Here is a 50,897-nt window from a genome sequence, read left to right as displayed (position 1 = left end):
TTAAGAAGGGGAGAGAAAGATAATAAACAGTATGGCTGGATCTGAGCTCAGTAGAGGCAGACTGCACCTCCTGGATCTCCATTTAGGTTCTAGTGCTCCAGCTGAAACTATTGCCTTCTGACAGGTCACAGTTCAGTTCCTCCCCAAAGAATTTCCTTCAACTAAAAAGAGTAGCCTCTCCCAAGACTGCACATCCTTCCTGGAACAGCCCACATCCAATGAGTGGTTAATATGGGGGTATGGAAGTCTAGCCTCCTGGCCAAGATTGGGACATTTCTGAAGTTCTGTAACAGCCTTGGAGCTCTCCAGGGCACTGGCTCCCCTTTCAGCTTATCCACTTATTAGATCCTCCACTCATCCGCCTGTTCACTGCAACAGACCTTCCCATGCAAATTTCTGCCTCAAACAGTGTTTCCGAGGAAGCTCTGTCTAAGAGACGCATCCAAAGCCCAAATTCCGCTCCCTCAAAAAGAACCACAACCCCTGCATGCTCCTTCTGCCTCCAATCAAATGCTGGGAAAGGGATGGAGCATAGACACTAGAGACTGCTCCAGTAAAGGAAGGCTTAAAAGAAGGCCCAGGAGAAAGAAGATTTTTGTTTGTTTGTTTGTTTTTTTGCAGTGTTTCAGAAGTTATTCTCAAGTTTCTGGTGTCCTGAAATCTTACTTAAAAATTCAAAATTTCCACACTAATCAGCAGGGGAATGCAAATCAAAAGCATGATAACACATCACCTTATACTTGTGAGAATACCTAGAATCAAAAAGACAAGAAGTAAGTATTGGAGAGGATGTGGAGTAAAAGGGACTCTCATGCACTGTTGGGAATGCAAATGGATGCAGCCACTGTGGAAAACAGTGTGGAGCTTCCTCAAAAAATAAAAAATAGAAGGGTGCCTGGGTGGTTCAGTCAGTTAAGCCTCTGACTCTTGATTTTGGCTCAGGTCAGGATCTCAGGGTTGTGAGATTGAGCCCTGCATCAGGCTCTGTGCTCAGCATGGAGTCTGCTTGTCTCTCCCCTTCCCACCACCACCACCCTGTTCTCTCTCTCTCAAATAAATAAATAAATAAATAAATAAATAAATAAATAAATAAATAAATAAAATATTTTAAAAGATTAGAAATAGAAATACCATGCAATCCAGTAATTCTACTACAGCATTATTTACAATAGCCAAGATGGAAGCAGCCCAAATGTCCATCAACACATATGAATAGATAAAGGAGTGGTCTATATCTGCAATGGAATACTACTACTCAGCCTTAAAAAAGAAGGAGATCCGGCCATTTGCAACAACATGGACAGACCTGGAGGGCTTGATATCAAGTGAAATACGTCAAACAGAGAAAGAAAAATACCATATGATTTCATTCATATGTAGAATCAAAAAACAAAACAAACCAGTAGACAAAAAGCAGAATCAGACCCATAAATACAGAGAACAACCTGATGGCTACCAGAAGGGAAGGGTATAGGGGATGGGCAAAGTGGGTGAAGGAGAGAGGGAGATACAGGCTTCCAGTTATGGAATGAAGGGTATAGCCGAGGGAATGTAGTCAATGGTATTGTAATAGCATTGTATGGTGACAGATGGCACCTACACTTGTGTTGTAACATAACATAATATATCAACTATATGCAAATTTTAAAAAATTTTAATCCCAAAATTTCAGAGCTCTCTAACACAATACACCTCTAACAATTTTAAAATGTAAAAAAGGATTAAGGGGTACAAACTTCCAGTTATAAAATGAATGAGTCACAGAGATGAAAAGTACAACATAGAGAATATAGTCAATAATATTGTAATAATGTTGTATAGTGACAGATGGTGACTACACTTATTGTGGTGAGTATAAGGTCATGTGTGGAATCATCCAATCACTGTGTTGTACACCAGAAACTGATGTGACACTGTATGGCAACTATACTTCAATTTAAAAAAATAACAAAATTAAAATAGAAATTTTTCTTTGCCAGCCAAATGCTACATCATGTTGCAGCAGGACCTGCCAGGTGTTTCGTCCTGAACTGGCCCTGAGGGAGTAAGGAAAACGAAGGTGGCTCATGGTCAGACACAGGCCCCAGTCCTGAGGCTCTGCCAGTCGACTCTGCACCCTGGCTATACAAAGTAGGGCAATAAAACCTACCACGTGAGGCTCATTCCCATTAGGATTATAAGAGATAATGCTTGTGGCAGCCCTTTGATAGTTAGCAAAGGTTAATTATAATTCTAGAGGTCAGTACCAGCCTCAAGAACTAGGTACAGTAGGCATGTCACTCTCATTTGTTGACATAAATCTGTTCTGTAAGACATTTGCACGACATTTTCCCTGTTTTTGATTTAGAAAATTTTCAAACTTACAGAAAAGTTAAAGGTATAATGCAATGAACACCCATATGCTTTCACCTCATTTCCATATATTGCCGTGTTATCTATATATTTTTTCTGAATCATCTGAAAATAGACCTCATGACACCCAACCCTAAACATTTTGACACTTCTCCAAAGAATCAGAATATTTTTCATTAACCCCAGTATATTGTCCCACAGAAGAGAAGTAACACTAATGTAATAATACCATTCATACAAAGTCCAAATTGACCCCAAAATGTTTTTAAGGCTAATATATTTTTTTAAATGATCCAAAAGCCAATCAAAGCTCATACATTGAGTCTGGTAATTACACTGGCCTCTTTTAATCCCTAACAGTGACTTTGTTGGCATTCTGTGATAATGACTTACTTTATGAGTCCACATTAGCTGACATATATCATGTCTCACAGTCTATGTGTTAATCTCATTTTCCCCCTCACTTCCTCATGATTAGATGCTAAGTAAACATTTTTGGCAAGAGTACCACATATGAGAGATTGTGGCATATTATATGCTTTGGAAGATTTAACGCAGGTGTATGTTGATCATACCTTATAAAGTGATTTAAAAAAAACCTTACCAAGTTGGATAAAATTCTTTTGGTTTTAAGTTATATAAATGAATACCATTAACTTGATGAAAAATTAATTTCTTGGAAAGCCATTAGAGTGGAGAAATGAGGAGAGTCACCAAACCTCAAGAGGCAGGCATCAGGGCAGGTCTTGGGACCCCAGACCAGGGCTTCCTGGCACCCTGGGGCATCAAAACTGATATGACAATACCATAGCCTGTCAGTCAGGGGTTGGGATCATATAGCATCAATGTAGCCACTGAGGAAATAGGATCACTAGGTAGTCACTCCAATTGCTTTCTATTTAAGTGAAAGTGCTTTCTATTTAAGTGATGATGACAACTGATTGTTATAGGGAGGCTGATGTAAAAACACTTTTACTTGCTTTATTGGTTAGACCCTCCCAATAAACCAAGAGATAAGAAAGTCTCTGAAGAATCCCAAAACAATAGAATGTCTCCTGAGTCACAAGATCAATTTTTGCATGTTGTGATGGAATATTTGCCACCCTAAAATTCGTGTGTTGAAGCCCCAATCCCCAGTATGATGGTGTTTGGAGATGCGGACTTTGGGAGGAAATTGGGTTTAGATTGGTCATGAAGGTAGGATCCCCATGATGGGTTTAGTGCACTTAGAGGAGAATAAGAAATAGAAAGATCTCTCTTTCAACATGTGGGGATGCAGTGCAAAGGCTTCCACCTGCAACCTGAGAAAAAGCCTCTGGCTAGGAACTGAATCTGCTGACACTTTGATCTTGGATGTCCCAGCCTCCAGTATGGTGAGAAATAAATTTCTATTGTAGAAGCCACCTTGCCTGTGGAACTGGCAGCCCAAGCTGACTAAGACAATGCATCTCACTAGCCTGCCCTCCAGGGATTAATTTAATCACTGACTTCCCAGTCACCCAAGTCATACATTTGGGAATCATCTAAAAATTCTTCCCCTTCAGCCCTCATCGCTAACACCTCACTAAGTGATTTCTGTCCTTCCCTTGTTAGTCTCACGGGGCTGCTCTCATCTCACCCTCCACTTCAGTGCAAAAGTGTCAGGCTGAGCCCATTGGTTGCTTCCCACCACCTTCCCCCTCCCTTCCCACCTTCTTTGCTGACATGACCCCAGTTTGGTTCCAATTGCAAGGGGTGCAGCCCCAGTGGATGATTCATGGCCTATCTCAGCCAACTGTAGCTTTTCTGTCTTTCTTTGTGGCCAATGGCAGGTAACAAAACATACACTGGGGGGTTGCTGAGGTCTATCTTCCTCATGATAAATGAAGCACCTCCTTCACTGATTCTTTCTGATTGAGAAGACAATGTCTGGAGCTCAGCTTCCACTGCACAATCAGTGATGGCCGTGCCATTTTGTGTGCTGCTTTCTGGGTCTAGAACACGTTTCTCTTTTTGTTTGATTAGCTGATTTCCATCCAATCTTCATCTAGGGAGCCTTCCTCACCCATCTGACTTGTACACACCCAGTCACTATGTCCTGTTTACCTGTGTGTCAGCCCTGATGTTTTAAGGCCCGCATGTATTTTCTCTTCTTTGTGAGAAGCAGCTTAAGTTAGTAAGTTAGTTAAGAGCAAGAAATTTGCTCTCTCAAAGACCTGGAGTCAAATTCTCACTGTGCTGCTTTTCCAGTTACATTGGTTTATCCTTTCTTTCTTCCTTTTCCCCTCCTTCCTTCCTTTCTTTCTTTTCTTTCAATATTTTACTTATTTATTTATTTAAAAGAGAGAGAACGGGGAAGCTTGAGCAGGGAGAGTGAGAAGAAGAGGGAAAGAATCTCAAGCATCTTCCATGCTGAGCATGGAGCCTGATGCAGGGCTCCATGGAACCTGATGCAGGGCTCCATCTCACAAGCCTGAGATCACAACCTGAGCCAAAACCAAGAGTCAGATGCTTAACTGACTGATCCACCCAGGTGCCTCTTCATTGTTTATTTCTTAATCTCTAGTCCCTAATGTCTCTTATTGGTTGGCATGTGGCAATAATAATAATAGTATTATCTATAGCACAGGATGGTTGTGGTGAATAGAGAACCAATACATATAAAATCAGCACAGTGCCTGGCATGTGGTAACATCTCATCAGGTATTAGTTGCCATAACTATTATTTCTGGCCTGGCACCAACACAAAATCACTCACTCACTTAGATGGCTGAGCTTTGGTTCCTAATTCAGCTCTGAACCCCTGACCTCAAGACCAAGTGCTCTTTTTACTGGACTGCAGGTGGAGGAGTTAAAGAAACAAGTGCTTCCCTGTTTTCTCTGGCTCCAGTGACAGGTGTCTATGCCCCATGGCCTCATTTACTTAAACACGAATGTCACTTGGTCATCTGGCCACTTAAGACCTAGATAATATTGCCCCAAGCCCACAATATCATTATACAAAGAAGTGCAAAACCCTCTCAAGATCTTAGCAAGTTTGGGGAAGAGGAGGATGTTGGAGTGTGGTTATGTATTTATGTCATTGTTTAAACTCCAGCTTCTTCAGTTTTGGGGTATGATAAAGGCTACTATTTGTCTCCCAATATCCAGTCTGTTCTTCCTCTTCAGTAATAGAATCTTCAATTTTTAGCTGAGGTCAGGATTGACTTAACCAAAGACCATATTTCTCAGCCTCCACTTCATCTGTTTAAGAAAATATGTATAATAGGCACCTGGGCGGCTCAGTTGGTTCAGCATCTGCTTTTAGCTCAAGTCATGATCCTGGGGTCCTGGGATCAAGTCCCTCATCAGGATCCCTGTTCAGTGGGGAATCTGCTTCTCCCTCCCTCTCTCTCACTTTGTCTCTCTCAAATAAATCAATAAAATCTAAAAAAGAAATATGTGTAAGGACTAACAGACTATGGATGAACACTGAACAGAAAAGTTGTTGGCTTGAGCAAGGATGGATCCCTACTAGCATAGAGTCTAGGCTCTGGGGGATTAGGTTCAGGCAAGGAGAAATGCAACAGGCTTCTTAAAGCCCAAAGACTAAGAAGTGCTTCTGTCTCATCTTAGAAATTCAATGTCTGAGGTTTCTGATTGGCTAGTGATATCTTGGTTGGTTGGTTGGTTGGTTTTTAGGTAAGCACTGAGGTGGCTGGAAGCTGTTGACATGAGGTACCTGCCTTGGACCATGGCCTCCAGTGGCTCTTGCTTGAGCAACGATTATAGTGCTCGGGGAGGTCTGCTGCAGTGTCAGCAGGCTGAGTGGCCAGGGCAGTATTTGCCACATGTGTGTGTGGCTGTGTGTCTAACTCTGAGCTAGTACATGCCACTGGAAGTGTTTGGTACCCTCCCTGGGACATACCTTTGAAGGAGGAGGCATGGCCTTTTCTTACCTAAGAATGCAGGCAAGATGCTGGGATTTGAGTAGTCTTGGCACCATGCGTTGGAAGCCATGCATTTAGGAGGGTGGAAAAGCAAGCTTGAAGAAGGCTAGCTTCCTCAGGATCTTGAAGCTACCAAAACACCCTTGACTGTCTTCCTTTGGACTTTGTTTAGATAAAACACAGGGAGTCCCTCTCTTGTTTGAATCCACCTCTGCAGAGCCAAACCCATATATGTGGTGAGCAGGACAAGATTCACCTTCCTTAAAGGAACTCTTATTTTTAAATGGAGTTCTTCCACCCATTCACCTCTCTCCATTCATTCATTTGTTGAAACAGTGTTACGTAATGTATAACAATGCACCCTTCACTTTATACTTTGGAAAGGACAGGAATTTGAGTACAAAAACAGTGGTACTGGGAAAGAGCCAGGTGTCATTTTCACTAGCATCCTTTTTAGTGTGGCCTCTGGGAAGCAAGGGCTGACAAATAACATGGTTGTCACAGTGCAATTGAAGCTAAAAGACTTGTGTTGAGGGCTACGAATGACCAGGGTAGGATATGACCGTACCAGGTAGGCACTGTTTTATTGTAGAAACCTGTTTTCTTTCTCTTCTGCTTCTCTGCAGCAACATTGAACATGGCATCTTCTTGCCTTGGAGAGGCTTTGAAAATTAGATCCAGTTTTTTTGATGCTAATCACTTGGACTCTGGCTCCCTGAATCAATGTTATTAGAAAGTGGCAAGACCTGAGAGAAATGCCAGAGATGGGAACCTGGAAGGTAGACTATGATCAAGATTCAGTTTACAGAAAAAAAAAAAAAAAAGCAAATTTATTTACATTTGTTTTGGAACGAGAGTCATGCTTTCTATGTGACTTCCATTTGCTGACCACTCACCAGGAGCCTGATGTGTTGCTAAGGCACTTTATAAGATTTTTTTTTTTTTTTTAATTCTTGAAATATTATGAAGTGGCTGCAGCAAAGTCCTTTTCGGCAGAAGCAAATGAGGCCAGGAAGCATTTGAGAACATGCCCACAGTTACACACGCAGAAAAGGTAAAGAAAAGCTCTGAGCCCTAGGCCACGTGACCCCAAAGTTTTTGCTGTGACCCACCATTCTTTTCTGCCTCTATGGAGGAGCATCCTTTGTGCACAGTGGGAAGATGTGAGGTTAGAAGCGGGGTTGGCACTCGGTAGCTCTCGACTTTGGGTGTGTTTCCTCTTGTGCCCCCATGACCCACACTTTCTGCTTTTGTGGTTTCCTCTCTCTCTGGCTCCGGAGACGGAACTGCAGGTGAACTGGCTTCCTCCCCATCCTGTCTCCTCCAACAGCAGCCCTTTGTCCCTGAGTTGGGTGACTCAGCATTTGTGAGGAAAGCCAAGGCTGAAGTTGCCAGAGGAAACCAAACAATTCTTATTTACCAAACTGTCAAAATCCTATCATTGCAATTAAGGAGATAGGCAATTAACTGTGTCTTAATTACAGCAGCTGCCACTTCATCTGAATGCTGTAATTTACAGAGAGAATGGGAGGAGACTTTAAATTAATGTGTGTCTTTAAACAACGGAAAACATTGATGGAGCCTGAAGAAAACTGTCAGCAGTGGTCGCTGAGGCCCCTCCTGAAAAGAGGCGTTGCTACGACTAGATGTGTGCACAGAACCCCTGATTTTCCTCTGCCTTTGCTGCCTGTCAGCTACATTCTTAACAAATACCGGAGTGACATTGTTATATCCTATTCTTTGTGCAGTGTCCTGATTTCAATAGCAATATCATCTGGGATATTGCAAATGTCATCTCAGTTCTGTTTAATTTTTTTTTACACTCAGCTTTATATTATTTTATTTTTAAAAAGATTTTACTTATCTGTTTGAAAGAGGGGAGCACATGTGCACTAAGAGCTGTGGCAGGGATTGGGGTGGGGAGGGAAGGGAGTCACGGGGGGAGGGAGAGGCGGCCTCTTGGTTGGCAACACAGGGTTAAGTCATTGTAGGGAGGGACTCCAAACAAAAGGACAGGACTGAGCTGTGGCAGATCCTTCTGAGCAGCGCTTAGAAATCACTGGGATCAGGGGAGGGGTTGGTGGCTGGCAGGTAGAGGCCCAGATTCAGCTGCATTTGGAGCTGTGCTTCGGTCCCTGGGAGTCTGCAGGGTGGAGAGATAAGAACAAAAAGCCTGTAAGCCAGGCTGACCATGCTTCAAACCCCTGTTCTTCAGCTCCCCAGTTGGGTGATCTTGGGAAATGGTCTTTTGCCCTGAGCTTTAATATCTCCACTGTTCATCTCTACACTGGGGACTGGATCAGCCTTGCACAAGGCTCAGTGGCTTCAGTGTGCCACCACTGGTGCAGACACTTTGACATGTTACCCCTTCCTGTCCCCACAGCCATCCCAGCTCTTCCCCAGAAGGGGGCTCAGTCGGTTGGGTGTCCTACTCTTGCTTTTAGCTCAGGTCATGATCTCATGATCTCAGGAATGTGAGATCAAGCCCCATGTCCAGCTCCCTGCTCAGCGGGGAGTCTGTTTTTCTTTCTCTCTCCCTTTCTCTCTTTCTGCCCACCTCTCTTGTGCTTTCTCTTAAATAAATAAATAAGTCTTAAAAAAAAAAAAAAAAGGAAGGAGGCTGGGAAGACCTGGATCCCAGAGGCATGGATGGGGTTCAGGGAAGGGAAAAAGGAAAAACCCAGTGGCTATAATAAGAACAGGACCATATGTTAAGGGGAGAAACTCAGTCTTAGGAACAAAGCAATACCACGGACCAGACTAATGCCACATGGCAAGTACCACAGATTTCCTGTTGAGTCTCAGAAAGTTCAAGGATGTTAAAGCCCTCCTGCCTCATTCAGATCAGAATGAATCCCTGAGGCCTGTGCAGGACACTAAATGGCTATATTTCCCTATAGCCATAGGGAAGAGGGGATGCTGAGCTATGGTGCAGAGCAGGTGCCAGCCGGTAGGCCAGCTGCGTGGCCCTAGGGCTGGGCTTTGGGTGAGCCCTGCACATCTCAGACCACACCCCATGTGTGAGCACTGCAGAGAGGTTAGGACAGCCCTGCAAGAGACAACCAAATGGGGCACCTGGCTGGTTTAGTGGCTGAGCATCTGCCTTTGGCTCAGGGCCTGATCCTGGGGTCCTGGGATTGAGTCCTGCATCAGGCTTCCTGCAAGGAGGCTGCTTCTCCCTCTGCCTATGTCTCTGCCTGTCTCTGTGTGTCTCTCATAATAAATAAATCTTAAAAAGAAAAAAAAAAAGAGATGATCCAGTGAGGGTGTGGCTCTGTGCCTGCAAGACTCCCCACTGTAGTTTGGTTCATTTGCAATAGTCTTCTCTGGTCTGGTTGAACTTTGATCCCTTTTCAATGCAATAGATCAGTTTAGGGATAAGATTACAGAAAAGTAGGCTGATGCCTGTAAGTACTTTGACAAGAGTTGACCATAAGCTGAGAGTTACCTGGTAGCTTGGGCACTACAGACAGAAGCTTCCCTGTCCTTGCTGACCTGAGGCTCTGGTGCTGAGCCACTCCCTCTGCTTCACCTTCACTCCCCTGACCAAAGTCAGCATCCAGGAAATGAGCTGCTGTTAATCATGCAGATCCTAATGCAATCTGAGGTCTGGGTTGCCTCTCCCAGAGGAATAAGCATTTTAGCTTCTCTGTTTGTAACTAATAACATTATAGGGACTCCATTCTCCTAACTGCAAGTGGAAGCTCTTAGCCAGGGGACTGTGATACTCTGTCTCAGAGTTGCTAGTACTTTCCCAGAGGGAAGGTCAGAAGACAAAAGAACACAAGGTGATATTGGTACAAGTGTGCAAGAGGTATGGGCTTAGGGGTTGTGTTAATATCTGATTTTCTAGTCATCAATCACAGGAGATTGCCCAGAACCAACCCTGTATCTTGTTAATCTCTGTATGTCCAAACTAAGCACAGCAGCAATGAATGTTTATAGGCTCTAGCCAACTGAAATAACATCAGGTGGACTTTCCAGTCTTTGCCCATCAACCTGTCATTCTACCACGTGAAGCCACCAGAAAATCGTCCTTGCCCTTACAGAGTCACAGAAACCAGAGCTGGATGAAACTTGAGGACCAACTGGTTAAGTGGCGAATCCCTGAGACCCTGGTAAGGTGTGTAACCAAGCATCTTCTTGTTGCTAGGCGTGGTGCTGTCGCCAAGGATACAGTGGTTACCAAATAGGCTGCAGGCAGATCTAGAACAAAACATCATTTCTCTGGACCCTTGGTCTTTTACTTTTTTTACACCCCATAGGAAAGTCAGTGTGAGCCCTGTCCAAGTTCTATCTATGGTGTTTCATAAAAATAATTTAATGAGATTCTCAGGACAAGAAAACCACTTTTGCCTGTTATGAGTGAAGAGGCTGGAAAAAGAGCAGGAGATGAAAGAGAGGAAGGTTTACAAAGAGCTAAGGATTTCATTCTTTTTAAAGACTGAATAATATTCCATTGTATATATATGCATATTTGCCACATTCTGGGTTAAAATTAAAAAAATAAAAATGAAAATAGATTTACTTATTTCCTAGAAAAATAATTTTAAAAATAACAGGAGCTAAGGGATCTTTGACTCAGGGGTCAGAAAGCTCAGCTGCCTGGCAGTGAGGAGCCAGGCAGGTACGCTTCCATGAGCAGCATGGTCAGGAGCTGGAGATGGGGCCATGCTGTGGGGTCTGGAGGGTGTTCAAGCCCCACAAGGGGCAGCTGCCATCAGCTTTAATCTGCTGAGCTGTCGTGGGAAAATGGGTCCAGTGATGCCAGGGCTTCCAATTTTTTGAGAGAAAACAGATTTTTAATGGGAACTTTCCCGACTTGTAGTTCACTGAGCAAGCTGAACAAAGCAGGCGGTGGAATTTATCCTATCGGCCATCTGTTTTCACCCTTGTGAATTTCAAAATTAAAAAATGACTTAGATGCATCCAGAAAACCAGATTGCCGCCTCTCCTCTCCTTTAATTCTGCTTTGCCTTATCCTGCGGTGTCACATGCTTTGCTTTAAGAAAGGTCCCTGAGTTCATTATTCACAGTGATGTAGCTGAACATTTTAATTTAGTGGTGGAACTCCATTGGCAGAACCTGTTCCAGGGGTATTTCGGGGAGGCCTTCAGCAGCTGAAGAGATGAAGCCACGAATGCCAAGGGAAGCCCACCTGGCAGAGACTCGTGCTCACAAGAAGTATTGTCCTTTCTTGTGTTCGTCTCTGGACAAACATTGCTTCTGTGGCAATGAGAAAATGTCCAAGGAAATACTACCCTTTCCATAGACAAGAGGACTTCACTGACTCAGAGCCCTGTCTTGGCCCCTGGGGACGGGAACCTGCTAAGCACCAGGCCTCCTGGGGCTGGCATGCAGTGGAGGGTTTGTTGGTGCCCTGGGAGAGGGGATCCTAGGGAACTGGTGTGGCCCTCATCAGTTAAGCAGAAAAACTGGGCCTGTCTAGGCTATCAAACATTTTAAATATTTGTGGAGAGTTAATCCATTCTTTATTTGCAGTGATAAAAGTTTATTTTTTTAAAAGACTTTATTTAGTTGAGAGAGAGAGAGAGAAGAGAGCATGAGTAAGCACAAGTTGGGGGAGGGGCAGAGGAAGAGAGGGGGAGAGAGAGAATCTCAAACAGATTCCATGCTGAGTGTAGAGCCTGACACAGAACTTGATCTCAGGACTCTAAAATTGTGACTTGAGTCAAAACCAAGTGATGGATGCTTAACTCATTGAGTCACCCATTTGCCTCATTAAGAGTTTTATTTTAAAAACGCTTCTCAGCTGCAGACGTGGAATCTAGGAAACTCTACTGTGGGACTGACTTGCTCACAGTCATGCTTTGCAGGAAGCAGGGGTGCCTAGAGAGGGCTGCTCTGCTAACTGGCCTGTGGCTCTCCTGCACTGTCTGCATTCACCATCCTCCATCAGCTGGTGCCGGCCTGTCTGTCCCAGTTCTTCACAGGCCACGTGCCACTCCAAGCTCACCAGACTACTGGGGGTTCCACAGACACAAGGTGAGGTTTGTTCCAATGCTTTTATTGTTCTACACTAATACCCAGCCCTCTCTTTAATTTTCCAGTTTATTAAATTTCACTCATTCGCCACCTTCAACAATTACCAAACACTGGGAATACAAATATAAATAAAATGTGGAGTCTGTCCTCCAGGGGTTTAGAATCTAAAAAGGGAGACAGTCATAGAAACAGATAAGCTTATAGGTGAAAGGAGAGAAAATGAGTGGGAAATATCAGTGGGGGGAACAGAACATGAGAGACTCCTAACTCTGGGAAACGAACAAGGGGTAGTGGAAGGGGAGGTGGGCAGGGTTGGGGTGACTGGGTGATGGGCACTGAGGGGGGCACTTGACAGGATAAGCACTGGGTGTTATACTATATGTTGGCAAATTGAACTCCAATAAAAAAAAATATACAAAAAAGAAAAGAAAAAGAAACAAGCTAAAAAAAAAACTAAAATCAAAACCAAAACCAAAAACAAAAACAAAAAAGGAAGGAAGGAAGAAACAAATAAGCTCTTTCCACCTGGTTAACTTGTCCTTTTCCTCAGGGCTCTGATGATATTCCTGTCCTTCTGGAAAGCTTTCAGTGACCAGTAATGGTTGGGTCATGTGCCATAATTATCCTAGAAATTGCCTGATTTTCTAGGTTGTGACTAGAGTAAGTGCAGGGTGCCAGAAGGGCACATAGAGGGGACACTTAACCCAGGCACAAAAGTCAGAGAATGCCTAAGCCAAGTCCAGAGAATGCCTAAAAGTAAAGATAATTAGTCAAGGATTTTAGGATTCCGGCTCCATATATAAGGAGCTCAGAAGTCACCACTCACCCCCTCATAACAAGAAAAGCTGAACAAACTGAGTCAGTGACCCCTCTCCTTAGGCCTGTCCGAGAAGTGAAGTCACAGGACAAGTGACAGGACACAGGACAACAGAAACTTCCATGGGACCCGATGCAGGGGCAGGAAAACCTACACTGTACTGGAGACATTGCCAGGGTCTCAGTGTGGACAGGAATGAGCCACAAAACATCAGGGGGACCCAGTCAGAAGACCCCCCACACTTTTGTGAGTTTTACCTTCCAGTTTTGACGAGGTTCTCACAGTGAATACCAGAGAACATTCCCCTCGTGCTTCTGAGAGAGGGAGGGGTAAATGAACCATTTGAAGCAATAAGAGCATTCTGTTCTTAACAAGATCTGCCCTCAGGGAAAATTATTTTACCAGAGCCTAACCTGCTGGGGTAATATCAGAGCCTAACTGACCTGGAAGAAGGGAAATAGCTTGTTTCCAGCTCCCTCTGACCATCCTGTCTCACCTGAGAAGGAGGGGACTGAGAAGCAGTGGTGAAGCCCATTGTCCTGGGGCACAGGCTCCCTGAAACTCCAAGACCCAATCACAGGATCATAGAATGCATCCCCTTCCTGTACCACATCACCCCATTACTCAAGGCCTATTTACAGCAGTTGTTTTACCTGGTACATCAAGTAAGGTATCAAGAAAAAAGTCACAAGGCGCACACAAGACAAAAATCCCAGTTTGGAGAGACTGAACAAGCCTCAGAAACAGACTCAGAAATGACAGGAATATTAGAATTATCAGAGCTGGAATTGAAAACAACTATAGTTAAGATGTAGGGGCCTTAATGGATAAAGCAGCAAGTATATGAAACAAGCCTAAAAGCAGAGATGGAAATTCTAAGATAAAAACAAAAAAGAACTGCTAGCTATCAGAAACAGTATAACAGAAGTGAAGGATGCCTTTGATGGGCTTGTTAGTGGACTGGGCATGGCTGAAGAGAGACTCTCTGAGCTTAAGGATGTAGCAGTAGAAACCTCCAAGTCTGAGAGGCTAAGAGAAAAAAAGATTGAAAAAAGCAGAACACAATATTCAAGAACTGTGGGACAACTACTGAAATATAGCATATGGGTAATTACAACACCAGAAGGAGAAGAAAGATGGAAAGAACAGTAGAAATATTTGTAGTCTATTTTTCTGATAGAAGTATGGCTGCCTCGGCTTTCTTTTCACATCCATTTGCATGATGAATGTTTCTTCATTCCCTTACTTTCAGTCTGCAGATGTCTTTTTTTTTTAATCTTTTAAAAAGACTTCTTTATTTATTTTAGAGAGAGCACAAGTGGGAGGGGCAGAGAGAAAGGGAGAAAGAATCTCAAATGCGCTTCTTCTGAGTAGCATGGAGCCTGATGTGGGGCTCAATCTCATGATCCTGAGATCATAACCTGAGCTAAAACAGAGTCAGATGCCTAACTATGCCACACAGGCATCCCTGCAGGTGTCCTTAGGTCTATAGTAAGTCTCTGATAGGCAGTATATGGATGAGTCTCGTATTTTTATCCACTCTGTCACGCTATGTCTTTTTGGAGTGTTCAGTCCTTTTACATTCAATGTAATTGTACACAGATATGTGTTTATTGCCATTTTATTAGTTATTTGGGGGGTTGTTTCTGTAGTTTTTCTCTGACCCTCTCTTCTCTTGCTCTCTTTCATGGTTTGTTGACTTTCTTTAGTGATATACTTGGATTCCCTTCTGTTTATTCTTTGCACGTTTATTAGTGGTTTTTGATTTGTGATTACCATGAAGTTGGTATTTAACATCTTCTGCACATAGCAGTCTATATTAAGTCGATGGTTGTTTGAGCCTTTCTTTGTTCCTTCTCCCCACCCCCCCCCCCCCACTTTTTAGGTATATGGTGTCATATTTTATATCCTTTTATTTTATGAATCCCTTGACTGATGTTTCTGGATATATTTATTTTTACTGCTTTTGTGTTTTTTACTTTTCATATTCTCACTTATGTTCTTTCCTTCCCACTCAAAGAGTCCTCTTTAATATTTCTTGTAGGGCTGATTTAGTGGTCATAAACTCCTTTAGTTTTTGTTTGTCTGAGTAACTCTCTTCTATTCTGAATGATAGCTTTGCTGGAGAGTGTATTCGTGGCTGCAGATTTTTTCCTTTTAGTATTTGGAATAGATCATGTTGCTCCCTCTGGCCTGCAGAGTTTCTGCTGAAAAATCTGTGGATAGCCTTATGGGTTTTCCCTTATATGTAATTGTCTTCTTTTCTCTTTCCGCTTTTAAAATTCTCTCTTTATTGCTACTTTTTGCTATTTTAATTACTATGTGTCTTGGAGTGGACCTCCTCAGGTTGATTTTCTGGGGGAATCTTTGTGCTTCCTGAATTTAGATGTCTGTTTCCTTCTCCCAGTTAGGGAAATTTTCAGCTATTATTTCTTCAAGTAAATTTTCCACCCCCTTTTTTCTCTCTTCTTCTGCTGGGATCCCTATAATGCAATTATTATGCCTGGAGGAATCACTGAGTTCTCTAAGACTATTCTCAATTTGCAAAATTATTTTCCTCTCAATTGGTCAGCATGGTTACTTTCCATTATTCTGTCTTCTAGGTTATTCATTCATTCTTCTGCTTCATCTATCATGCTATTTATTCCACCGAGTGTTTTTTTTTTTTAAATATATTTTTAAAATTTTTATTTATTTATGATAGTCACACACAGAGAGAGAGAGAGAGAGGCAGAGACATAGGCAGAGGGAGAAGCAGGCCCCATGCACCGGGAGCCTGACGTGGGATTCAATCCCGGGTCTCCAGGATCGAGCCCTGGGCTAAAGGCAGGTGCTAAACCGCTGCGCCACCCAGGGATCCCTCCACCGAGTGTTAATTTCATTTATTGTATTTTTCTTTTTTTTTTTCACATTTATTTATTTATTTATTTATTTTTTCTTTTCTTTTTTTTTTATTGGTGTTCAACTTACCAACATACAGAATAACCCCCAGTGCCCGTCACCCAAACACTCCCACCCCCGCCTTCCTCCCCTTCTACCACCCCTAGTTCGTTTCCCAGAGTTACCAGTCTTTACGTTATGTCTCCCTTTCTGATATTTCCCACACATTTCTTCTCCCTTCCCTTATATTCCCTTTCACTATTATTTATATTCCCCACATGAATGAGAACATATAATGTTTGTCCTTCTCCGACTGACTTACTTCACTCAGCATAATACCCTCCAGTTCCATCCACGTTGAAGCAAATGGTGGGTATTTGTCATTTCTAATAAATGAGTAATATTCCATTGTATACATGAACCACATCTTCTTTATCCACTCATCTTTCGATGGACACCGAGGCTCCTTCCACAGTTTGGCTATTGTGGCCATTGCTGCTATAAACATTGGGGTGCAGGTGTCCCGGCGTTTCATTGCATCTGTATCTTTGGGGTAAATCCCTAACAGTGCAATTGCTGGGTCGTAGGGAAGGTCTATTTTTAACTCTTTGAGGAACCTCCACACAGTTTTCCAGAGTGGCTGCACCAGTTCACATTCCCACCAACAGTGTAAGAGGGTTCCCTTTTCTCCGCATCCTCTCCAACATTTGTTGTTTCCTGCCTTGTTAATTTTCCCCATTCTCACTGGTGTGAGGTGGTATCTCATTGTGGTTTTTGATTTGTATTTCCCTGATGGCAAGTGATGCAGAGCATTTTCTCATATGCATGTTGGCCATGTCTAGGTCTTCCTCTGTGAGATTTCTGTTCATGTCTTTTGCCCATTTCATGATTGGATTGTTGGTTTCTTTGGGTGTTGAGTTTAATAAGTTCTTTACAGATCTTGGAAACTAGCCCTTTATCTGATATGTCATTTGCAAATATCTTCTCCCATTCTGTAGGTTGTCTTTGAGTTTTGTTGACTGTATCCTTTGCTGTGCAAAAGCTTCTTATCTTGATGAAGTCCCAATAGTTCATTTTTGCTTTTGTTTCTTTTGCCTTCGTGGATGTATCTTGTAAGAAGTTACTGTGGCCGAGTTCAAAAAGGGTGTTGCCTGTGTTCTTCTCTAGGATTTTGATGGAATCTTGTCTCACATTTAGATCTTTCATCCATTTCGAGTTTATCTTTGTGTATGGTGAAAGAGAGTGGTCTAGTTTCATTCTTCTGCATGTGGATGTCCAATTTTCCCAGCACCATTTATTGAAGAGACTGTCTTTCTTCCAATGGATAGTCTTTCCTCCTTTATCGAATATTAGTTGACTGTATTTTTCATCTCTGGTTGGTTCTTTTGTTATCTCTTTGTTAACAGTCTTACAGATCTCCTCCACTCTTTTCTCAAGTCTAAAGAGTATCTTTCTGATCATTACTTTAAATTCTCTATCAGGCATATTACTTATATCTGTTTCACTTAGGGCTCTTCCTGTGGTTTGGTCCTATTCTTTCATTTGGGACATATTTCTCCTCATTTTGTCTAATTCTCTGTGTCTGTTTCTTTGTGTTAGGAAAATCAGCTATGTCTCTTGCTCTTGACAGTAATGGCCTTATGAAGAGGTCTTGTCATGCCCTCTAGTGCAGTGTCTCCTGTTCCCCAGGGTCTGCACTTCAGGAAGTGTCTTCTCTGTGTGTTGTGTGTGCCTTGTTGTTGAGTCCTGGCCTCTTTTTTTTTTCCTTTGGTCCAGTTGTTTGTAGAGGCCCTCTCTGTCAATTGTTAGCAGTGTTTGGTCCCCAGGAGAGGTGGTTGTAATTTTTTTTAAAGATTTATTTATTGGGATCCCTGGGTGGCGCAGCGGTTTGGCACCTGCCTTTGGCCCAGGGCGCGATCCTGGAGACCCGGGATCGAATCCCACGTCAGGCTCCCGGTGCATGGAGCCTGCTTCTCCCTCTGCCTGTGTCTCTGCCTCTCTCTCTCTCTCTCTCTCTCTCTGTGTGACTATCATAAATAAATAAAATTAAAAGAAAAATACATAATGACTTCTTGTTAAAAAAAAAAAAAGATTTATTTATTTATTTGAGAGAGAGAGAGAGAGAATGAGTGGAAGGGGTAGAGGGAAAGAATATCCAAGCAGACCTCCACTGAGCATGGTGCCTAACATGGGGCCCAACATGGGGCCCAATCCCAGTAGCCATGAGACCAAGGGGCTGAGCTGAATCCAAGAGTTGGACACTTAACTGACTAAGCTACCCAGGTGCTCTGGGGTGGGGAGCATTTTAATAAGGTGTGCAGTGGTCCGTTTGTGAAATGAGACCTTCCACTACTACTGCCAGAACTGAAATCCTGCAAAATATGCAGGTCAGGAGACGAGATGTTGGGGTTTGTGCCAGTCTTCTGGGGGAGGGGGCCTGCAGCACAGAGACTGAGACAAGTATGACTAGGAAGGATGGATCTGCTGAAGTGCAGGGGAAGGGGGAGGTTTGGTGTAAGCAAGTAAAGTAGAATCAGTGCTGTGCTGGTCCCCACAGGTGGCCCTGTGTTTATGCTGGGGGGTGGAGGAGGGAAATGGCATGTGTTAGCTCTTTCATTCCTGGAGGAGTCTCCCCATGATCCCTGCTTCTCCAATTCTTGCTCTGAGATGGGTAAATAACTCCTTCCCATCTATCTCCAGAACCAACAGTTTTTCAACCTGCTGGTTCTACATTGCATCTGAATGGGCTGTTTGTCATGCTGTCTCTTTAAGGGCAGGGACTCAGCTTTCTTTTGCCCTCTGGGCTCTCCCAGAGCTCAGGCTGCTGATTTTTAAAATTCTAGGCTTTAAGTCCAACTGATTGTAAGAACTCAAAAAATCTGGCCCCTCTCAGTTTCTAAGACAAATGTTATGGGGATTTGTCTTCCCTATGCTGGCTCCCCTATGTCACAGTCTGTTTTTCACCCTTCTCTGCAACACTGGCTCCCTCCACACCATGAACAGCCATGATTCATTTCACTCCCAAACGATGTTTTTGCCCTTCCTTACTTCTTCAATGTTGCCTCTTCTCTATTTTTAGTTGTAGAATTTTTTTTTTGCCAGTCTTCAGGTTATTTTCTGGGTTCTTTATGTTGATGTGAGTATAACTTGGTTGTATCTGTGAGATGAGGCAAGCGGGTCTTTCTACTTTGACATCTTCCCAGTCTCTTCCAAAGTTAATAAGCTTTTAGACAAACTAAAGAAGAAACAGAGAAAAATACAAATTACTAATTAAGAAATGAAAGAAGGAAAGTTACTAAAGAGCCCATGGGCATTAAAAGGATAATAAAGAAACAGCTCTGTGTCCATAAATTTGAAAACTCGGTTGAAATGGGCCAGTTCCTTGAAAGACACAATCTGTCAAAACTTACACAAGAAAAAATAAATCATCTAAATAGGCCCATATCTATCAACAAAATTGAATTGATAGTTAATAACCTTCAAAACAGAAAATACAAACCCTGATGAGTTCACTATTGAATTCTACTAAACATTTAAGTAACAAATTAGAACAGTTGTCTACAATACCTTCCATAAAATATGAGAAATAATACTTCCCAAATCATTCTATGAAGCTAGCATTACCTTAATATCAAAATCAGACAAATATATTTATGAGAAAGAGCACTAGGGACTAATATCTCTCAGGAACATAGAAGTAAAACTACTCAATAAAATATTAGCAAATTTAACCCAATAATGTGTAAAAAGAATTATATATCTTGACCAAATGGAATTTATCTCAGGTATGTAAATCTGGTTCTACATTTGAAAATCAAGTAAAGTAACCCATCCCATCAATAAACTATAGAAGAAAATTTCATGATCAAATCGATAGATGCTGAAAATATTTTATAAAATCCAACACATATTCATTATAACACTCTCAGTAAACTAGAAATAGAGGGGAACTTTCTCAACTTGGTAAAGACTATCTACAGAAAGCCTGTAGCTAACACCATACTTCATGGTGAGAAAGCAGAAACTTTCTTACTAAGATCAGGTACAAGGCAAGGGTGTCCTTTCTCACCACTCATTTTCAATATTGTATTCGAAGTCCTAGCTAATGCAATAAGACAAAAGCAAACAAAAGGTACATTAATTCAAAGGAAAAAATAAAACTGTCTTTGTTTGAATGTGATGTGATCATATATGTAGAAAATCTGAATTGATTAAAAAAAAACCCAACAACTCCTAGAACTAGTAAACAATTCTAACAAGGCTGCAGGACACAAAAAAGTCAATCTCTTTTCTGTCTACCAGCAATGAACAAGTGATATTTGAAATTAAAAACACAATATGATTTATATTGGTGGCCCCCCAAATGAAATACTTAAGTATAAATCTAACAACATATGCATAAGATTTGTATATAAGATATTTTAAATGATTATAAAAGGGTTAATTAATAAGGAAAAGATATTTAAAACATAAATATGTATGTACCAAGTAACATAGCTTCAAATACAGGAAGGAAAAATTGGCAGAATCAAAGAGGTAAGTAAATAATTCCACAATCATTGTTAGAGATTTTAATACCTCTTATTCTCAGCAACTGATAAAAGAACTAGAAAAAAAATCAATTATAACTTATTATTGATAGAACACTAAACAATGCATGGTAAAATATAAATCCAACTGCAAATGGTATATATACCAGGATAGTCCATATTCTGGATAATAAAATAAATCTCATTAATATTTAAAAGATTGAAATAATACCAGGTATATTATTTGGCCATGATGGAATTAATTCTAAATCAATAAAAATAAAATAACTAGGAAAAACCCAAGTACTTGAAAATTAAACAGTACATTTCTAAATAATCAATAGAGCAAAGGAGAAATATGTTAGAAAGTGTTCTGAATGAAAATGATACACACATTAAAATTTGTGGGCTTCAGCTAAGGTTGTACTTAGAAAGAAATGCATGGCTTTAAATGTTTGTAATAGAAAAGGAGAAAGGCTTCAAATCAGTGATCTGACCTACGAGCTAAGAAACCGGAAAACGAACAATTGTAGCCCAAGTCAAAGAATAATAAAAATTAAAGCAGAAATTAATAAAAGAGAAAACAGAGAAAGGCAATAAACCCAAACTTTATTCTTTAAAAAGGCTGATAAAATTGAAGAACTTCTAGCCAGACTGATTAAGAAAAGAAAAATGCCCTGAATTCTTAATGTCAGCCATGGCACAAACGACATTACTACAGATTCTCCAGGAATTACAAAGATAGCAAGAAAATTTATTTTATTTTATTTTTAAAGTATTTTATTTATTTATGAGAGAGAGAGAGAGAGAGAAAGAAAGAGAAAGAGAGAGGCAGAGGGAGAAGCAGGCTCCATGCAGGGAGCCTGACGTGGGACTCAATTCCAAGTCTTCAGGATCATGCCCTGGGCTGAAGGCGGCGCTAAACCGCTGAGCTACCGGGGCTGCCCGCAAGAAAATTTTATGCCAATAAATTTGACAACTTAGATGAACCGGACAAAATCCTTGGAAAATACAAATCATCAAAATTGACCAAAGAAGAAATAAAAAACTTGAATAGCTTTATGTCAATAAAAGAAATTTTAAAAAATTTTAAAAATTAAAAATAAAAAAATAAAGAAATTGAATTCACAATTAAAAACTTTCCCACAAAGAAAACCTTAGATCTAGATTGCTTCACTTGATGAATTCTTCCAAAAACTTAAGGATTGAGATGATAATATCAATCATGTACAAAGTGTAAGAAAATAGAGGAGGGAACACTTTCCAAATAATTTTATGAAGCCAGTATTACCTAGATTCCAAAACCAGACAATGAGATCACAAAAGAATTCAGACCATTCCTCATGAACATGGGCACAAAAACCCTCAAAAGTGTTACCAAATTGACTCCAACAATACATAGATAAGACAGCATGACCAAGTGGAACTTATCCTAGGAATGCAAGATTTATTTAACATCTAAAAATGAATCAATTAAACTCACACTAGTAATAAGGTAAAGGAGACAAGTTATGTGATCATTTCAATAAAGGCAGAAAAAGTATGTGACATATTTTAATACCCCTTCATGAGAAATCCATTTGGAAACTAGGAATAGAAAGGAAGTTCTTTAATCTAAGAGTATGTCTAAAAAGCCTACAGCTAATGACAATATTTTCTATCCAAGATCAAGAACAATGCCAGGGTATCTATTGTCACTACTTCTGTTTAACATTGTATGGCAAGTGCTAGGCAGTATAATTAAACAAGAAAAAAAATACAAGGTATACATATTGGAAAAGAAAATAGAGGAGGGAACATTTTCCAAATAATTTGGAAAGTGTCACTTTGGAAAATCGTATGGCTGCCTCTTGTTAAGTCAAACATAAACTTACCACATGACCTTGCAATTCCACTCCTAAGTATTTATTCAAGGAAATGACAACATATGTCCACAATAAGATATGTATATGAATATTCAGACTATATTATTCTTAATAGCCAAACACTGGAAGCAACTCAAATCCCATTATTTAGTGAATGGACAGACAACTATGGCATATCCATAGTGTAGAGTATCATTTAGCAACAAAAAGGAACAAAATATTAATGTGTGCAATAATATGGATGAATTTAAAGGACATTGGTTGAGTGAAAGAAGTTAAACACAGAAGACAAAAGACTGTATATGGTTTGATTTTCCTATAGTGACAGAAAGTAGATTAGTGGTTGCTGGAATGTGGGTGGGGGCTTAACAGTCAAGGGGGCTCAGGGAAGCTTTTAAAGTGAGAGAACTATGTATATTGTAACAGTGGTGATTTCATACCATTACCAAAGCTTATCAAACCGCACACTTAATCGGGGTGAATTTTTTTTCTAAGTAATACCTTAATTAAAAAAAAAAGAATTTTTAAAAGCAATTGGATAAGAGCTGTCTGAACACCTGATTCAACTCATCAGCTGTGGGCAGTGGGCAGTTTATTAACCCTGCAAGGTCCAGTTTTTACTCCATAAAATGAAGATAAGAGTATCTACCTTGCAGAGTTATTATGATGAATAAATGGTGTAGTTAATGCCTACTACTGAATCAGTGCTCAATACACAGAAGTCATAATGATCAAGGTTTAGAGGTTTCTTTTAATTTTAAAAAGATTTTATTTATTTATTTGAGAGAGAGAGTGCGCACAAGAGAGAGCACAACAGAGCAGGGAGCCCAACATGGGGCTCGATCCCAGGACTCTGGGATCGTGATCTGATCTGAAGGCAGCTACTTAACTAGCTGAGCCACCCAGGTTCCCCTAGAGGTCATTTTCAGGCAACAGACTTAAGCTATGGAAATTTGAACAAGGCAAAAGGGCCCTTTTGATCTGACCACTGAGCTGACACAAACAGGCTCATTAAGAGACCCACCTTGAAACAGCCATAGGCCTTAACTGACCAGTTACAACAAGACACACTTCCTAAGATTACTAAAGAAGGGAGAATTCCGTATGTTTCTATACTTCCTCACTCCACCCTATAACTATGGCACCTCACCACCGCCTCCCTGCAGACCCTCTCTCCTTTGCTGTCCTGCTTGCCCTACCTTGTGGTGCATTTGATTCACTTCTCTCTCTTTTGTTCAGCCTTAGGTGAATTCTTTCACTGCCTGCACACTGGCCCAATCCAATCAGAATGCACCACAAAAGGGAGGCCAGAAGGAGAGATAAAAAGCCTGTTCTAGGCTGAGCAAGCAGCAGGTGCATAGGCAGAGAGGTAGGTAAGCAAGTTGCTCGGTCTGCCAGGAGTATGGGAAGGGGAAGGGAAATGAGGATGAACAGTAGCTTGGAGTCAGATCTTCGAAGGCGTCTTCTGCTACATTATTGAGGTTTGGATTTTATTTGGAAGGAAAGTTATCAAAGGAGTATTATAGGTAGTTTAATTATGTTTGGGAGCCAGGCTGGATTTGGATCCTGGTTTTGTCATTTACAAGCTGTGAAACTTTGAACAAGTTCTCAGTAGTTTGCTCACCTGTAAAAAGGCAATAACAGAATCTACTTCACTGGATTGTCATGAGGATTAAATGAGTGATGTGCTTTCCACAGTCCCCGGCACATTGCAAACACTCCATCATCGTGATCAAACTTGTATGTGATGGTGTGGAAAGTGGTTTGTAGACAGGTGGCCACAGGGAGACCCTTGAGAAAACTGCTTTGTTATCTACTGAGAATGGATGGTGCCCTGAGCCAGGGCAGTGATAACAAAGACAGAAAAGGAGACAGGCTGGAAATGTACCCCAGAGGTGGAGTTGACACAACTCTGGGCGAGCAAGGATCAAGGATAAAGCTCCCCAAAGTTTCTGGTCTGAGGGGCAGCACCATGTATCTAGATTTGAGGGGCCAGTGTCCTTCAGTCCCCACATCAGCTCCTTCCTGAAGGAGATGACTATAGTTCTGGAGTCACACACACTACCGCCAAAGTGCCTCCCATAAATGCAGGTTACATTGAATGTCAATCAGCAGAGGTAAGAGAGAGGTCAGTAAGTCTGAAATGAGTGGCAAATGTTAGAAACTAAGAAAAGGAAAGGTCACAATGCCTGGATGGCTCAGCGGTTGAGCGTCTGCCTTCGGCTCAGGGCATGATCCTGGAGTCCCAGGGTCGAGTCCCACTTAGGGCTCTTTGCATGGAGCCTGCTTCTCCCTCTGCCTGTGCTTTTGCCTCTCTCTTTGTCTCTCTCTCTGTCTGTCATGAATAAATAAATAAAATCTTTTTTTTTTTAAAGGAAAGGTGATCACATTTAATATATAAGATGAACAACTGGCTTCACCATGAAAAGAAGTTTACATCACTATCTCCTCTGTATTTCCCTTCGTGACTTTAAGAAACACTGAACAAGTCTGCACCTTAGTAAGAAGACTAGAAAATCTGGAGAAAGTGCTAGCTCCTTCTGCTCATGTGTGGCTGCCCGAAGTACCACAGTGAACACATGACACTCAAATACACCGTGATTTCCTGCACCTGACTCAAATATATTATATGAATGTGTAATATACAATATTATATAAGTCTATTACATCATATTTTGTTGCTCGTTGAAATGCTTATCTTTCCCTACATGTGCTGATTACCTTGTAAGTAATTTGGAAGTTTAGTTTTTAAAGAATATGTCCTTGAAATTTAGGTTGTGACTTACAATCTATGTAATGTGTATATCAGGAACTATATGCATAAGCAACAGACATGGATTGTGGCAGAGTTCTGGAGGCTAGAAGTGCAAGATCGAGGTATGGCAGGTTGGTTCTGAAGGCTTGGGAGAGAACCTGTTGCAGGCCTCTCCTCTCTCTTCTGGTGGTTTGCTGGAAATCTGCAGCATTCCTCAGCTTGTAGAGGCATCACGTTAACTCCACCTTCCTTGGGTCCCTTCATATTCACCTCTCTGTGCCTATGTCTCTGTGTTCAATTTCACCTGTGTTATAAGAACCCAGCTCATGGGGTGCCTGGGTGGCTCAGTTGGTTAAGTGTCCTACTCTTGATTTCAGCTGGGGTCATGATCTCTAGATCGTGGGACTGAGCCCCATGTTGAGCTCCATGCTCAATATGGAGTCTGCTTGTCCCTCTCTCTCTGCTCCCCCCTCTGCTAGCACTCCCTCTCTCTCAAATAAATGAACATTATCAATAAAAGAAAAGAAAAGAAAAGAAAGAAAAGAAAAGAAAAGAAAAGAAAAGAAAAGAAAAGAAAAGAAAAGAAAAGAACTCCAGTCCTATGGATTAAGCGTCCTCCCTTCTGATCTTATCTTAATTTCACTAATTACATTTGTAATGACCCCATTTCCAAATAAGGTCACAATCTGAAGTACTGGGGGTTAGGACCTCACCCTCTGAATTGTGGGGAGTGGGGCATAACACAACCCATAACAAACAGGATGTGGGCCATTACAGTGTGGCTGATGTGTAGGACATGCCAGGTGGAGGGCAGAGGGAAGTGAGACTAGAAAGAGATTGTGGCAAGATTTTCAATAAAATAATATTAATTAATGTGGTGCCTGGGTGGTTCAGTCAGTTAAGTGTATGACTCCTGGCTTCAGCTCAGGTCGTGATCTCAGGGTGGTGGGATCTGGCATGTTGAGGTCTCACTCAGCAACAAGTCTGCTTGCGATTCTTTCCCTTTCCCTCTCCATCTGACCCTCCCCCTCCTCATGCTGTGCACACTGCATGCTCTCTCAAAAATCAATAATTAATAATACTAATTAATACTAATGGCAAACACTGGTGGAGCAGCTGCTGCAACTGTTTCCAGACTTTACATCTTAGAACATTTGATTACCTCCATTCTGATAGATGTGGAAACTGAGGCACACGGAACATATTTTAGCTTAACTTTGAAACTTTCCCCAAATTCCCCCAAAATGGATTTATTTTGAAAAGAAAAAAACAAGAAAAGAGGAAACAATGACAAAAAGTCACATTTTTCATAGTGCAGTTCCGGAAGCTGCTTTAATCAGGTTTCTGGAAAGCCAATTCTAAAGTGAGTCCTCACTAACCAGCCTGGATTGTTTTTTCTCTCCTGAAAGTCACTGGTTAGGGAACATTGAGTCATAGCTGTGGTATGTTCTCCAACCAGAAAGCAAACTTTGTTTTTTAATCCACTAATGAAATGTTTGAAGAAAGTAAATGTACTTCTGTAGTTATAGGTCATTTCTGAGTCATGAGTTTTTGAATGGTCACTTGCAGACGGTTATTCTGGTCACAATGGAGTTTGTACACTGGATATTCTTTGCATTTAACAGTGGTGTTATACTATCTTACCTGGCACGACTCTTTGAATGTCTTCTCAAAAACCATTCAAAAGTGTACTCATGATTCCACAGCTAGGCAAACCAGTTCAGCGGGCCTCCCTGCAAGAGGGAAAAGAACGAGAAGAGAGTGGCAGATTATTCTTTTCTCAGTGTTGCTATAAGAGCTGTGGCCTTGTACAAATACTGCCTTTGGTCTTTCTGAATCACTCCTAAAAACCAAAAGTCCAACTAGATCTGGGGACAGAGAAAATCCAGAGAAGGATGAAAGAGGAGTCATAGTCATTTCTTTTTTTTTTTTTTTTAAGATTTTATTTATTTATTTATTTATTTATTTATTTATTTATTTATTTATTTATTTATGAGAGACAGAGAGAGAGGCAGAGACACAGGCAGAGGGAGAAGCAGGCTCCATGTAAGGAGCCTGACATAGGACTCGATCCCGGGTCTCCAGGATCACACCCTGGGCTGAAGGCGGCGCTAAACCACTGAGCCACCCAGGCTGCCCACTCAAAGTCATTTCTATCAAAGTTTTTGCTTCTGTTTTCCCAGACCCAGGAACATTACCCAGAGATGTTATAATGGTAATGGCACAGTTTTAAATAAAGAGACTGAGCAGCCTCGCCTGAATGTGTACTGGGCCCTCTGACAATGCACTTTCAGTGATCATAAAATCACAGAATCACACATTTGGAAGCAACTTCAGAGAGCTCCCGGTGCACTCTGAACGTGTCAGGAAAGACAGAAGCCAAGCAAAGAACAATGACTTGGCAAGGTCACAGAACTTGATCTTCTGACTCAGATTGCATGCTCCTTTATGCATTGAATGTGATTAAAGATTTTTGTTATTTATTTATTTATTTATTTATTGAGAGAGAGAGAGAGAGAGAGAGAGGGAGAAAGAGAGAGAGTGCATGAGCTGAGAGAGGAGCAGAGGGAGAGGGATAAGCAGATGCCACACTGAGCACAGAGACCTACACAGGGCTTGATCCCACGACCTTGAGATCAGGACTTCAGCCTATACCAAGAGTCAGATGCTTAACCTAGTGAGTCACCCAGGTGCCCAGCACTGAATATGATTAAATGTGATAGAGTGGAGATTTGCAAACAATAAAGGATGAAGTATAAGATAACTTAAAAAAACACTTTTTTAAAAAAAAATTATTTATTCACGAGAGACACAGAGAGAGAGAGAGAGACAGAGAGAAAGAGAGATAGAGAGAGGCAGCCACACAAGCAGAGGGAGAAGCAGGCTCCATGCAGGGAGCCTGTCGTGGGACTCGATCCCGGGTCTCCAGGATCACGCCCTGGGCCGAAGGCAGGGGCCAAACCGCTGAGCCAACCAGAAAACCACTTTTATATATAATTTTCTCTTTACAAATCTTTCAGGTCACATCTAGAGCTGGGGACACCACGGAGCATTTTCAGGGACTTAGAAATCAGGGAAACCTGCTCCTGGCCTAGGAAGGTAAGTTTAAGCTTTCCGGGGATTTGTAGGTTAAATATATGAATTGTGGCTTCCTTCAGGGCTGTCATTTTTACCTGATTCCTTTATGTTCTCTTCCTTACCTACCTAATTCCCTGAGTTAGGGCACTGAATCTTGTTAGGGAGACAGGTGAGCATGAGCAGGCCCTCTAGAAATCACTCCCAGGACCCTGTTGTCAGTGGGGAGCTTACTTTTTTTGAGAAGGATGGCTGCTTTGATAGTTCAGATGACCAAAGGAAAAGATAATTATGCTAATCCTCCTCAAGGGAAAGACCCAATGACTTTAATTATTTTCTCCAAGTGGGGAGCCAGTTGTCTCACTATCATGGATTGAACACTTCAGGCTTTACATACTTTTTTCATGTGATTATGTCAAGCAATACTAATACTGCTAATGTTAATCCTATTTCTTTGATCTATTAATCGTCAACTGTGGCACTCTGTTTCAATTATTGTAGCTTTATAGGACAAGGCCCCCTCATTATCTGGATGGGCAAGAAGAGACAGAATTTGTTATCCTGAGAGATGGGCACTTGCCCCTTGGTGCTGGGCACTTGCCCCTTGGTGTTGATCCATAGCACACAAGGACCCACAAAGAGTCATTGGGAGGCTTTGTTGTTCTCGGTTGACCATGGCTGATAGATCTTTTGGCAAGACCTCCACATGGAGAGTAAGTTAATCACAATGTACTTTGCCTGATCTCTTAGAATGTTAAAACTACAGGTCAACACTAACATTAACTGTTTCTCACTGGAAATACACATAGCAACCCTCATCACATCAGGTCCCTACTCCTCTGAGATTACAAATCAGGACATGAGCATTAGAGCAGTTCAATAACTGCACTTTCCCTCAGCAATCTGCCAAGCCAAATCTGTTGGTCTATGTGACATAATCTTTGTTTAAAATTTACTTAAATTAGAGGATCCCTGGGTGGGTCAGCAGTTTAGTGCCTGCCTTCGGCCCAAGGCGTAATCCTGGAGTCCCGGGATCGAGTCCAGCATCAGGCTCCCTGCATGGAGCCTGCTTCTCTTCCCTCTTCCCTCTGCTTATGTCTCTGTCTCTGTCTCTCTCTGTGTCTCTCATGAATAAGTAAATAAAATCTTAAAAAAAATAAAATTTACTTAAATTAAAATACATTATTTATTTAATTTACTCCAATTCTGTTTGACTATCTCAGTTTTACTTTCTTCTTTCTCTCTTTCTTCTTTCTTTCTTTCTTTCTTTCTTTCTTTCTTTCTTTCTCTTTCTTTTTCTCTTTCCCTCTTTCTCTCTTTCTTCTTTTTCTTTCTATTCCAGTATAACATACAGAGTTATATGAGTTTCACATGTACAATACAGTGATTCAACAATTCCACTTATTACTCAGTTTTCATCAAGGTAAGTGTATTCTTAATCCTCTTCACCTATTTCACCCATATTCCCACACACAACTCCTCTGGTAACCAACTGTTTGATCTCTAAGGTATGTTTTTTTGTTTGTTTCTCTCTCTCTCTCTTTTTTCCTGTTGTTTGTTTAGTTTCTTAAATTCCACATATGAGTGACATCAATTGGTTTTTGTCTTTCTTTTGCCTGGCTTATTTCACTTAGCTTAATACTCTTTAGATCCACTCAAGTTGTTGCAAATGGCAAGATTACATTTTTTTTTTTGGGGGGGTCCCATTATATATATGTACATATACCATATCTTCTTTATCCATTCACTTGTGGATGGACCCTTGGGCTGCTTCTATAATTTGGCCGTTGTAAATAATGAGCAATAAACATAGGGGTGCATATATCCCTTTGAATTAGTGTTTTTATGTTCTTTGGGTAAATACCCAGTAGTGTGATAACTGGATCATAAGGTAGTTCTATTTTTAATTTTTTGAGAAACCTCCATACTGTTTTCCATAGTGGCTGCACAAGTTTGCATTTCCACCAACAATGCATGAGGGTTTCTTTTTCTCCACATCCTCACCAACAATTGTTTCTTGAGATTTTTGTTTTAGCCATTCTCACAGGTGTGAGGTGGTATCTCATTGTGGTATCTGCATTTCTCCAATGAGTGATGTTGTGTATCTTTTCACATGTCTGAGGGCCATCTCTATGTCTTCTTTGGAGAAATGTCTTCTGCTCTTTTTTAAATTGGATGATTTGGAATTTTTTTCGGTGTTGAGTTTTATAAGTTCTTTATATATCTTGGATACTGATCCTTTATTGGACATGTCATTTGCAAGTCTCTTCTCTCATTCCATAGGTTGCCTTTTGATTTTGTTAATTGTTTCCTTTGCTGTGCAGAAGCATTTTATTTTGATGTTAGTCCTAACAGTTTATTTTTGTTTTTGTTTTCTTTGATTCAGGAGACATATCTAAAAAGATGTTATTATGGTGGATGTCAGAGAAATTACTGCCTATGCTCTCTTCTAGAATTTGTATGGTTTCAGGTCTCACATTTAGGTGCTTAATTCAATTTGAGCTTACTTTTGTGCATGTGTAAGGAAGTGGTCCAGTTTCATTCTTTTGCATGTAATTGTCCAGTTTTTACAGCACAATTTGTTAAAGAGACTTTTTCTCATTGAGTATTCTTTCCTCCATAGTTGAAGATTAATTGACCATGTGATTATGGGTTTATTCTTGGTCTCTCTATTCTAATTCCATTGATTTATTGTTTATTTTTGTACCAATACTATACTGTTTTGATCACTACAGTTTTGTAATATAATTTGAAATCTGTAATTGTGTTACCTCCAGCTTTGTTTTTCTTTTTCAAGATTGCTTTGACTATTCAGGTTTTCTGTGGTTCCATACAAATTTTAGGATTATTTGTTCCTGCTCTGTGAAAAATGTTGATGATATTTGGTAGGGAGTGCATTAAATCTGTAGATTGTTTTGGGTAGTATGGACATTTTCACAATATTTTTTCTTCATTTTCACAATATTTGTTCTCCTAATCTATAAGCATGGTGTAGCGTTCCATTTATTTGTGTCATCTTCAGTTTCTTTCATAGTTTTCAGAGTATAGGTCTTTCACCTCCTTGGTTAAGTTTACTCCTAAGTATTTTATTATTTTTGGTTCAGTTGTAAGTGGGATTGTTTTCTTAATTTCTCTTTCTGTTACATTATTAGTGTATAGAAATGCAGCAGATTTCTGAATATTAATTTTGTATCCTGAAACTTTATTGAATTCTCTTATCAGATCTAGTAGTTTTTGGTGGAGTCTTTCATTTTCTGTATATAGTATTATGTCATCTGCAAATAGTGAGAGTTTTAGTTCTTCCTTACTGATTTGGATGCCTTTTTTTTTTTTTTTTCTTGTCTGATTGCTGTGGCTAAGATTTCCACTACTATGTTGAATAAGAGTATAGAGAAAGGATATCCTTGCCTTGTGCCTGATCTTAGGGAAAAAGCTTTCAGTTTTTCAACATTGAGTATGATGTTAGCTGTTGATTTTTGGTATATGGCCTTTATTATGTTGAGATGTTTCCTCTAAATCTACTTTGTTGGGGGTTTTATCATGAATGTTGTACTTTGTCATGCTTTCTCTGCAACTATTGAGATGATCACATGATTTTTATCCTTTCTCTTATTGAATGTGATGTACCATGTTGGTTGATTTGCAAATATTGAAACTCTTGCATCCTAGGAATAAATCTCATTTGATCATGGTGAGTGATTTTTTTAAATGTATTGTTGAATTTTTTTTGTTAGTGTTTTGTTGAGGATTTTTGCTCTGTGTTCAGCAGGGATATTGGTCTGTAGTTCTCTTTTTTTTTTTTTTTTTTGGTAGTGTCTTTATCTGGTTTTGGGATCACGGTAATTCTGGCTTCATAGAGTGAATTTGGAAGTTTTCTTTCCTCTTCTATTTTTTGCAACATTTGAAAAGAATAGGTATTAACTTTTCTTTAAATGTTTGGTGGAATTTGCCTGTGAAGCCATCTGGTCCAGAACTTTGGTTCATTGGGAGTTTTTTGATTACAGATTCAATTTAATTGCTAGTTATCAGTCCAGTCTAACTTTCTATTTCTTTCTGCTTCAGTTTTGGTAATTTATATGTTTCTAAGAATTTAATTTATCCATTTATTCTAGGTTGTCCAATTTGTTGCTGCCTAATTTTTCATTATATTCTTTTATAATCCTTTGTGTTTCTGCAGTTTCAGTTGTTATTTATTCTCTTTTATTTCTGATTTTTTATTTGAGTCTTCTCTCTCTCTCTCTCTCTGTCTCTGATAAGTCTGGGTAGAGGTTTACCAATATGTTGAAACAAATTTTCAGAGAACCAGCTCCTGGTTTCATTGATGTGTTTTATTTTGTTTGTTTGTTTGTTTATATTATTTATTTCTGCTTTAATCTTTATTATTTCCCTCCTTTTGCTTGTTTTGTTTGTTCTTTTTCTAGTTCCTTTAGGCATAAATTTAAGTTGTTTATTTGAGATTTTTCTTGTTTCTTGATGTAGGCCTGTATTGCTATAAACTTCTGTCTTAGAATCACTTTTGCTGCATCCCAAGGAGTTTGGACCATTGCATTTTCATTTTCACTTGTTTCCAATGTGCTTTTTAATTTTTCCTCTGATTTTTTTGCTGACTCATTTATTGTTTAGTAGCATGTTGTTTAACTTCCACATGTTTGTACTCTTTCCAGATTTTTTCTTGTTATTGATTTCTAGTTTCATAGCATTGTGGCAATCTTTTTGAATTTGTTGAGGCTAGTTTTGTGGCCTAATATGTGATCTCTTCTGGGAGATCTCTTCTAGGAGAAGAGTGCACATGTACAAAAAATTTGTATTCTTCTGTTTGAGGATGTAATATTCTGAATATATCTGTTAAATCCATCTGGTCCAGTGTGTCATTCAATGCTGGTGTTTCCTTATTGATCTATTTGGATAATCTATCCATTGATGTGCATGGGGTGTTGAAGTCCCCTGCTACTATTGTATTACTATTTATTATTTCCTTTATGTTTGTTATGAACAGTTTTATGTACTTGGGTGTTTCCATGTTGGGTGCATAAATATTTACAATTATTCTGTTCTTGTTGGATTGTACCCTTTATTATGACACAGTGCCCTTTTTGTCTGTTGTTACAGTCTTTCTGGAGTATCCTTGGTTGCAGATTTTTTCCTTTGAGTACTTTGAATATATCATGCTACTCCCTTCTGTCCTGCAAAGTTGCTCTTGAAAAAATCTACTAATAGCCTTTTGGGGTTTCCTTTGCATGTAACTATTTTCTGTTCTCTTGCTGCTTTTTTTTTTTTTTAATTTTTTTATTTATTTATGATAGTCACAGAGAGAGAGAGAGGCAGAGACACAGGCAGAGGGAGGAGCAGGCTCCATGCACTGGGAGCCCGACGTGGGATTCGATCCCGGGTCTCCAGGATCGCGCCCTGGGCCAAAGGCAGGCGCCAAACCGCTGCGCCACCCAGGGATCCCTCTCTTGCTGCTTTTAAAATTTTCTTTGTCTCTAGCTTTTGCCACTTTCATTACTATGTGTCTTGGTGTGGATCTCCTTTTGTTGATTTTTTTGGGGGGGAATCTCTGGGCCTCCTGAATCTGGACACTGTTTCCTTCCCCTGATTAGAGAGTTTTTCTGCTATTATTTTCTTTAAATAAATGTTCTGCTCCATTTTCTCTCTCTTCTTCTGAGATCCCTATAATGTGGAAGTTAGTTATTAAGCTTGATGGAATTGCTGAGTTCCCTAAGTCTACTGTCATTTTGCTTTCTATCCCTCTTACCTCCTCAGCTTGATTACTTTCCATTACACTGTTCTCCAGGTCACTAATTTGTTCTTCTGCCTCCTCTAGTCTCGTTTGTATTCCATCTATTGTATTTTTAACTTTATTTTTTGTGTTCTTCATCTCAGATTAATTCTCTTTGTCTCCTTTTTAACAGTCTCACTGATGTTCTCCACTCTTTTCTCAGTCCCAGGGTATATCTTTATGATCATTGCTTTAAATTCCCCACCAGGCATAATATTTATCTCCATTTTGCTTAGATCTCTTGCCATGGCTTTTGCTTTGTCCTTTCATCTGGGACATATTTCTTCATGTCTTCATTTTGTCTCTTTGTCTGTTTCTGTATATTAGGAAAGTCATCCATGCCTCCTGTTCTTTTTTTTTTTTAAATTTTTATGTATTTATGATAGTCACACAGAGAGAGAGAGAGAGAGAGAAGCAGAGACATAGGCAGAGGGAGAAGCAGGCTCCATGCACTGGGAGCCCAATGTGGGATTCAATCCCGGGTCTCCAGGATCGCGCCCTGGGCCAAAGGCAGGCGCTAAACTGTTGCGCCACCCAGGGATCCCCATGCCTCCTGTTCTTGAAGGTAATGGCTTTATGAAGAAGAGGTAATATAGTGCACTGTAGTGCAGTGTCCTCTACTCACCAGAATCTGGCACTTAAGGGTGTCTTGTATGTGTGTTTCATGCACCTACTATTGTGGCTTGACTGCTTTTTTTGTCATTCCAGTCACCTGCAGTGGCTCTCATTGCCTGTTGTGGGCAGTGTTTGGTCCCTGTGATGTTAGTGGGCAGTCTGGTGCTGCCTTGGGCTTGAGTCAGACTAGGCATCTGCCAGAGATGCAATAGCACCAAACTACAGGGCACTTATCTGTGTTTTCCCCTAAGAAGTTTTCATTGATGGGCAGGGCCTGCAATCAGCCCAACTGTCTGCCCTTAGCCCACTGTTGGGGCCACAGACTGACTGGTGTGTGTGGTTTCTTTCCTCTCCCTGGGGCAGAAATCACTTTGGAGTGGTACATGCATGTTGGGGCTGCTTGCATACTACCAGGCTTACGGCCCAGTTTGAATGGGCTCTGACCACAAGACTGTGTTGGATTGGGAGGGGTACACAGTGCCCACAAGGTTTGCAGGCCAGTGGAGGGGATGTGCCACCACTGAAACTGGGCCAGCTGGAGTGGAGTACACAATTTTAACAAGATGTGTGCTGATCTTCCATGGGAGGGGGCCCACCACCCTGCCATCTTGGGATTCAAAGCCCTGCAAAGCTCTTGGGTGGAAAGACTGGGTGTTGGCAAGGTTTGTGCTGGTTTTCTGGGGGAGGAAACTTGTAGCACTGGTAATAAGGCAGGCTGTGTTGAGGGGGGCACATTCACCAAAGCCAGGGGAGGGAAGGTACTGGATAGAAGCAAGTTAGGTAGTGAATGTCAGCACTGTGCTGGTTCCTGCCAGTGGCTGTGTGTTTATACTGGAGGACAAGTGAGCAACATGGTGCCTACCTGCTCCCTTGTTCCTGGGGGAGTCTCCTAGTGATCTCTGTCCCTTGGGACACACTCTGAGAGTAGTAAATAACTCTTCCTCCTGTATGCCCCAGGCATTTTTCAATCTATGCTGTATATTAGCAGGCCATTTGTTGTGCTACCTCTTTAAGGGCAGGGACTCAGTTTCCTCTCAGCCTCCTGGCTCTCCCAGAGCCAAGACCACTATTGTGTAAAGTCCCAGTCTTTAAATTCCACTGGTTGTAAGAACTCACAAAATTGGGCCCCTCTGGTTTTCAAAGCCAAATGTTATGAGGATTTGTCTTCCTTTCATGGGCTCCTTGGTATGAGTGTCTGCTCCTTTCACTTCTCTGCACCCGAAGTTTCCTCCCTCCCCTCCTGGATGGTCCCATGGGTCCTTTTACCTCCTGACTTTGTCTCTGCCTTTCCTACCCTCTTCGATGTGGACTCTTCTCTACATTTAGTTGTGGAGTCTGTTCTGCCAGTCTTTGGGCCATTTTCTAGGCTATTAGATGTGGGTGTTATCTAGTTGTATCTGTGGGAAGAGATAAGCCTAGGGTTTTCCTACTCTGCTATCTTCCCAGCCTCTTCAACTCCCCTTTTTCTCTTCTCTGTAGTTTTTTGGGCTCATTATCCTTCTTATTGCCACAGGCAGCCACCTGTTGGTCCTTCTCACCTTGCAAACTTCTCAGCAAAATCCAACTCTTTTCACATGAAAATCCAGGAAGGTTACCAGATAAAGGACAGTTGGCCTGCACTATTTGGGATAAACATGGGTTGCCATGGATATTTGGGCTATACCTATACTAAAAAGTATCCATTGTTTGTCTGAAATTCAAATTTAATTGGACATCCATATTATTATTTGCTAAATCTGGCCATCCTAAAATACAGACACACAGTAATGTGCAAATGAGACCCAGGCTCATCTTACAACCTGGGTTTCCCTTCTCTTCTCTGTCTTCAAAACCAATGTTTTTTTACTCTTAAAAACATTGATATGTGTGTGATAGGGGAAACAACAAGATAAACCCAAACATATTAATAAAAATTGTTGATATTTATAATAAAATTGATTTTTCTTCTGACTTAAAAATAAAATGGAGGCACATCTGTCTGGCTCAGTTGGTAGAGCATGTGACTCTTGATCTTGGAGTCATGGTATCAAGCCCCATGTTGGATGTAGAGTTTACTTAATATAAAATAAAATGTTGTCACAAGTAAAATTTATTTAAAAAATAAAATGAAATAAAAACAAAGCAAACCACAAACTCAGACCCCCTCTTTGGGCTCTCCTACCCACAGGCTAATGTTAACTACCTCTAAGCACCCTCTGGAACATTCAGCTAACCATGTGTACTGGACTTCCTGCAGACCATGGAAACACCATGGCTACCAAACACACATCATTTCAGTCATGTGAGTCAAAATGACTCCCTCTGGCCAAACAATCCATGGGTTTAGGCTGAACTCGAAACAGTTCTTTTTTTTATTCATACCCAAGGTGGCTTAGCTCCAGAGAAACCCAGCAACCATGACACTGAACAGTGGCCATGAAAACATAGGCCAGATTCCTCTGTGGCAAAGACTTTCTATGAAAAAAATCTTCAGCAGCTAGCCACTGATCCTCTTGTGTTGAGCCATGTTTTGTAATAGGTATCCTCTGTGTCGAGAAGCAACTATTCCTCTCCACAAAACTCCTTTAAGAAATGAATGAGAATGATAGAAGAGTGGTTCCATTCACTTACTTTCAGAATCTCAAATGTCAACTAACTTTCAAGTGATTAGCATATCTACAGGAGTGAAATGTTAATGTAATGAGTTGCTCTTCCAGTTGATAACAGAATCCTGGTGGGTATGGGATGTCCAACAGTGTTCCTCAAGTACTTCAAAGCAAAATGATCAGTTTTCTATATTCTGAGCTTCCAGTTTCTGTTCTTAAATAAGTGTGAGAAATCTTCCATTTAGGTTAGCATGTGTCTCTCTAGAAAAATTACCCAGGGGAAAATGATGCCCCTATTCTTATTGCTTGTCTTTTAGATCCATCACAAATTCTAGTATTTAAGGTCTTAAAGTTAAATAATCCTGTCCGGAGGATGCAATGTAAATACAAGTTAAATAATCATACAATCGAGACCATATGTCCAAGCAGACAGTGTGCACCATGATGGGGGAGTGAGCACATTAAGATAAATCATGTCCAGATTGCAAGGTGCAGGATGGTATGGTCTCCATCCCTATTCCCCTGCAGATCTGAAGGACTCTGGGAGTGCTGCTGGCAGACAGCCTTCAGCTGTCGGCCCTCCAGAAATTACCCTTGGCTGCAGAGGGCCACCTTGCCCAAGGTCATGTCCTCTTCGTGGGGCAGCCTGTATCCAATGACTGTTCTTTGTAGGGTATAAAGGCTCAGCCCTCTTGCCTGAGATGTCTGAAAACTCTGAAGGGGCAACCCAGCATCAGAGCTCCTCATGGGGTCAACTGAGGCTTTGTTGAAACCATGGCACAGTCCAACTTCTTCCAATCATTTCTCTTTCTCCAGGGGCGTTAATCCCAAGAGCACTCTCTAATAAGCTTCCTGCATGCTAATCTCCACCTCACAGCCAGTTTCCCAGGGAATCAACCTGTAACTATTGTTGTCAGGAATAGTCCAAGAAGCAGATGCTAAGATGGGATTCTGCAGCTGAACCACCTGCTGTCAGGCTGGCAAAGTCGATTTCATAGTTGCTAGCAGTTGAGGCAGAGCTTAGCCCAGTGAAAGGTAGCAGAGTGATTGGTAAAACTTTTGCCAGTAGTGAATTTGGATGGTCTACCCAAGAAAGGCAATGCACTAGTATGTGACATGTATTAGACAGTTAAGAACCATGGGGGGAATAGGAATTGGAAGGATATGGATCTGGATGACTGTGGCAGGGGGCACTTGCTGCTTTGAAAAATGAAAGGCTGACAGTGATTGCACAAATTACAAGGTGGGTGTGAAAGTCAAGCCTTCTTGGCAGCACGTAAAGAAAGGCACAGCTCTTGTAGCCAGAGAGCTGAAAAAGCTAAGGATCAGCCCAGGATTTAATCTTAGGAGCTCCAGAGAGGATTGAACTCTCAACCTAGGTAGGTCTATTCTGTCCAGGGCCAGGCTCTAATTAGTGAAGAACGGGACCTGGAGATTAGAGGTGGGGATATATGGGGTGGTAAGCTTCAGAATCCAGTTCCCTGAGCCCAGGAAATTGTGGAATTGGCTTCCTTCTCCCCACGCAGGGCTAGCATCCACCCCACTGGCCCAAGGACTCTGCAGAGGCCATTGCCCTGCAGGCCAGTGGGCACCCTCATCAGGCTCTGCCCTTTGGGGTCTGAGGCTGATGACAAGCATGAAGTCATACTATCACCTGGCTGGGGAAGTGCTGGATCTGCTGAAGGAGAAAAGGTGCCACTTGTTGAAGGAACTGCAGGATGAGCCAGCATGTGCTGAGCTGGGTGCTGACAGTGCTGAATTAGAGATTGGAGGGAGAGAGGAAGATTGAGGTTGTCCTGACTATATATTCTTATTTTCTGTATTCTTGATATACTGGCATTCAGGGGCCTTGATCTGGGAGAGACTGCTGCTCTAATTCCTAGAGACAGCAAATTACTCAGGGATACCTCTCATATGCAAACCAACCAAACCCCAACCAAGCCCATGTCCCCCATGCTCTCCTTTATCAAACTCACACACTAGGCCAATATCCCTCCTGCCCTAAATCACCCCAGATCCAGGGACCAGATTAGTGTGGATTATCCTTATAGTCTAGAGTCTGCTGAAATTATCCAAAATCTCCAACTGTAACCTCACTCAGAGTACCTTTTCTACTTTACTTATTTATTCCTGCAAAAACTCCAATAAAGGCTCTGGGACATGTTTTTCTTCTTCTTCTGACTCCTGACTGTTCCTGTTCCTTCTCCATGTGGCTCTGCATGGTGTGCCATGCCTCCTCTTTCTAGGAATCTGAGCATCAACTTCTTCCTTCATGAAAAATTCTCTACACATCTGTTGTATTACCATACATGAGTAAACAACTCCTGGATACATTTTTAACACAAGGGTAGAACATAAAGTTGGGAAGGGAAATTTTATAGATATGAGAGCACTCTCCTAGGATACAAGATTTAATTTACTCTGGCAAGGGTCCCAGGAGATGGAGCAAATAAGCTGCCAGGTATAGTTCATAGAAGGACGGAGAAAGCAATGGCCCATGTTAAAGTCAAGTAGATCTGCCAGACTTTTGTAGCAGGAAATAGATGAAAAGATCAAAATTTCCAGAGAAACGGGCATGCTGACATATATCCATAGTTTGTAAGATTGGAAAACCTGCCCAAACCACTCTATTTTACAGGAGGTAGGAGGTAGGTATCCGAAGGACACTCCACTTTCTAGAATGATAAGGAATGAAAGGGGAAGAGGACACTAGGTTGTTGAAAAGCTCAGTGGTGACTGTACTTGGTAGGCCAGCGCTGATGGTAGGGGCTGCTATTACAGAACCCGAGTCCCTGCTGAGAATGATAAGATCCCCAAATAATAGAGTGGTTACACTTAACTGTAAGAAGCAAGGTGATACAATGATTAAAATGAGTGGTCAGGCCAGCTGGTCAGCTAAGTGACCAAGCTGGCATAGAGTTATGGAGGTGGTTAATAGGACATGACGTTCCTGACACTATCAATGGGCACCAAACAAGGGCACTGCTCATTTATACAACCAAAAAATAAAGTATAGAGAGTGGCATCTACCATAATTAAAAGTCATGATCCTTTGTCCTTTTTTTGGACCTGAGATCATTTGGGTCCTCATGAGGAAAAACCTTCAACATCACAATTATCTAAGGTATTGTTTGTCTCAGTCTTTTTCCAAAGATCCTTATGGTTATTTTCTTAGATAATGGTGTTAATCATCCTCAGAGTCATGAAACATGATCATGACATCTCTGTTATAGAATGGAAGCATATGGTGACCAGGTCATAAATGGAATTCTAGCCCAAGTCTTAGTTTGTAGTGAGTCCATTGTACCCACTGACCCATTTGATGGTCATTTCTCTAGAATGTGAATATATAATTGTGATGGCCATATTTGATGTTGACTTTATCTCACATTGGTTTCTTGGCCTATGGGGTAACAGCAATTGTGGTTAAGAAGGAAGAAAGTCTTAGAAACTCTTCCCTTGTTCCCCTACATTAGCCAAGATAGTAAAGCAAAACCAATATTGCATCCTGGGGGGAATGACAAAAGCTAGTCATACCCATTAGGCCATGTGAGGAATGACAGAAGGAGAGAGAGTAGGGGGGTGGGAGAGAGAGATTTAGGGGTAGGGAAAGAAAGAAGGCTCATAATCAGGAGGGAAAACAGGCCTTCTATTCTCTACATATGAGGATTGAAGTGCATCTAGAAAGTATTGAATGGATCCTAATAATAGAGGTTCACCCTGGAAGGAACTGATAGCTGTTATCAAAAAAATAATAATAATAATCGGAATAATCTCCATATTGAATTTTTTTCCCAGGACTGTTCTGAGAAGGGAAGGGAGCATGGAGGACTACCCAGCCAGCAACCTGCTGTAGACAGCCTGGAAGGGAGGTGTTTGGAATAAGTTTGGAAATAAGCAGAATGGAAATAGATAAGAAAACAAGTCATGCCATGGGCCTGGTAACTGTGCCTCTGCAGAGTACCTATCTAAGGCTCAGGGCCAAAAAAGGTCAACCAAGTCCAAGGCCGGGCTGCTGTGACCCCCTTAACCACATCCTTCTGGTTTTGTGACATGTTACAGGTCAACAGTGCATTTCACTTAGCAAAGTTTGGCCAGATATTGACCATTGATTTTAAAACACAAAGGATTAAATTACATGTGATATAAATAAGATTTCTAAGCAAATTATAGCCCTGAGAGGGATGAAGTTTCTGAATACATCACAAGGATTCTGGGAGGGCATCTTTCAGCAGGCTGGGGGGCTGTGGTGGGAATAGACAAGGCTTTAGAGAGAGCTTTTGTCAGCTCTGAACTCCTCACACTCTTGGGTCCATCCTTCTTTACAGTCACTGATAAAGCCAGTGATTATAGGATGGAGGAATAAAAGGAAAAGATAGTCAGAGCAGGCTAATATGGGGACTATGGGAATTTGAAAGATTAAAAATTGAAATTAAACATAAGAAAAATAAGACAAAAACAGTGAAACATAAAATAAACAACCCACTAACCCTGAAAGGTAATGAAAAGCAATAAAAGATCAACGGTCTGAGATTTAAAGCAGGAACATAGAAGGCGAAACTCTTTTACCAGCTAAATTAAAGGGTTAAAAACATGGGGAGATAGATTTTAGATTAAGGATAGAAATATGTGTAATGTGCAAAAAAGGAATTAAATTTATATTTCTTTGATAGGAATAAAAAATCAGGAAAGACAAAGCAGTTGCAAAAAGTTGAAGTGGTGATGGGTGGTCCCTAAGACCGTGGTGGGGCACCAGTCCTGGGCACACAGCAGCAGACTGTAGGCTCTGTGAACTAGGGAAGCCCCTCTTCACTTCTGGGTTTGTCTGTAGCAAAACTTGTCATTTGGTCATGACCAAATTCTAAATCAGTTCCCTCTGGAAATGGATCATATCCACCCAAAAAGAATATTTAAAGTCCTTGGAGAATGCAAAAAGGTGAGGCATTAAAAGACCCAGAGTTCTTGTGCTCCTTCCTGCCCATTCACATTTCCTACCTCTTGTCTCATTCTCTCCTGAATGTTTCCCTCATGAAAACCTTAAGTAATATCAAAAGAGCTTAAAGAAAAATTTTAAATGTTTATTTTGAAATAATTTCAAGGATATAGAAAGTTGCAAGAGTGGGATATAAGGAATTCTTGACTTCTGCATTACCACTTTCTGAACCATTTGAGAGCAAGATGCAATTGTAATGCCCTGTTGCCCTTGAAACTTTAGGGTGTATTTCTGGATACAGCCCTGCTGGGGATTTAACGGTGTTCCCCTCAAAGTATTCATGCCCGCCTGGAGCCTCAGAATGTGACCTTATTCTGAAATAGGGTCTTTGCAGATGTAATTAAGGATATTGAGTTACGATCATCTTGGGTTTAAAGTAGGCCCTAAATCCAGTAAACTGATGTCCATATAATAAGAGGAGAGGACAAAGAGGGACTCAGAGACTTACAGAGAAGAAGGCCACATAAAAATGGAAACAGAAATTGGAGGTATGGTGCCACAAACCAAGAAATGCCAAGGATTGCCAACAATCCTCTAAAGATATGAGAAAGACCTGGGACAGTTTCTCCCTCAGTTTCCAGAAGGAACCAGCCCCACTGATTGACACTTTGATTTTGGTCTTCTAGCCACCAGAACTGTGAGAGAATATATTTCTGCAATTTGAGGCCACTGATTTTGTGGCAATTTGTTATGGCAGCCCTAGGAAACAAGTACAGACTCTCCAAGTGAGGTTATCACCATTGACCCAACACTACCACCCAGTCCGCAGACCCCCATTTAGGCTTTGCCAGATCAGCCAACCATGTCTCTGTGTTCTTTCTGGTTCAGGATCTGATCAGTCCAGAACACACATTACATCCACTTACCACATCTCTTCAATTTCCTTCCACATGGAATAATTTCTCAGAATTTCTCACCTGTCTTTCATGTCCTTCAGTTTTAAAGAATACAGGCCTTTTATTGTATAGGACAACCCTAACAGTTCTATCTGATATTTCCTTTTGGTCAGACCTGATCAGGCTTTGTTGGCAGCAACATACAGACAGGATGCCAGGCTCTACATATTATAGCACATTATAGTATGCCACCCCTTGGTGACCTTGATCTCTTGGTCATGTTGGTGTCTTCCAAACTTCTCCCCCATCAAGTCACTACTTATGCCTTAGTAATGATAACCATTCTATGGGGAGATCTTCTGAGATGATACCAATATCCTGGTCCTTATCAAGCTCCTCTCATCAGCCCCTATCTGAATAACTCAACACCATGATGCTGCCATACTATTGTTTTTTATTTCCATTAATTCCTTCTACATTTATTACTTGGTAGCCTACTGTATGAAATAACTTTTACACACACACAGACATACACACCCCATTTATTTATCATTCATTTATTTATCAATATGGATTCATATTTTTTTAATAAGTCGAATCCGATGCTATCATATTATTTTGATGTTTAGATCATCTGAGATTTAGCCAGTGGGATCTCCATCGGCTGGTTCCCGTGTCCTTTTGACATGCTCTCATCATTCTTTTTTTTTTTTTTTTAATTTTATTTATTTATTTATTTATTTATTTATTTATTTATTTATTTATGATAGTCACAGAGAGAGAGAGGCAGAGACACAGGCAGAGGGAGAAGCAGGCTCAATGCACTGGGAGCCCGATGTGGGATTCGATCCTGGGTCTCCAGGATCGTGCGCTGGGCCAAAGGCAGGCGCTAAACCGCTGCGCCACCCAGGGATCCCGCTCTCATCATTCTTCAAGCATCATCTTATTTTCTGGCACAAGAAGATAGTCCAGGCTCACCCATTCTGTCCCCTGAATCAGCCATTTCTGGGTTCTTTTTAGTGAAAAATGGTATTTAGAAACCAAGATTGGATGCTCCATGTGCTCACTGCTATAGGGATGCTATTGTTTCTGGTTGCTCTCAGCTGATAGAGCTAGAATTTATTTGTATGCACATATATGTACTTCCACACATGTATATATCTGTGTCTATGTATATATGTATGTAATAGAACAAAAATGCAGCTGAGTAATTTGAAGAACTAATTGGCTTTATTAAGTGATATGTGGATCGGGCGAGCAGAGGGGATCTCAGAGGAAGCTGTACAAAATGAAAGGTTTGTATAGGAAGAAGGGTGGAGCAAGGAAGTTATTAGCAGAAGAAAAGAAAAAATTATTCCAAACAAGGCCTTCCCTTAGTGGTGTGAAATAGAAAACCACAGGCCCAAAGGTATCACTTAGGTTAAGGTTCAAGTCAGTAAACCAAGATTTAACACCTAACCTACCTGCAGTTTCTTTCTTTCTTTTTTTTTTTAAAGAAAGATGCAGAGTCTTTATTTTTTTTAAATTTTTATTTATTTATGATAGTCACAGAGAGAGAGAGAGAGAGGCAGAGACACAGGCAGAGGGAGAAGCAGGCTCCATGCACCGGGAGCCCGACGTGGGATTCGATCCCGGGTCTCCAGGATCACGCCCTGGGCCAAAGGCAGGCGCTAAACCGCTGCACCACCCAGGGATCCCCTACCTGCAGTTTCAACCCCCTCATCGCCCGCCGCCCAACCCTTGCTAAGGAATGCAACTTTTAACCAGTCAGCATAGGGATCTCCTGGTCAGCACCAGGAATTTTACAGGCAGACCCTTCCCCTTGGTGGGTGACCTTGCCTAAAACAAGGAATTCTTTGCTGATAGTTCCCTTTCTCTGCTCCCTCTCTATTTTTAAATCTTTCCTTTTCTATAGCCCACCAGAGCTCCCCTCTACTTGCTAGATGGGATGCTGTCTGATTTATGAATTGACTAGTAGAGCCAATTGGATCTTTAAACTGTACTCAGCTTAATTTTTCTCATTTAATTGCAGGGGGTGCAGGGAGACTTATTAGGTGGATGACCTCATCTCCCTTTGGGGGTGGAATGGGACCCATGTGACAGGTGACCTCATTAGTGCCTGTTGGAAAATTCTTGACTGACCAGCTAAAACTGACAGATCTGGGGGAGTTTGGAACTGCAGTTAGGTTAGGTGTTAAGCCCTCATTTTGTGACTTGCCCTTGTGAGGCCATTTCTGGCCTGTGGTTTTCTTTTTAATGTATTTATCTGTTTATATGTTTAGACACTCTGAGCTCATACCATACTGGCAGTTCTAATCTGGTGCCCCATCGATGCCTCAAGGTCCTTCCCAACCTCCACCTTTCACATCCTGTCACTTCTCCAACCTGGCTCTCATGACCCTCCCTACATGTATTTGCTCAAGCTACTTATTTGTTCAATGTGACGAGCCTCCTTGGGGTCAACTCCCACCACCTCCCTATGGCTCAGCCTCTGGCCATCGTCATCACTGAAAGGAGAATGGAGGGAAGACAAAGCTCAGAGGTGGTTTCAAAGGAAAATGTGCTAAAGGTAGCCCAACCCTCCTGGAAGCCAAGTGCAGAACGTGAACTTTGATTTTACAAGCACATACTTTGCCCTTAACAGAGGAGGAAGTGAAAGGCATTATGTGATATTCGCCAGAAGGAGAGGCCTGAGTTTTCCCCTGGCTCTAGCATGATACCTGCAATGAAGCAAAGCAAGCAAAAAGAAAGGGGGCTGGTGTGAGAAGAGAGAGGGAACGGGGAGAAGAAAGGTGTGGATGTTACAGAAGTGAAGGACCATAGTGGCAGAGATGAGACGTGGACACTGGCTTTTCAGAAATCCCTGGAGGCAGAATTTCTTCTAACTTCCTAACCACTTTTCATGGGGGCCACCCCAAATCTGACTGCTACCCCTCCTGGGCCGGGCATTTCCTTTCCCCCAGCCCTGCCCTCTGGCCTCCCACCCCCATACCCAATGTTGGAGGACCCTCCACGGTGCGCACGATGACGTAGACCTCACAGGTCTGCCTGACTTCTGAGGGCGTCAGCTACTCTTCCTTTCTTCTCATGCAAATCAGGATGCCTGATCTTCTGATCTTCAGCTGCTGCTAAGTTCCCATCTGAGCAGAAGCAGAAGTGCAGCACAATCTTGGCAGAGACTCAGAGATATGACCTTGCTTGTCTACACTGAGAAACCTTCTTAAGAAAACATCAAGTATCAGGAAGGAGATAGAGCGAACGGCAGGAGAGATTTTAGCCATAATATAATAAACTTCCCATGACTCCGTGACCCGGAGAAAGCCGATAAGGAATACTTTGCTCCCACTTGGAAAGAAGAGAGAAACAAATCACGCAATATTACAAGAATGATACACTGAAGTCTGTAATTAAGTGGCTTCTGGCAGGAAGAGGGAGATTCAGAGTTAGGTTTTCAAAACTGCTCCATTGCAACCTCTAGTACCCCCTACTTGTTGCTTGCTTCCTGGGCTGTGTTGTAAAGGACAGGAAAATTAGAGAAAGAAAGGTAGCCGAGGACCCAGGCTCAGAGGGCCATCGTCCCTGTGCCAGCCTCTCTACGGTCTCTGTCCGAGAGTGGGAAGGAACTTCTAAAGCAGGTGCCACTGGGCAACTGGAATGTGTCACATGAAACAAGATCAAGCCCACTTTCCTTCCTCTGAGCGAAGACTGCCCTTTATTCTGCAAATCTGTTGTGGGGGTCAAATTTCATTTGGTTAGGGGGGTGTCTCTCCAGCTCATCCTGGGAGCTTCTGCTTCTGAAGTAACTCGAGAATCTCCTTCTAGAGAGGAGTCACTCTTCCAGTCTCTAGCGCAGACCTCCTTGAAGCTTTGTTCTTTTTGGCCCCCTCCAAATAAACAGGCTGTTTTCAGGAGGCACCTGAAAAGCCTCTCTGACTCTGATTTGCAGAATTGTCAACTGCTTCTGTTAATTGAAGCTGGCTGCCTCCAGGTGGCACCAGTGCGCCACTGTCTTGAACTGAATCTGGGCTTCAGGTTCTGGGCTGGAAGCAAGAATAGCTTCTCTCCCATCCAGCCCATTCCGGGGACCACCGCCGAGAGGGATCTTCCTAATGATGAGGGTCCTTCTCAGCTCAGAGCCCATCGGAGGCTTCCCATTGTCTGCTGGCAAAGCCAAACTCTCAGAGGGGTCACTGCCTGAGATGAGGCTGAGACCATCCTGTCTGAACAGGCAGGATATGGAGGGGGCAGGGCTGTTTGGTCGGAATAGAGGATGGAGGGCGTGAAGTCTGGGAAAAGAGTTAAAACAATAGAATCAATGAGCACGAAGAGGACCCCTGGTGTCTATCCCCAGTGTTCACCTCTTGGTGTCCTTGCAGAGATGCACTGCAGACAGAATTCATGGGGTCTGCCTTCACACAGGACTCGTCACTCAAGCTTTGGTGCTCACGTTGCAGGTCCTAAAATTCCACAGAGAGGGAGGAGGAAGAGAGGCTTTCTCCTCGACCTCTAGGTGAAGCCCAGCACAACTCTGGGGGTCCTCAATGTCTGCAACAGGGGTATGCAGCAGCCCTCAGATGGCTTCCTGGGCAGCAAAGAATAAAGGGGCCAAAGAACAGGAGAGGACTCAGAGCCCAAACTAACAACCCCAGGGACCCCATGAACCTCAGATACCCCCACAAAGTCAGATGACCTCTAATTGGGGGTATCGGGGTAGAGCCAGTGAAACAGTTGCTGGAATCTTATTAGCACTCGCCATGTTGAAGACAGGGAGGTTGTCTTTATGTGCTCAAGCTGTTCTAGCAAAATCCCACAGACTGGGGACTTGTAAACAACAGAAATATATTTCTCACAATTTTGGAGGCTAAGTCCAAGATTGAGATGCCACCATGGTTGAATTCTTTTGAGGGTCTGCTTCCTGGTGCACAGCCAATGTCTTCCTGCTGTGTCCTCCTCTTGTAATGGACAGGGCTGGGAGGTTCTCTGGAGCCTCCTCTCTAAGGGCGCTAATCCCATCCATGGGGGTTCTGTTCTCATGACCTAATCACCTCCCAAGGCCCTACATCCTCATACAATCACATTGGGAGTTAGAATTTCAACACACACATGTTGGGGGGACATGAATATTCAGCCCAGAGCAGCGACCATATAACTTTATCATCTTGGAAGGTTTTATTACTAAAGGAACTCAAGAACCTCCTAATTGTGAAACAGCTTTTCCTGGGTTCTTGCTATTTTATGACTAGAAAAAAAATAAAACCACCGCACCCTATTGTTTTTTTCCCTACTGCTGCCTTCAGATATATTTGGTCAGAGAAGCTCTTGGGCTGGGCCTATAAACCCCAGGCACCAAGTCCTAAGCTCTGGGGTTGGAGTTTTGGTCTTGCAGTCCATTCAAAACAGAGGTCTGAGCAGCAGCAGCTGCAAGAGGGAAGGTTAGATCTTTCTCCTTCCTGGCTGCGGGTCCGTGGCTCAATCTGTCACCTCTGGGGTCCACAGTGTGGTGGGGGAGAGAGAGAGTACACTTTGACATTTCTGAGGGCGAGAGGGGCAGTGGCAGTAACTGGGCTGGGGCTGAGTGGCTAGCATAGCCTCACCCTCCACCAGCCGGATGCAGCTATCCTTCAAGACCTGGGTGGCTTGGTTTTTGTTTTTGCAGCCTCATTTGCCACGATGCTCATTTCTGAGAATGCTGTGCCAGTGTCTGGGCCAAGATGAACTGTCTCTCCCCACCTGCCCCGGTCCCCCAGGCTTCTTGCTTCCTGGGGACATGGAGTGCTAAAATATGAAGCCCCAAGACTGGGGCGTTGGTGACCTGGGCAATTTGGTTCAGCTCTGTGTCTTACCTGCTGTGCACCTGTGGGCAAATCACATGTCCACCTTGAGTCTTACCTTCTTTACCCTAAGGAAGGGCAAAAATGTCATCTATGCCCCTAGGTTGTGAGAGTAGGTGACATCAAATATGTGGAGGTGTCACATGAACTTCATTCAAGAGACCATTCAGAGAGCAGGATTTTTTCCTTGCCTTTTTTTTTTTTTTCTAGTCACATCTATTTCCAGAGGGAAAGGGAATGATGAGCTTAGAGTGGGAAGTATGGGGGGGGGGAGGGTCAAATACCTGTATTTTTATTTCTAACTTTTTGTGTGATGCATTCGGATTTCTCATATGGCCATTGGCCAACATTCTGTAGAACGGGGAGTGTCTTGGGAGGTCTGTCCGTTCTGTCCAGTGATGAGCCCTAGGACCTATGACTCTGCCTGGCACGTGTAGGAGCTTAATTAACATGTTGGAGTGGTGTAGGTTGTAACATAACCATAAGAAATATATTGATTGTGCTATTTCTAAGCCCATCCCCTATGTCCTTGTCTCTGTTTCAGATTCCCTGCTCTGGTCTTGCTCCAAACATTTGTTGAACTCTGATTCTAGTGGAAGAAGTGAAGGAGGGAAAGACACAAAGATGGATCAGAAGACCCTTGACCTTGGGGCACCTGAGAGGCTCAGTGGTTGAGCATCTGCCTTCAGCTCCCGGCGTGATCCCAGGGTCCTGGGATTGAGTCTCCTATCAGGGTCCCCACAGGGAGCCTGCTTCTCCCTCTGCCTATGTATCTGCCTCTCTCTATGTCTCTCATGAATAAATAAATAAAATCTTAAAAAAAAAATGAGGAAGACCCTTGACCTTTAAAAGTCTAAAGCCTAAAAAAGGAGAAAAGATACAAATGTAAATAAATGTAACCTTTCCCTTTAATTTCTCCAGATAAGTATTGCAAGTGTTTTAGAGCTTAAGAAACACAAAGTCCATGCATTTCACTGACCCAATTATGTACATAAATGTGCATTTATAAAAAACCTTTTCAAAGCCATCTGTTTGAAAATACTTGATTTTGCTTTTGAACTTTACCTCCTGGTCTGTCTGATAAAGCCCTGCTTGCAACTTATTTCTAATGTCCTAACAGTGGTCGCTGCTCACAATGACATCGGATCCAAGCTTCCTACATCTTCACCCTAGATATTAACCTGGATTGAAGATCCCTTTAGAGTTTAAACAGCCATCTAGCTCAAAGTGGGAGTTATGAACAGCCAAGAGCACTGCGTTCCCAAAGCAGTCCAGAACCCCTGTGATGAAGAGCTTCCCCTCTCTAACTATAAAGATCTAATGATAGAAACCTTCAGCTGGAGGCAGAAAGGATTTTGTGCATGAAATGGGAATGCAAATTCAAATTCATAACAGGGGAGAGGTTGAGTGGAAGGAAACAGAACACATGAGCTTTTTTGGCCCTTTTCAGAAAGCTTCCACGCTTGGGGCACCAAATTCTCCCACATGCCACAGAACCAGCCAGAAGCTCCTGTGCTGGGGATCCCACTCCATGTTTCTCTTTATCTGGCTGTTGATTTGTATCCTTTATCATATCCTTTCATAAAGTAGTAAACATAAATATGTGTTGCACTGAGTTTTGTGAGCTGCTCTAGTAAATTAATCAAATCTATGGAGGAGGTCGTTGCAAGCTCCAATCTGCAGCCAGTCACCAGAAGCACAGGTGACAAACAGCCTGGGGCCTGTGACTGGCATCTAAAGTGGGAGGTGGTCTTGTAGGACTGAACTCTTAATCTGTGGGATCCAATCCCATCTCCAAGTAGATGGCATCAGAACTGAGTTGAAGTCTCAGATACCCCCCTGGGGTCCAAGAATGGTTTAATATTGTGCGTGGGTAACTCCCGCCCACCACGGTGGAAATGAGTCTACGAACCTTAGAAGATGTATATTGTATGGGTTTGGACAAATGTATAAGAAAATATATCTACCTACACAGAGTAGTTTCACCCTAAAAATCCTCTGTTCTTGCCCTATTCATCTCTTCCTTCCCCCACCCCTACCTCCCTGCCCTAAACTCCTGGCAATCACTGAT

General features: G+C 41.9%; 2 long non-coding RNA genes across 2 annotated transcripts; one reads left to right on the top strand and one right to left on the bottom strand.

The window, feature by feature from the left end:
• Positions 1–8,065: 8,065 nt before the first annotated feature.
• On the bottom strand, positions 8,066–10,405 carry LOC111096891. The gene is made up of 2 exons (XR_005361665.1): positions 9,709–10,405; positions 8,066–8,403 (listed from the first exon to the last, which is right to left on the bottom strand). It is a non-coding gene; the product is annotated as an uncharacterized LOC111096891 (long non-coding RNA).
• Positions 10,406–11,884: 1,479 nt separating this feature from the next.
• On the top strand, positions 11,885–49,741 carry LOC111096700. The gene is made up of 3 exons (XR_005362227.1): positions 11,885–12,266; positions 28,133–28,211; positions 49,371–49,741. It is a non-coding gene; the product is annotated as an uncharacterized LOC111096700 (long non-coding RNA).
• The last annotated feature ends 1,156 nt before the right edge of the window (positions 49,742–50,897 follow it).

This window comes from Canis lupus, chromosome 7 (assembly GCF_011100685.1).
Source record: "Canis lupus familiaris isolate Mischka breed German Shepherd chromosome 7, alternate assembly UU_Cfam_GSD_1.0, whole genome shotgun sequence".
Lineage (NCBI taxonomy): Eukaryota > Metazoa > Chordata > Mammalia > Carnivora > Canidae > Canis > Canis lupus.
The sequence above is the reverse complement of the archived record's forward strand: the minus strand, read 5'-3'. Positions and strand labels throughout refer to the sequence as shown.